This window comes from Delphinus delphis, chromosome 1 (genome assembly GCF_949987515.2).
Source record: "Delphinus delphis chromosome 1, mDelDel1.2, whole genome shotgun sequence".
In the NCBI taxonomy this organism is placed as follows: domain Eukaryota; kingdom Metazoa; phylum Chordata; class Mammalia; order Artiodactyla; family Delphinidae; genus Delphinus; species Delphinus delphis.
In genome coordinates, this window is record NC_082683.1 from 146,884,766 (window position 1) to 146,949,146 (window position 64,381).

The 64,381-nt window shown below is 46.6% G+C and overlaps 3 protein-coding genes across 7 annotated transcripts; 2 read left to right on the forward strand and 1 right to left on the reverse strand.

The window, feature by feature from the left end:
- The first annotated feature begins 6,626 nt into the window (after positions 1 to 6,626).
- Positions 6,627 to 23,309, forward strand: IRF6 (interferon regulatory factor 6). 4 transcript variants are annotated; one of them, XM_059995285.1, is made up of 10 exons: positions 6,627 to 6,894; positions 9,580 to 9,647; positions 10,202 to 10,288; positions 11,322 to 11,498; positions 15,064 to 15,268; positions 16,288 to 16,416; positions 18,840 to 18,998; positions 20,035 to 20,427; positions 21,173 to 21,291; positions 21,947 to 23,309. In XM_059995285.1, the coding sequence occupies exons 3-10, from the start codon at positions 10,238 to 10,240 to the stop codon at positions 22,169 to 22,171; spliced, it is 1,458 nt and encodes a 485-aa protein (XP_059851268.1). In that variant the 5' UTR covers positions 6,627 to 6,894; positions 9,580 to 9,647; positions 10,202 to 10,237; the 3' UTR covers positions 22,172 to 23,309. The 4 variants fall into 4 exon arrangements, with proteins under 4 accessions (XP_059851268.1, XP_059851279.1, XP_059851288.1 ...); XM_059995296.1 differs by lacking the exons at positions 9,580 to 9,647; positions 10,202 to 10,288; XM_059995305.1 differs by lacking the exons at positions 9,580 to 9,647; positions 10,202 to 10,288 and having other exon boundaries at positions 6,627 to 6,808.
- Positions 23,310 to 26,712: 3,403 nt separating this feature from the next.
- C1H1orf74 (chromosome 1 C1orf74 homolog) lies at positions 26,713 to 28,436 on the forward strand. 2 transcript variants are annotated; one of them, XM_059995343.2, is made up of 2 exons: positions 26,713 to 26,848; positions 27,550 to 28,436. In XM_059995343.2, the coding sequence occupies exon 2, from the start codon at positions 27,645 to 27,647 to the stop codon at positions 28,434 to 28,436; it is 792 nt and encodes a 263-aa protein (XP_059851326.1). In that variant the 5' UTR covers positions 26,713 to 26,848; positions 27,550 to 27,644. The 2 variants fall into 2 exon arrangements, with proteins under 2 accessions (XP_059851326.1, XP_059851336.1); XM_059995353.2 differs by having other exon boundaries at positions 26,842 to 26,926.
- A 552-nt stretch (positions 28,437 to 28,988) lies between these two features.
- On the reverse strand, positions 28,989 to 52,378 carry TRAF3IP3 (TRAF3 interacting protein 3). Its single transcript, XM_059995328.1, is given in 16 exon segments — positions 28,989 to 29,120; positions 30,609 to 30,691; positions 30,694 to 30,735; positions 31,829 to 31,888; positions 33,378 to 33,440; positions 33,973 to 34,108; positions 36,088 to 36,225; positions 36,348 to 36,488; positions 38,752 to 38,823; positions 45,446 to 45,541; positions 45,635 to 45,664; positions 45,926 to 45,950; positions 46,230 to 46,293; positions 46,426 to 46,573; positions 48,224 to 48,627; positions 52,183 to 52,378. Coding segments are annotated over 15 exon segments (1,515 nt in total). The 5' UTR covers positions 48,569 to 48,627; positions 52,183 to 52,378; the 3' UTR covers positions 28,989 to 29,048.
- Positions 52,379 to 64,381: the final 12,003 nt, after the last annotated feature.

Consider the following 64,381-nt stretch of genomic DNA (forward strand, 5'->3'; position numbering starts at 1 on the left):
CCATATTCCCTCTGCTATCCCCAGGGTTCCCTCCTTCATTTTCTTAGATCTTTACTTAGATGTCTTCTTCTTGCTGGTTAGTCTATCTAAAATTTTACTTCTCCCTCACCCCCTCCACTTCCTGACCTGTTGCCTTGTTGTTCTTAGAACTTATCACCAACTAACACGCTTTACTTATCGTACATGTTTATCTTGGTTATTGTCTATCTCCCCCACTAGAATATAAGCACTATGAGAGCAGAAGTTTTTATCTGTTTCTCTTGCTCACTGCTGTATCCCCAGCACCTAGAACAGAGCCTGATACATAGTAGACACACAATAAACATTTGTTGGATGAGTGAATCAAGTTTCTTGATTCAATAAACATTGGGAAATCACAGAATGTTTTTGACCAGAACAGTAAACCGATCAGAGCTCACAAAGGGCCTTAGGCTAGATTAAGGTAGGGGATAGGATGGGGCCACAATAGTAGAAGGATACACATGTGAAAGTTTAAACAGAGGGCTTCAGTAGGAATAAAAGAAAACAATAGGAGGCAGTAAGTTTCATGAGGGTAGGGATTTTGTCTGGCATATAAGAGCCGCTGAATAAATATTTACTGAAGGATGAATGAAGGAATGATACTTGTGTCTCATGTGGGATGCACCCAGGGCTCTGGTTTGGGTCTGTCTTAGAAAAGATATAAATCCTTTTTGATCTTGACTCGGATGTGCTTGTGGTCAGGGGTTACACGAGATCAACACTGAGCTCTTATATCTGTATGTACATCTTCCCTTTCTTCCTGGATTGGGCTAACCCTCCATGGCATTTAGTCACCTTGTAGGCCTCAGTTCAACTCAGACAAATTGGGATTCAGACTGTGGTAACTGAGGAGGGGGGTCGAGCTGTAGGTGTCTCGGAGCAGCATCCAGATCGAATGACCTGTTTGAATGCTATACAACCAAAGTTTTAAGTGATGTGGAGAAATTAGTGTGGAAGGCAGCCCATAGTGTGGAAAATCAGCGTGCCAGTCCAGAGCCACTCAAGACAGAGGAAATCCCTGTGGACACCATCTTTACCTTTTCTGCAGAACTATAGGTAATGGAATAGGAGGCTAATCTAGGTTGAGGCTATGTATGTGGATACTGTTAAGAGAAAGTTCCCACAGTGGAGGGGTGGAGGGATGGAGGGTACTTGGTCAAAGAACCTCTCATTCATGCCCTCCCTTGTCTGCCCTTTAGTTAGCTACCTCTCCTCAAAGGAATTATACTAGGCTCTGATATCCACACTTGGACCTTGCCCCTAATACAATCAACAGAAATGAGGTGCTTCACATTCTCCCTGCCCCAAGAATAAATATAAGAGTAACCCATTCCTGAACTCTTCGGGTTTTAATTAAACCAATGCCTGGTACCCAGAACTATGCCGGATCCTTGCCTAAATATGGGAGATGCAGCAGTGGAGAAGACATACATTTGCTGCTTTACTTATTTGTTGCTTTACTTATTTCATTTAATCCTTTTGTCAGTCCTGAGAAATAGGCAGTATCCTCATGCATGAGTTGAGTAAACTGAGGCCCAGCCAGCTCACACAGCTAGGAATTGAAAGAGGGGAAATCTGAGACAACTTTTGACTAATTCCAAAGCACAGGTTGTTTTTCTGAGGACGTCAGTGCTGCCTCTATAATTTACTTGTAGAACTAGGAATTGTTAGAACTGGAAGGTGATTGTGGGATTTGTTCAACTCCTTCAGATAAAGGGGCTCAGGCTCAGACAGCGACGGTGACAAGCTCTGCTTGTCACCAAGTACCAAAGAAAGATCTGACACCCAGGTCTCTCCTGAGTCCCAGGTGCTCTTTCTTCTTTCTTTAAAAAGAAATACTGATGATAATGTTTTTCTTAAATTTTATATATATCTGCTTTAAAAATTAAATAGTCCTGAAACCTTTATAATCAAAATATCAGCCCTCCCCACTCCTTATTTTTGTTAACATAATATTTCATCTCCTAATATTTTCTGTTGAAATCTTTCATCCATCTTATCTCCCCGCCTGTGCTTTTGTCCTCTCTTAACCTTGTGGGTTAAAATCTTTTTTTTTATTCCTTCATTGTCATTTTACTGGAATGGCCTGGGGAGGGAGACAAGATAAAACACATTTGGTCAATCAGTCTTATTGAACAGAAGTCCAGTTTTTCGTCTCACTGACCCCCAATGATCCTGTATCCCCAGGTAACTCATTTTTCTGAAGTCAACACATTCTCCGCTGCTCACGGAGATCACCCTGCCCCTAGCCCTGTGCCAGGAGCTCCTGACTTACAGGAGTTCCTGTCTGGCCTGTGCCTTGCTGCCCTCAAGGACTTGACTGAGGCCTGGAGAGAATGATTTACAGGAGGAAACAAAAAGCAGATAATAGCAGTGAGAAGCCCTCCCATCCACACAGCGCTTGTCCAATTTCAGAGAGCTTTCATATCCACGATCTCATATCATAGCCATAGATAATCACAGGATAGGTAGTTTGGTGCTGACCAAAGTCAAGACACTGCTCTGTCCCAACAGGGAAACATATTTGAAATCAGGACTATGAACCCTCACGTTCATGGTACTTGTAACTTCTTGTTTGGCTCTTTTATCTGCAGGTCCAGTGACAACTTTCTTTGCCAGGGGAGATGGAAGTGGACTGTTAGATTGGTGCTGAAGGGAAGAAGTTTGGAGGGAGGGCCCCAGGTGGGCAACGTACTTCCAAGGGAGTTACTGAGCCTTCTTTTTCCTCCTCCTCCTCTTATACAGATCCAAGTTTGGAATAAAGAAAGCTGCTTCTCTGAGAACACGTACCAGTGCTCAGCTTGGTCCAAGGATAAGAAGAGAGTCAGAAACAAATAATTCCGAACACTTCAGTGGAGAATTCTCCTAAAGTCCCAAGCCAAAGTCTGTTTCATTGTCTGGGTTGGAAAGTGAGATTCATTTATGGATTTCTGCTGCCGCTTCCGTTGCAGAAATCTCAGTGATTCTAGGATTTGGCTTGCATTCTGGGATGCAGTCTATGGAGGGTAAGGGGACAGAGGAAGGGGCAACACCAATGTGCACTACAATTTAGGTTGTTGTTCAGGCAATGCGTTAGGCCCACCTGTGGCCCCAGTACCTTGAAACACTTGATGGAGCCAGAGATAAACCAGGGCACAGAAAGGACTGGGGGTAGACCTGATGGGTTCCAGAATTGCCTTCCAGAGGCTGGCTGGGGTCTGAGTTCCTCTGAGAGAGCACAGAACTGAATTGTTTAGCTTGAAGTCCCTAATACCCCTTCTTCAGCAGCTCCACTGACGTGCAGCCCGGTCTCTGAGATTATTCGTTGTCACTGATTCCAGGAACACTCTCCACTATAGCGAGCCATTGGGAAAGGTTCCAGTTGCCATGCCCTCTACTCTGCCAAGGAGAGGGTGGGATTTGGGTCACATTTGGGCTTTATTGTCATATGTTTGATACTGCAGAGGCTAAAGCCACAGGGTGGTGAAAAAGACCCCTCCTCACCAGGTAAGAGTTGCCTGGGAGCCAGAGAGGGAAATTCCCTGATTCCCTGTAGTTGTGAATCACGGCCTCTGTGCTCAAACGTACATCTCACTGCCTGAAACTCAGGCTCACAAGTGACTCAGTAATGCCTCACCTGAGCAGGGACATAGGGCAAAATGCTGGGAACACTGCAGGCTCAAGCCATACTGGGGATGTCTGAATCCCGTGACAGCTCTTTTGAGAACATAGAAGAACTGATTCCTCTAGAGCCCTTGCAGTGACTCACAAGGTGTTCTTCTTCCTCAGACCAAGCAGATGAGGTATGTCTCAAGCAAAGGAGACTTCAGGGTGGCCTATTGCCAGCTCTCATAATTTGAAGAGCCAGAAATTTCCTCCTGATCTCTACCTTAATTCCTCCGGCTTTATTCCCTTTCATTGATTCTTCAGTAGAGTGATACAGGAGTTGTTCACCATAGTATCGACAGTGTCTAGAAGCATGGGCAACTTTAAAAAAAAAACTTAACGACCAGTGCAGCACAGTCAGAATAGAGTCTGGCTGGGGTGCTGAACAGGGTCCAAGCGGGAAGAGCTCTGGGCTTGGGTTCTAGTCTTGGCTTTGTGGCTAATTTGCTATGTGACCTTAAGCAAATCACTTGACCTCCCTGGGCCTCAGTTTTCTCACCTTTAAAAAAAGGATATTTGGACTAGAGGTTGCAAACTCGTATGCCTACAGAATCGGGAGATTAAAGTAAATGAGTGAATCCAATATGATGGGGTTGTCCTGACTGCTACCTGTAGACTCTCTCTAAATGGGCAGCTGTTGCCTGTTGGAAATGCTGACCTAGGCTGTCCAGAGCATTTGACTCTTCAAGAGATGCTAAGGATCTGGATGTTTATGTGAAATCTCCCAATGTTTAAAAAACTGTGTGGGGGACTTCCCTGGTGGCACAGCGGTTGAGAATCCTCCTGCCAATGCAGGGGACATGGGTTCGAGCCCTGGTCTGGGAAGATCCCACATGCCGCGGAGCAACTAAGCCCGTGAACCACAACAACTGAGCCCGCATGATGCAACTACTGAGCCCGTGTGCTGCAACTACTGAAGCCCATGTGCCTAGAGCCCGTGCTCTGCGACAAGAGAAGCCACCACAATGAGAAGCCTGTACACCGCAATGAAGAGTAGCCCCCGCTTGCCGCAACTAGAGAAAGACCATGTGCAGCAACGAAGACCCAATGTAGGCAAAAAATTAAAAAAATTTAAAAAACCAAAAAACGTGTGGGTCAAACAAATATCTCTAAGCCAGTCTCATCCCGAGACTAGAGGATTTGAAGGGCCCTCCCAGCTCAAATTTTCTGATTCTAAAATATGTGTCTTCCAGGGAATTCCCTGGCAGTCCAGTGGTTAGGACTTGGAGTTTTCACTGATGTGGCCCCGGGGTTCAATCCCTGGTCAGGGAACTAAGATCCTCACAAGCCACACAGAGCAGAAGAAAAAAAAATGTGTCTTCCAGAGAAGGTCGCTAAGAAATCACCTTAGTTATGGTAATTTCAGCTACTGGAAAAGTGAATGTCCGTGTGTGCACTCATACTTGTATGCCATTGGGCTTTTGGCTCCCCTCAAATGACACTCCCCTGGTGGTCTTCCTCCATCACACACACCTGCAGTGGACTGTTTGCTTGGTCTCAGGAGCCCAGCCCTGGGCCAGATGGAAGATTTGGCTTGTCCGGTGAGCTCATCAGCAGTAATAGACTGGCTGTGCTGATGAGATAGCCCTTCCCTTCCCCTAAGTGAAGGGAAGAGTGGCCACAAGCAGTGACTGAGACAGAGGCTGCCTGAGTCAGGATCTGGGCCTTGCTGCCTTCCCAGGCCTTTGCTGGCTATGTCACTAGGCTGAGTTGGGACTAGGAATCAAGTCCACAGTATTGCACAATCACATTCTGAGATACTGCAGGTTATGGGACCTCAATATCTGAATTTGGGGGGGGGACATAATTCAGTCATAACACTACTCCATCATGGTCTCTAACTCATTGCTTTAAACTCCAAAACCTAAGTACCCTGCTTATGCCCCTTCTTACCTGTGACAGCCTAGTGCTTCCACATCTCATGTGCTAGTACACAGCTCACTGTAAGCGTGCACTTTACATGGACTGGAGTTCTCTGCAGCGGGAAAGGTGAGGGAACTTTTATCAAGCACCTGTTAGGGGACATACAGGCCTTGAATTTCACGTAACAGTAGATGTCTGTTTATTCCATGAGGCAATGCCAATATGGTACTTTTTATCCTCACACCAATAAAAATGGTATTTATACTGCACTTGGAAAGTGCCAAATACTGTTCCAAGCACTTTATATGAAGTAATTTTTTGAATGCCCACAACACCCCTTTGAGGTGGGTACTATTATTTACCTCCTTCTACAGATAAGAAACTGAGGCCCAGACAGCTTAAAAAACTTGCCCAAGTCTGTAGTAACTGATGGAGTTGGATTTGAATATCAGTAGTTGGCTCCAGAGGCCATGCTTTTAATCATTACCTGATAGTATTTGGAAAAGGCAGGACTATTATTCTCATTGAATAGATGAGGAAACTGAAACTGAGCAGCTAAGCAACTCACTCAGGGTCATAGGGGTAAAAGGCAGAGTGAAGGCAGAATTCCTGCCCTGTAAGCCACAGGGCTTCCCTCACAAGGGACCAAGTGTCCTGAGTCCCTTCCCAATACCCCACTCCACTTACACAGGCCCACAGGTATTAGGGCCAACCCAGAATCTCTAAATCCTTATTTGTAGTTAACCGTCTCCATACCGCAGGGTGATTATGGGGCATGAAGGAAGGGAGGCACCTTCTCGACTTAGATCTAAGTCTTTTCGACTTATTTTTCCTCCCAGTCGCTTCCAGTTCAGAAGACCACTAGCCCCAAGGGGTCAGGTCTAGACCCCAGTCCCGGAATTTTCTCAGCCCGGATTAGAAGCGGGGGAGGGCGGTGGGGAAGGGGCTGGGGGGGGCTGGGCTGCCCTGGAACACAGAGTATCATATTTCTCGCAACCCGCCAATCCTGAACGCATGGGGGCGTGGCCACACCTGGGAGGCGTGGCCGGACGGCAGATGGGTCCGCGGCGTCCTGAGGCGAGGCGCTGACGTGAGCTTGGCTTACCTGGGCGGGGAAGGTGAGGGCCGGTGTGGGACTGGGAGCGGAGCCTGCAGTCCCTACCTGCGCAGAGCCAGGTGTTGCTTGCCCAACCGGCCGAGGAGAGCAGTGGCGACGGGTGATCCTAACTGGGACTTGGTTCGGAGGGACGTTCGCTTCTGGCAGCCGGATTGAAGAAAGGTGGGGGCGCCAACGTCTGGAGCCTCGCTTGAGGGAGGGAGGACACGCCCGCCGGTGAAGAAGCGTCCCCTCCAGAGTTTGTGGGGGTGAGGAAAGCTTGCTTAAGGACATCTGTTTGTTTGGGGATACCCTCTAGGGCTGGGTGCCCATCGCTCTGCTTCAGGTAGCTTTCGGGCGGTCCTAGCCCGGGGGCGCTGGGCCCTTACCGACCCCCTACTTCTGTCGACTCCCTTTCCCTCCCGCCCAACTGGAGTGTGCGGCTCTCGGGCCCCTACCCACCAACCGTCGGGGAGCGCTAAGGCTCCTCCACCACGCTGGTCCTCCCAGCTCACCGCTCCGCAGGCCCCTGGATCCCGGAGAGGGGATTTCCCAGGCCGGCCGGCCGGCCCTTGATCTTGGTGGGTGTTTTGGGAAATCGCGCGTCGGGGCGGCCAGTAACTTTAGCCAAATCTCTCCTGGGATTTGTTTAGCACAGTCAGGCCCCTGCCCTGGGCCTGAGAGACACCCGTGAATTTCCAAGTAGCTAAGCTACTTGCCGGCGAGGGTGGCGCCGGGCGTGGTTGCTCGCGGGGGTGAGGCCCTCTTCGCCTGAAAGGGCTGGAGGCCTGGTATAGACAAGTGGGGAAAGTCTTCCAGGCCAGACTGGAAAGCAGGCCCAGGGTGCCACTGTTTACAGGGAGCCTGCTGTGTGGGAAAGGGGTCGTCCCTACCCCAGCCCTGCTCTCTTGGTGGATGTCACAAGTGGAAGCCAGGGAAGGGAGAGGAAGAAGGCGTCTGAGTAGGGGTTGGTGAAGGCTGGTGTTGACCCAGGAGAGTGGTTTTCGATGTTTGTATGATGCGTGACAGCAGCGCCTATACCCTGTAGCTCCCTCTCTCCAGCCCCCAACTTCAATCAAGCAGGGAGGCAGGGCGTGGGAATTATGGCTAGAGGTCCAGAATTTACCCCTAAACAGGGCTAAACTAAATGGAGGGAAGACTGGGGAACTTGGAAGATGGCATTTCAGGTCTCTCCAGGAGGAAGGGAAAAAGCAGGACCACGCCTGTGGCCTGTCTGCAAGAAATGAGGGTGTGTGTTTTACTCTGAGCCAAACCATTGACGACTGAATCTTGGCTTTGGGGTGGCCATGTTCCTGGAAACTAGTCTGGGCAGGGACCGCAGAGGTGGCAGTACAGGTGTTTGTAGGGGACCTGTTCCCTGGAATGGGGGTGTGAGAGAGGATGGTTTATGCCTTGGGGAGGTTGATAGTGTCCCTGCTCAGTGCCCAGTATGAGGGGAGTGGATGGGTTAAATCTTTGTTCTTTGGCTAGTTGAATACCTGTTGGAGACACAGGCCTTGAATTTTGCTGTGATGGCAGCTAGAGATACCAGAGCTGAGTTAAACTAGGCTAAGCTTGTTCTGTGGGCATTGGGATTTGGGTGGTGAGAGTGTTCTGAAAGAGAACTCTGGTTTAGGTGTGTTTAAGGGTGGGTGTCATGCAGTCTCCTCCCTAACCACTTCGTTGGCCCTCCATGCTGCTTGGATCTTTGTTGATGTTTTTCATTTACTTTCTTGGTGTATAGAAGAAGGGAGGGACTTAGAAACCTGGGTGCAGTGGCAGGATATGGTACAGCAGACTCTGACTGAGAAGTGTTGGGTCCAGGCCCCAGATAAAACACTTTGCTGTGCCTCAGTTAACCCAGCTGTAAAATGGGGATGATAACAATGGGGATGATAATTTCATTATGAGGATGAAATCAGACACGTTAAATAAAAGCGCATGTAAAAACTGTTAAGCCTATGTAGATAGAGGATTGCTGTTACCGTGGTTTCATTAGTTGAAGGCCATCATCTTTTATATCTCCCAGTGGCCAAGAAATGTCTTAGCTTCCTGTGGTTAAAAAAAAATACTACGTAGTGTTTTGTTTTTAAGTTGTGAATCGAAACACGTCATTGTAGGAAAATGTGAATCGTATATAAAAGTACTTAGGCACGTATAAAATTCACCCACAGTCCTGTCACCAGGTAACCACTAAGAACTTCTTGTTGCATTGATGTATTATTTCTTTCCCTTTTCAACAATTCTCAGTGCTTATGTACACAAGTGCATGTTATGGTACAAGATGGAGACACTACTATACAGTCAATATTGTATGATGCCTTTTCCCCCCTTAAGTACATATTTAAACATTTTCCCAAATCCAGTAAACATTCTTCAGATGCCTCGATGTTAATGGCTACTTGATATTGCAGCCTATGAATGTCTAATTAGATATTTTTCTCTGTGATTTTGGTTGGTTCCAAAGTTTCCCTCTCTGCCTGTTCTTATAGTCTTAGGTGCTGGGTGGCTGGTGGAGGAGATCTCGGTGGACTTTCAGAAGGTGGAGAGGGTTAGCTGTGATGGAGGTGGGGCATAGAGGAGGAGGAAGCTGGGGCAGCGTTGCTCCTGTGTACTGCCATCTTGGGAGAACGCTGAGAACGCAGGGCTCTAGATCTTAGTCATCGACCTCTAAGGGCGGCTGCCTCTCCCTCCCCGTCACTCTGTGCAGTTCCTTGCGTTGGCCTGGTTGCCTTAATTTTTTTTTTGATGTGCTGTGGATCAACTAGGATAAGCCCTTTTCTTCAAAGCCCATGATCTGTCAAGAGGTGGATTTCACGTGTCTGCCGGGCCTCGACACAAGACTGACCAATATTGCAACAGAAATTCTCGAAAGTCCCTCACTAGGTGGACCAGTTTGCTGCCCATTTCCCTGTTCTCTTTGTTCTTCCCTTACCCCATCCCCCTTCCCGCAGGCCAGGACTGAGGAAGAGAAGGCTAGAACTTGCCCTGGGGAGAATATGCATTCCCTCCTCCTTATAAGGTAAATGTTCTCTGTGGTTTGATAGCTTGACTTTGCTGTCCTACAGAGCAATCTACATCAAGGCCAAGAACATGGGGGTGGGGGGCCCTTGAATACCGGGTACTACCTCACCTGCCCACTGTGAGCTGCTCCCAGGGGGGAAGGTTTCAGTTGCAGAATTTGGTAATTGGGTCAGAAGGCTCAGGTGAGAGCAGGTCCTGCCGTGTTCTTAAAGTGCCAGTGACCGAGCTGGGTTTGAGTTTTCCCGTTTGCTGGGAGCCTGGCTGGGGAGAGAAGTGGCCTTAGGACCCACCCCTTAAGCTAAGTTCCTCCGAGGGGGAAGCCTTCGGCTGACTCAGCTGGTTTGGTTTCTGAACCGCGATCCAGGTGGGAATCTTTCTGGGTGGGAAGGTGACTTATTTATCTTCCTTTTCTCAGGTCAGTGGATGTTTGAGCAATTCCAATGTGGATTTCTTCAGGGAGTCTGATGAGGACATTGTGTTTAGTAACTAATGTCGCTCTTGTCACACAGTAGCTGACGGACAAATATTTGTTGAATGAACGTTCTTTTGCAGGCCTGTCTTTCTCACCTGAAGTAAAAACAAAGAGAAATGAGAACGCCAGAAAATCTAAACACAACACCCCAGGCAAACACTTCTCCGGTAACTGCTTTTTCCTTTAGGCACCCAATCTGGGCAGGCCTTTGTTTCCCGCTGTGAGTGCTGGCTGCCACCGAATGTTATCTGCTACGCTATGCCCTTTATGAGAATCAATTGCAGACTTTACCCAGGCTGGCTCCAGCAACCAATCAGTTCAATTCAGCCTCTGTGGGGAGGTAAACAGACCCAGGCGAGGAGGCTGTCCTAGCAGTACAGAGCTTGTCTTATGACTGGTTTTAGTATTCTATAGGGTTAGGAACTGTGGTATTTGATCATTCTAGGGCATCTTAGCTTTACCAGACTCAGATACAGGGCAGGGTTCTTACACTTTGTCTCCAGTGCTCCCAAGCCTTCTCCTAGACACTGGATTGTCATGGGGATAACCAGCTCAGACCCCCCCCCCCACCCCGCATTTGGGTGGCCCAGAGAAAGGAAAACTGACTTGAGGCCCAGCTCTCAGATCCCTGTGGATACACTGCCTGCTCATCTATGTAAGTGAGGACTTTGGAACCAGGGACCATCCCTCGCCTACTTCTCTCTTATCACGATGCTGTCATTTCTTACTAAAATATTCCCATTCACCTTAGTTGTCTAAGAAGAGAGCATGCTTCAAGTTCTTGCCTATATACCTGCTGTTTCCATAACTTTTTTCTTCCTTCTCCCGAGATGAGATTGAAAAGAGCAGTTTCTCTTCTCTTCCCTTGGTACTTGCGGAAGGACTGTTTTCCAGCAGGGATGACATCATCTCTTTATTTTTCTGCCTCAGGATTTAAATAGAAGAAATGTGATCTACTTACGTGATAAGTCTGATTTGGCTAGAGCATGAAAAATAAATGGCTTTGGAATAAGAATCAAAAGAACCTTTTAACCTGTTTTCTTTTCTTCCCCACCTGGCACAGTTTATTCCCATATTTAGTTTCTTTGCTGTAATCTAGTGAAACTGTAGCTCTATCATATGGGAACAGTGGCTGGGAACTTTTCCCAGGGGCTGGCCTAATTCTCCTCTCCCCATTTCTTCCCCCTCCCGCCAACCCAGATCATGGCTCTCCACCCCCGCAGAGTTCGGCTGAAGCCCTGGTTGGTGGCCCAAGTGGATAGTGGCCTGTACCCTGGGCTCATCTGGCTACATAGGGACTCCAAACGCTTCCAGATTCCCTGGAAACATGCCACCCGGCATAGCCCCCAACAGGAGGAGGAAAATACCATTTTCAAGGTAAAGGTATTCTTTTACCATCTGACTTGAAGTGTTTTCCAGTTCTCTCAGACCTTTCTGGTTTTTTGTTCTTCTGTTTTCAATTTTGGCTTGAAGAAGTTACTAGACCCAAAATGCTCATGCAACAAAGAGAATGTTTATGATGTGGGGCGGGGGCAAACTTAGCAGGCATAGTAATTTCTCTTGTTGGGGCATGTCTGTTATGGTTGAGGCCATTTATTCTTTCCCATTGGTCAAAGCTACTCAACTCACATCCCAAGGGATCCCAGGTGTGATTGGCTAAACTCCTGTAAGTGCGTGTATGCTGTGGTTGTTCTAGAGCTCCCAAGGGTCAGCCAGCAATCAACCCTTCATTCGCTCAGGGCTCTTGCCCTGGCCCGGGAATGGCTGTCCAGATCAGGGCACAGCTACTGAGTGTTAGCAGGCTCCTAACAGCCTGTAGCACGGGTGTCGAGGGCCCTTTGCAAGTTTTTCTTTTGATGTTAAAACATTTTGCCCCATCCATAACCTCCACTTAAAAATGAAAGGCGATTTAATTACAGGTTTTTATTCTACAAATATGTTTTCTTAACCGAAGAGTAGCTCTGATGTGAGAGTTATTTTGCTTCACTGAAAATAAGATTGAATCACATGGCATTTCATAAAATGTAAGTGAAACCAAAGTCTAAGACAGAAGTAGGTGGGAAGCTAGTTGTGGGAAGGGGTATTATGTGGTTTGTAACTCCGCAGCCCATGCCTCTGCTCCAGACCAGCTTCTCTGTGCCGGTCAGTCTTCCATCTCATGAGTACCTTTAGTTCCTGCACTCCCAAGACACGGAGAAATGAGTTTCCCCATTTCTTCCCTGACTATAAGCTGGAAGTCAGAAGTGAAATCCAGTCCCTACCCTGAGCCCCTCAAGACTGATGCTCCAGGTTCTTGCTGAGACTGGGCCAGGAAAGGTGGGCTCATACCTCAAAGGAGAGCCAACTTAGAGTTGTTTCCCACCCAACTCAATTATATTGGGTGTAGAGATGAGAGGTAGAGAAAAAATTGGCCTGTGAATACTTAGAAAGTAAATGAATGCTTTTAATGTAAAAATTAAATAATGACATGAAAGTGGTAAGGAAAACATCTGTAAATCAGCACCAATTATTGGAGCTGGCATCAGAGGGGGATGGGCCTGCCCTGGCCCAGCTGGCCTCTCACTGTGGCCTTGGTCTGAAACTGGACTTGCTGTTGAAGTGCCTGGTGGTGGCTGGCCGTTGGGGAGGAGGCTGGTTCCTGAAAGCTCCACTCGTGAGAATGTTCTGTATGCTTAGGGCTTGAGGAAAAATTGGCTGTGGGAAGCTGCTTTGTCTTACTTATATCTGTGTATCTGTTTGCAGAATGCTAAGGGAGGGCCTGGGTGTCAGGAGAAGAGTGAGGGTGCTTTCACAGATCCCAAGCTCTGACAGGCCTTTGGCAGGATATGGGGTGTGGGCAGTTCTGACTAGCATTAAGTGGGTGCCCGCTGCCTACCGTAGGTCCGTTATCTCATTTGCTTCTCGACAACACTGTAAGGGGGGCGGCACCCTCATGTTATAGATGCAGAAGCTGAGTCTCAGAGGGGCTATGTAACTTGCCCAAGTCACACAGCCAATAAGTGGTGGGGTTAGGGTTTGAACCCAGGCCTATCAGCTCCCCCATTATCAGACGGCCCCTCCTGACCAGGAGCTGGAAGACCTGGCTTCAGATCCTACTACCATCACTTGCATGTGTGGTCTTGAACAAGTCACATAATCTCTTGGGGCTTTAGCTTCCCCTTCAGTAAAATGGGGCTAAAACCAGTCTTGCCTGCCTCACAGGATTGTTGTGAGAATTGAGTGAACTCAGTGTATGGGAAGGGACTCATACATTGCCATAAAAATGCAGAGACTTGTGTCCATTTTAGGAAGAGAAATAGGGACCTGCCCAGTGACCAGACTCTCAGAAGCAAGACTCAGAGTGGGTTTGAATAAGGGATGTTTATAAAGCACAGCGATTGCCACGTGGTATGTACCACCCTCTGCTGCCTCAGCCTCAGGTTCTCTGCATCATCTGAGTGGGCCCTGGGGAATGGCTGTGTCGTGAGCAGGATGTTAGTCTGGCTGCTCTCTGTGGAGGGGCAGGGATTCAGGGAGCCACAGAAAGCTTGCAGACCTGGGCCAAAGTCAGCACAGCCCAAGCCAGCTGGATGGGGCCAGAGGGGGAGCGGGCACGGAGGATCCAACAAAGAGAGGGGAAAACGTGAGGAAGCAGCAGCCAGGTACTGCCAGGTGCAACTGGAGATGTGCCTCTCCGACACTAGGGACTGGTGAGGCTGAAATCCCCTACGGGGATTGGATGGAATGGAGCCTGCTGAGTGCCCAAGGGCAGCAGCTTTGTCAGACTGCTTCATTCCATACTGCGCATCAAGTGGAGGAGCCCCCAGGTCTGAGAAGATGATAAGAAGAAATGAGTGAATTGGAGGAGAAGAATTTAGCTCGGCTATTGGGAGAAGCTTCCTCGTGATTGTGAGGCTCTGCAGGGATTGACTGAGGGAGACCAGAGAGCTCAAAGGATGGGGCCAGAAAAATTCCATTTCGGCTTGAGGAAGCGGTCTACGTTCAGGAGCGGAGGCGGGGAGTTGGGACTGGACAAGCGATATGCCCTGTCCACTTGAACAAGCTGCCGTGTACTTCCTGATCTTGAGTCCTCTGCAAAAGACATCCCCCTTTTCTGCACCAGCACATACGTCACAAGCCCTGAAGAAAGTGTAGACATCTGAGATATGTTCACAATGGGGGAGGGCTGATATCCCGTGAACAGACACATAAATGCCTGTTAGACCTGGAAATTGAAAACCAGAGAGGCGGGGCCACACTGGTTTTGGCCCAGGCCACCAGCCACTGGTGTTCCCAGCAAAATGTTCCCAATGTGGGAGTTTGAGGAAGCAGGGAAAGGCAGGTGGTGTGAGTTTATTAGGACTTGACGCCCTCAGCCTCCCACTGAGGCAGGCTGAACCCCCAGAGCGTGCTTCCTGCCCTCCTATGGTCTGCTACTCCTAAAGGTACTTGGTTTCAACAGTTTTTGTGCATCAGATGGAAGACTGAAGGGAGAGGGAACAGCAAGCCTAAATTCTTCATATCATACGGCATCTCCCTTTCTCTTCTTATTATATAAGCAATTCATGTGAAAAATAAGTCAAAACAAAACAAAATTACCTGAAATCTTGCTATCCAAAAGTTACCATTAGTATTTTGGTGTATATTTGTTCCAGATTTCTCTTTATTTTCAACCCTTCATTATGGCCATTGTAGCCTTGACAGATGATGCTGGCACAAGCACTTGAGACGAGGCTCCTCTTTTTAAAATATTGTATTTCCATTTGGCTTAATTTCTCTCAAGCCCTGCCTTGCCTGGTCCCCAGCGTGGTGTTTCCTGCTGCAGTCTCTGTAAATTGGAGTTGGGGTGATGGGGCGGTCAGGCAGGGCTGTGTGTATCTGTGTCTGTATGAGGGAGGGCGGGCACACTTTCCAGTGTTTCTGGGCAACAAGCAGGCACTCACTGCAGTTTCCTATCCCTCAGGCCTGGGCTGTGGAGACAGGGAAGTACCAGGAAGGGGTGGATGACCCCGACCCAGCTAAATGGAAGGCCCAGCTCCGCTGTGCGCTCAACAAGAGCAGGGAATTCAACCTGATGTACGACGGCACCAAGGAGGTGCCCATGAACCCAGTGAAGATATATCAAGTGTGTGACATCCCCCAGCCCCAGGGCTCTATCATTAACCCAGGTGAGACCCCAGCTGCTGGGGAGAAGGTGGACAGTGTGCCGGGTTCCGGGCTGGACCCTTAAAGCGATAGTCGACTTGAAAGTCGCCTCGCTTACAAAGTTGAAGACTGGTAAAGCAAGAAATCCTGTCCCTAGAAAGAACCCAGAGAACAAAAGATATAAACTCAGCAAAGTCTTCCTGCCCACCCAGTGGAACAGTAAAGCATTAGAAAGAAGAGGGGGTATTGAGTTCTGTAAAAAAATAACTTCTCTTGGGACTCAACACTGAGAAGAGAGGCCAGATAGTTTAGAAGAAGGAGGGATTAAAACTTAGAAGGTCTGAGTTATAAACCTCGTTCTTTCCATTTCACTACTTGTGGGACATTGAATCAAGTCATTCAACCTTTTGAGCCTCAGCTTCTTCCACTATAAAATCTGGGTTCTCATCTTTCCTGTGTATTTCAAAGGCTGTTCTAAGAATCAATTGACATGACATTATGAAGGCTATTAAGTTCTCTTTATAAATGATGGGTAAGTGATCATTTAATTTGTATGGTATTTTTCCTAGGAGAATACCACCTGATCCCTATGTTTACTCTATGTTTAGCAAGTTCCGACTAAGAGCCAGATTATTTAGACTTGACCTCCAGTGAATCTAGTGAGGCTCTGCCATGAGGGAAGGGTCTGTCTTCACATTAAGCTTACAAAGGAGAGAAGCTGTGCTCCTTGGGTCCTTAGAAGGGATGCTAATGTGTAGAAAGGGGTTTAGAGTAGGAATTAAAAGATTTCTAGGAGAAGGGAGTAGGGTCTGCAGCTCCTGGATAGGGGAGGGGATGAGAGCTTGCACTGGGGCTCCGTAGGAGGAGCTGGGAGTGGGGTGAACACCCTTGGTTCCCACTCTTTGGCATTGAGGGTGCACACTGAACCCAAGGAGCCTCTGTGCTGGCAGTGCCTAGCTTGAACAGTGGGTCAGCTGCAGGGATGACAGTGCAAGGTGAGCGGCTCACCTGTGACCTTTGTGTGTGTCTGTTTCTCGGGTAGGATCCACTGGATCTGCTCCTTGGGATGAGAAAGATAATGATGTGGATGAAGAAGATGAGGAAGATGAGCTGGACCAGTCACAGCACCACGTTCCCATCCAGGACACCTTCCCCTTCCTGAACATCAATGGTGAGTGGGGTGGGGGGTGGGACAGAGGCATGGAGAAGATGTAAGGGGCTTTGATTTTGCAACCGTTGACACCATATCCACCATTGCACTGGGAGCAGCAACCAGGCCCTGTGGCCAGGCTGCCAGTCTGTTAGCAAGTAGGAGTCATAGGCAAAGGAACTCCGTAGGCATAGTTATCCCAGTGGGGTGGCTTCTAGGCAGAGAGAGCATCTTCTGAATCTTATGTGATAATTCAGAGAAATTAAAAAATTAAATTCATTCTCAATCCCGCATACAAATACACAAGCTGTTATAAATTTTGCTGATTTCCTTCAGGCCAAGTGCAGAGATCATTTTCGTGAATTGTAGGCAAACTCTTCTGCTATTTCCCTCGGTATAAATTTTCTGTCACTGCCTTAACAGCGTCTGCTAAGGCTGTATCATGGGAAACTTGTGGCTCTACAGCTCTTAATACTAGGCTCTGATAAAATTTATCTACTAGAGACTTTTATCTTTTTTTTGAATTGACTTTTTGAATTCAACTTCCCAGGAAAGATGAGTTTAGAGGTTGCAGGGTCACTGTGAGACAGAGCAGGTACTGCATCTCCCATTGCACATTCTGAGGGTGCTCAAACACAAGGTGAATTGCTCTTCCACAGCATCTTCACTTGAACTTTTCACTGACATGCTCCTAGTCATATGACTTGCATTCAGCTGAGTAGCTTTTCACTACTTTTCTAAGTTCCATCTGGCTGCTAGGGTCAAATGAGATACTTTTGCCACCTAGGAACTTTAGTATATCAAGATGATTCCTGTAGGATTTTGGAGTACCCTGCTCTAGGTGATGCCCCTTCTCTTGAGAATCAGGAAATGACTCGTATCTGTCTACTTGCCCTCCTTCACTTACCCTGTCATTTATAACTTTGCAACCAAGTGATGAGTAAAGACAACGATCATAGAGCTCTCTCAGGTTAATACTGCTACAGCTACATTCCCACTTGGTGCAATTTTAAGATTTGGACATTTGGAAATGTGAGATCCTTTCCCAAATCTTTGGCTGACTCATTCTGCTATTCTCACCCCTTAAAAGGATGCAACCCATTTCCAGAATCCTGATTTCCCCTTTTTTTTTTTTTTTTTTTTTTGCGGTACGGGGGCCTCTCACTGTTGTGGCCTCTACCATTGTGGAGCACAGGCTCCGGACGCACAGGCTCAGCGGCCATGGCTCAGGGGCCCAGCCGCTCCGCGGCATGTGGGATCTTCCCGGACCGGGGCACGAACCCGTGTCCCCTGCATCGGCAGGCGGACTCTGAACCACTGTGCCACCAGGGGAGCCCCTCATGTCTTTTTTCGGTACGCGGGCTTCTCACTGCTGTGGCCTCTCCCGCTGAGGAGCACAGCCTCCGGATGCGCAGGCTCAGCGGCCATGGCTCACGGGCCCAGCCGCTCCGCGGCATGTGGACCAGGGCACGAACCCGTGTCCCCCGCATCGGCAGGAGGACTCTCAACCACTGTGCCACCGGGGAAGCCCCCCCTCATGTTTTTTTAAAGCTAATGTTGTGTGGCCTTATGTTATGGGCCACCTTGTATCCTTTATGGAAACATGTGAACATATATTAAAAATAAAAAAGTAAAATACATAGATATAACCAGACTCGTACACAAAGGGTCAAAGAAACCTTAACCTCTGTGATTTCAGAGCTGTTGGGCAGAGGAAGAAGAATTGTTGAAGAATAGATGCTTAAAAGGTGAGGCTAGGAGGAAAAATCTGTAAACTTTGGAGTGAGCCAACTTTGACAATAGCAGGGATATAGGATGTGTTTTTCATTCTCTCTTTTAAAAGCTTTAACTGGATACTTTTGAATAAATAATACTCTTACATGGTTTAAAATTCATAATGGTACAAAAAGGAAATCAGCTGAAAGGTTTTCCTTCTAACTTGTCTGAACAGCTCCTTCCCTGGAGGAGACAGATCTTTCCAGGTTCTTGAGTATCCTTCCAGATGTTTCATGCATGTAAAAACGTATGTGTTTGTTTTTAAAGGAATTTCTATACATTAACACTTATTCGAAGCTAATCAATCAATTTAGTTGAGTTCATTTTATGGAAGACAACCAGTTTCTGTTTAATCGCTGGGTTCAAATTTTGTAACAGGGAGTCTCTCATTCATGCCTGCTCTAATTTAACCCCAGAGAGTACCCACTTGTCTGTTAATCATCAGCAAATGCATGTTTTCAGAATTATGAGTTTATGAGAGAACTAATAAGATTAGGAAGCAGAAGCAGGGGAACCTTATTTCTTTTGGTGTTTGTTGGGGGAATTACTGATGGGCTGCCACACTGAGTCGTGGTCCAGTGTTGGACCTTTTAGATTTGAGAGCTTCGGACCCAGGTGATATGCACGTGTGGTGCTCCTGCCTGCTCACCCACATCCTTCTTTTCTAGGTTCTCCCATAGCACCAGCCAGTGTGGGCAACTGCAGTGTGGGCAACTGCAGCCCCGAAGCAGTGTGGCCCAAAACGGAACCTCTGGAGATGGAAGTACCCCAGGCACCTATACAGCCTTTCTATAGCTCTCCAGAGCTGTGGATCAGCTCTCTCCCAAGTAAGTGAGCCTTGATATTCTAGGTGGATCTTCAGTTCCTATTACAGTCCATTTCCTGCCCCACCTTCTGCCTCCATTTCTTTGCCATGTATAGAATAGTCCCCCAGGCAGCCTCTGTGTCTGGTTCCTGGCTGGCTGATGAGTCACCAGCCCATACCTACTTGCCCATGGGGGTTCTCTGATTGGTGCTGTGCAGCTCTAGGTTACTCACCTATTAGGTGGGTGGAAGGCCTGGGTTTATCAGTTTGCCCAGGGGATTTGAGGACAAGGTCAGTTGTGGGTTGGGGAAGTTAATGACTGGATTTGATCAAGGAGGCTCTTGGGTTTTGAGGGACTTTAGGACCCAGAGAAAATCTCTTTCTGAATGGGGTACAAATTGATCTCAGTGAAGAATCATTGTCATTGCACCTCCCTTTCACACTACATATGGTAGGGGAGGTGCCAGGGGAGTACTAGCATTTTGTCCAAGAGGCTGATAGCTTTGATAAGACCTATAGGGTTCAATGGACACTTGCTGAGTGAAAATTTACTTTGTTGTGCACTGTGTCCTTCTGTGATATATTATTAGAACATATCAACAGTGTGTGCTCATCTGTGTAATTTTCAGAAATATGCCTTGGTATTTCTTATTGTTCCTCTGGTTTCTTTAAACAGTGAGTCAAAAATGATACACAAACCAGATGCTGCCTTAGTTTTCAGCTCCTTCCAATGCCTATTGATGTAAAGACTCAGTCAGTACAAAATGGGGAGACCAGGACCCAGAACTTTGGTTGGAGAAATTCTAGCTGTTAGGGTGTGGTGACTGAACAGTGATAGTATAGATGGAATTTGAGCTATTTGCTTCAAGGCAGCCTCTTGAGTGAATATTCCAGGGATATGTTGATGTCTCCCTTTGTTGCAGGAAGGATAACTATGGCAATGGCCTTCCTGAATGCTGGTTGAAAGGTGGCTTGATCTTGATGGACTTGCATGAGTCCTAGGGATGGATGGGCAGAGCAGCAGAGCAGGACTCTCACTGTCCCCCCTCACCTTGCAGTGACTGACCTGGACATCAAATTTCAGTACCGTGGGAAGGAGTATGCACAGACCATGACGGTGAGCAACCCCCAGGGCTGCAGGCTCTTCTATGGAGACTTGGGTCCCATGCCTGACCAGGAGGAGCTCTTTGGTCCCGTCAGCCTGGAGCAGGTCAAGTTCCCAGGTCCGGAGCACATCACCAATGAGAAGCAGAAGCTGTTCACCAGCAAACTGCTAGACGTCATGGACAGAGGACTGATCCTGGAGGTCAGCGGTCATGCCATCTATGCTATCAGGCTGTGCCAGTGCAAGGTGTACTGGTCTGGGCCATGTGCCCCATCGCTTGTTGCCCCCAACCTGATCGAGAGACAAAAGAAGGTCAAACTGTTTTGTCTGGAAACGTTCCTTAGTGGTGAGTCTTTTTTCAGACCATTGATGGTGGGAACTGCTCCCTGCAAGTATGTCTTCCTCCTTCCTGCCCCCCTTTCCTATCTCTGCAAAGATCTTAACCAAACAGTTTCTTCTGGAGGAAGTCACAGTAGAAGGGGACCTTGATTCTGAAAAAGAAAAGTGACGGGCAACAAAGAAGCGTGTTCCACTCCAAAGCTGTGCATTTGAAGCCAGTTTTAGGTGGTTATGGCTCCTTTATTGGCAGAAGAAGACAGCCTTGTTATTGCTCCCCACATTCTACCAGCTTATCCTTAACTTTGGAAGGTGACCCTGTTCATCATAATCAGCAAAACATATACTCTTCTCATTTGGGACACATTTGCATGGCAAATTTAAGCAGACATATTTAGGGAGAGCACTGAGATGTGAATTTTCCAATGTGATTTGAACCCTAAGTCTGGTTTAAGCGGTGTCCAATAGAACTCTCTGAAATGATGAAAATGTTCTATATTTATGTTGTTCAATATGGTAGCCAATACCCACATGTGGCTATTGAGTATGTAGATGTAACTAATGTGACTAAGGAACTATTTAATTTTTTTTTTTTTTTTTTTTTTTAGGAACTATTTAATTTTAATGAATTTAAATTCAATACCCACATGTTGTGGCCAGTGGCTACTATTCTGGACAGTATAAAAGAAAGTGTTTACTGAGTAGGTGTGGAATGACCCAGTACCCCAAACTCCATGCTCTTCCATGTTCTGCAGATCTCATTGCCCACCAGAAAGGACAGATAGAGAAACAGCCACCATTTGAGATCTACTTATGCTTTGGGGAAGAATGGCCAGATGGGAAACCTCAGGAAAGGAAACTCATCTTGGTTCAGGTGAGGAGATAATAATGTGTCAACAACTCTTTGCCTTTTTATCAATGCTTTAGCCCCTAGGTCTGGGCTTGAGCCCTGAGTGAGGATCCATCAGCCTCTGTGGGTTTTAATCCCATCAGATGTAGCAACTTGAGCTTTGTGCGTTGTACAAAGTAGGACCAGGCTGGAGAATACAGTGTCCTCAAAGCAAGTGACTGATTCAGGGGAGACCTTATTCTCTTACTGACGTTAGAGTCTTGCTGAAACCTAACAGGCTATGACTCTTTCTAGCTCTTTTAGTAAAACCTTTTGAGGTACTTTTAAGAACGTGTTCTCATTCTGGAAAATGGCAGCAAGACCACTTGGGTCTGGCTGTGGATTTGTGCATCAAGACAGGCAGCAGATGAAATTCGGGTAAAAGTCTTGCTAAATAGGCAGTTATTTATTTAGGCATGTGATGTGATGCTACTTCTAGGTTCTTTACCTTCATTTGAACCAAATTCTAAAGTGAACCTGGCAGGATGGTCCAGAGAGATGAAGGCATAGTCTGTATCTAGACATTAAAGTGGTGGGTTCCCCACAGCCTCACTGGTCCTTCCGTCAATCTTGGGCCCCTCCTGCTGTTTAAAAATACCCTTTCCTCAGTGGATAGCTGTGTGCTCTGTGTCCTGAACAGGTCATTCCAGTGGTGGCTCGGATGATCTATGAGATGTTTTCTGGTGATTTCACACGATCCTTTGACAGTGGCAGTGTCCGCCTGCAGATCTCAACTCCAGACATCAAGGATAACATTGTTGCTCAGCTGAAGCAGCTGTACCGCATCCTGCAAACCCAGGAAAGCTGGCAGCCCATGCAGCCCACCCCCAGCATGCAACTGTCCCCTGCCCTGCCAGCCCAGTAATCATGAACGCCATCTTCCTTCTCTTTTTTACAATATTGTACATATGGATATTTTTTATTAGATTTAACCAGCTTTTAAACCTTTCTTCTTTCTAACAATATTAGTACTCTCTGACTCTCCAAATATGCCTAGCTTTTAAAGTTGATTTAATTTATGGAAAAATCACCCTTCATACTTTCCCTTTCTTTTTTAAACCTTCCCATGGTAGTGTAATGTAGTAGAAGGAGATTTGGCCTGGGAGTTTGGACACCAGGGTTCTAGCTGCAGCTTTGCTTCCAGTGGTGTGACCTTGAACCAAGTCATTTAGCCTCTGGGCTTCAGATTCATTACTGTAAAATGAAGGAGTTGGAATGATGCCTGAAATAATGCCAGCTTTAAAACTCTGACTCAGTGACTTCCTTCTACTTGTACAAGGCAAAACTGCCTGGAACAGAACATTTCTGCCTTGTTCTTGCACCACATTTTTTTTTTTTTTTTTGCTTTCATTAAAGTTCCCTCAAGCACTGATTTGTCCAGGATTGATCTCCGTTTGACCTGTTCTGCTAGTATAGTAAGCTGGCTCCCTGATGGGGGAAGAGGGAGGGAGGGGCGCCGGCTGGTTGCTTGGGAACCAAGCTAGATATCTAAATAGAAATAGGTGCCAAAGTCTGAAAGTCACCCAGCCTGTGGAGTAAAAACTCACACACTGAGCTTCTAAGGGGAAGGTGTTGATGTAGAGGCTTAGGGATTCTGTAGAAGAATTGGCTGTCAGGTTTTCAACTTATCACCACTGAAATACGGGCATACCTCGGAGATATTGCAGGGCTAGTCCCAAACCACTGCAATAAAGTGAATATTGCAATAAAGCAAGTCACAAATTTTTTGGTTTCCCAGTGCATATAAAAGTTATGTTTACATTATACTGTAGTCTTTTAAGTGTGCAATAGCATTATGTCTAAAAGTACAAATGTGCATACCTTAATTAAAAATACTTGGGGACTTCCCTGGTGGTGCAGTGGTTAAGAATCTGCCTGCCAATGCAAGGGACATGGGTTCGAGCCCTGGTCTGGGAAGATCCCACATGCCACGGAGCAACTAAGCCTGTGCGCCACAACTACTGAGACTGCGCCCTAGAGCCCGCGAGCCACAACTACTGAAGCCTGCACGCCTAGAGCCCGTGCTCCACAACAAGAGAAGCCACCGCAATGAGAAGCCTGTGCACTGTAATGAAGAGTAGCCCCCGCTCGCTGCAACTAGAGAAAGCCCGCGCACAGCAACAAAGACCAAACGCAGCCAAAAATAAATAAATAAATAAATAATTAAAAATAAATAAAGATACTTGATTGCTAAAAAATGGTAACCATCATCTGAGCCTTCAGCAAGTCATAATCTTTTTGCAATAGTTACATCAAAGATCACTGATCACAGATCACTATAACAAACATAACAATAAAAAAGTTTAAGTATTGTGAGAACTACCAAAACATCACACACAGACATGAAGTGAAAAAATGCTATTGGAAAAATGGCGCCAATAGGCTTGCTTGACGCAGGGTTGCCACAGATCTTCAGTTTGTAAAAAACACAGTATCTGCAAAGTGCCATAAAGCAAAACGATAAAATGAGGTACGTCTGTACCACTGTGTGTGTGTGGTAGACAACAGTATGTAACTCAGTGATAACCTTTGGAGAGGATAGAGCTCTCTTGTTCTTTTTTCCCTTCTTTGAGGAAGACCTGAGAGTGAGCTGGGCATCCAGGACCAGCTCCTGTGACCACAGAGGAGACAGGGACAGTTCCTCCTTGTATGGAGATGTTTACAGTCTTCCTGTCATTTGGAGTTTTTGTGGATGGGAAAAATGGGGTGTTGAATGTGTCAAGGTCAAGGTGAAGAAGGGCTGGGCAGTGCTTTTCTGGAAATGGCTCACCTAGCACAAACCTGCTTGCCTCCCTTCCTGGTGGAGGTAGCTGGGTGTGAACATTTAAGGTGAAGAGTGTAGATTAAGGTGTAGAACATTGCAGCTATGGCTACAATTAAGGTGTAGAACATTGCAGCTGTGGCTGCCACAGACTGGTCTGATCTATTAACTTTTGCTCTGTCCCTGACCCTTTGACTCTGTTTTGTTTTTGTTTTGTGTTTTAGGATGAAATTATACATAATTTAAACTCCAGGACCTAAATGGAAAACAAGATGCTTATCTCTGGTTGCAGGTTCCAACCCTCCTGAATACTGATACCTATGTGTGCCATGCCATATTAAGAAAGTCCATGTCTGGTCTGCTACCCTTAAAGCAGGCCACCTCCTACTTGCTACTGTAGTTGAGCTAGCTGTAAAGTTGGGCTAGCTTTATTTCAAAAACCCCTCAATCACAAGTGGCAATGGACTTATTTATTTTGAAAGCTTAAGCTGTGGTTTTAGGGTCTCTAAGGGACCTAGTAGAATCTGCTGTTACTAAAGCATGACCAAGAGAAATCTGGGTGCTCAGGTGCTCAGCTGTGAGCAGAAGTTGGGCTTCTAGAGACCAGGAAATGTGCAAGGTATAGGAACTTGATATTTTGGGGGCATTCTGTTGAGTGGGTGAAGTGAGGGATTTGGTCTTGATGTCTGGCTCCCTCTGTCTCTTATCTGCAAAGCTCAAAGTTAAAAAGAACCCACAGAAAATACATTGGGAGGGCAACTGCTGGATCTGGGCTGGGCCCTTCCCCTTCTTCTGTGAGATGCTAACAGCCAGGCTGTACACCTGGGTGGGGGCCCAGAAAATGTGAGCTGGCAAAGGGTGTAGAGAACAGTGTTCTTAAGTGCCAAGAAGGATTGAACTTTTAGTATGTGATTGTAATGAAAAGCTGATGAATATGTTAGAGGAATGGATGAGTGGTTTTATGTAGTCTTAACCCAGTAGTGTAGTTTCTTCCTTGTTCTTTATCCTTTTCAGAACACTGGGAGAGTGCATGCAGGGCTCTCCACTGATCTCCCTCAGTGCTCCTTCTGTGGTCCTGATGCCAGGTGTCCTTTCTTGGAGACTCAGCCTGCTATCTTCTTTGGTGGCTACACCACTCATTCCCTTGGTGTTTTCTACTTCCTTGCCTTCACCTTGCTTAAGACTGAGAAGGGAGTTAGGTGGTGTCCCCAGCTTTTCATTTTCTCACTGTCCACCCCGCTAAACTAGATTAGCTGTAGGTGTAAACTGGGAGGGCAAATGTTGGATCTGGACTGGTCCCTTGCTCACATAATTAGGTCCCTGGCTATATGTTCCCATAGCACCCTATAGTTCCTCTTTCAGAGTAATCAATTCCCTTGTAATTACTCAGTTTGTGTCCTGCATGACTACAGACTTGCTGGAGGTAGGGACTGTTTGTCTTGGACTTTGCTGTCAGCCCTTAGCACAATGTCTGGTACATAGTATGTTCTCAAATATTTATTGTTAGAATAAATGCATTAACTCAATACGTCCTTCATTTCAGAAACTGATTGCTAACTACCATGGGAAAATAAAGTAAATATGGGGATGGAAAAAATTCTAAAATTAGTTTCTGCTCTGCTTCTGGCTCCACGTTAGTGTGGGAGCCCCTACAAGCTGGACCTCCTTCCAGGCTGGCCCCACCTTTACTCTACAGTGGTCTCTTCACAGTCTGAAGATGCCACCAAGGTACACCCAGGAGTGAAACTTCCAGTGTAGGTGACTGCAGTTCCCTTAGCCTCTGCCCTGCCCACGTATCAATAAATTTGGGCTACTTCTTCAGATACGAATTTTCTCAAGAAATTCTTTCCCTTCGTGGTATGGGTCATATCACTGGTAGTTAACCTTTCAGTGAAATAACTTTTTCTTCCTAATGACCTGAAAAGCTTCTGCACCTCTGCCTCTCATTTCTCATGTGAAGTCAGCAAACTGAATTCCTCAATTTGAGCTCCAAGAAGGTGGGGTTTTTGTCTGTTTTCTACGCTGTAATACTTCCAGCGCCCAGAAGCATACCTAGCACACATTTGTTCGGAGTGAATACTCATGCACTTCACACCCTGCTTAGAGATGACAAACTTTGGCCAGGACACCTGTCCACCCACTTCTCGGAATTCAGCCTCTCAGGATTTAGGTAGGTCAAAGTAAAAAACAAAAAACTTTCCAGCACCCACAGGTGAGGATATTATGCAAAACACGTCGCTTGTCTTGAGATAAGTTTCGTTTGGAGGGGAAAGTACATTTCTCCAGAGACGAATCAAAGCGTGCTTTTGCGTCGAGTGCCCTGCTTCCGCCTTCCAGGTCAAAGGGGACACCGGACTTAACACAGAAGGAGGGCAAGCGGCGGAGCCGAGGGCGGGCGGCGGCGGGATACTAGCTTCACCCGCCTCTTTCCATTCCTACGCAGACGGGTGGGGCCCACATCTGCGTAAGAATGGGAAGGGGCCGGAAGGGGCCGGGCCGCAGGCGCCCAGACTTCCGGCACTCAGCCGGGCTGCCCTGCGGGTAGTTCTAACGCGAGGCGCGCGAGTGGACTGGGTGACGTCAAGGAGGGCGGGGGACGTGTTGGGCATGCGCAATAGATCGACTTCGCCCACCCTGGCCCCGCCGGCAGTAAAGGACCTGACCACGCGGGTGGGATTTCGAGTTTTGTGGCAGAGGGCGGGCGCCTAGCGGCTTTCTTGGCAGCGGGCAGGAAACTGGCAGGAGTTCCTGAGCCTGAACGTGCCGCGGAAGTAGAAGAACGTATGTATGTGTGAGAGAGACCTCTGCCTCATTTAACAAATTACGATACTATGCTCAGGAAACGGTGTAGGGGTTGAGGTGAGCCCATCGTCCGAGGGTCCGTGGATGTCCACTAGTAGGGGAAGGCGGGACCAGCAGAAGTTAAAGTACAACCCTCTTGCAATTCTACCCGATTTCATTTATTTACTTTTCTGTCTCAGGGTGAGATGGTTGGTAGTCCACATTCTAGTGTATATTAGTTTAATCAGATTGCTATTCTTACAACTATTGGCGGGAAGCGAAGGGGGAGTTGGCAGTGAAGAGAGTGCATTTGGAACCTAGAACTCCATCTCAGAGGGCAGTTTTAGGTGAAATGCTCAGAATTTTGCCAAAAACTCCCCTGCTTCCTTTCTGCCCCAAACTCCTTAACGTTTGAATCAGAGAAAATAAATTACAACAGGTAAAATTCAGCCAGAGAAAATATAAATCTAGGCGTAGGTTAGAAAGACACATGAATTTGGGACTAATGGAGGCCAAGTCAACCAAAAAATCAGATAGCATTGTTGACCCCATCTTGTCTGGGCTGGGTTAGCATTCCAAAGCAGAGGGAGGGGAAAATGGCCTCTGGAAGATGCTGTAAGACTTAAGGGAAAGTTGTTGGCAGGTTTCCTGGTATGTCACTAGCTGGTGTTAATAATCCACTGCTACTGCTTTGATTTTAGGCCCTTCTTCAAGTGTCTGGAGCTCAGAGATGCAGCCCAGGGGAGGGAAATGTGACTAGTTGAGGAGGCCATGCTTACTGTTGCTGCCAGGTCCCATGTCAGCACCAAGTCCTCAGCTGCTGGTGGCAGCTGCTCAGCAGACCCTGGGCATGGGAAAGAGACGAGGCCCACCCCGAGCTGTCTGCCTTCATCTAGCCGGAGAGGTGCTGGCTGTGGCCAGGGGACTGAAGCCAGCTCTGCTCTATGATTGCAACTGTGCAGGGGCAGTGGAGCTCCAGAGCTATCTGGAGGAGCTGCAGGGCCTGGGCTTCCCGGCCCAGGGACTTCACATCCTTGAGATTGGAGAAAACAGCCTGATTGTCCTTCCGGAGCAGGTGTGTCGGCACTTGGAGCAGGTGCTGCTTGGTACCATAGTCTTTGTGGATGTTTCCAGCTCTCAACTTCACCCTTCCATCTGCTCCCTGGACCAGCTTCAGGACTTAAAGGCCCTCGTGGCTGAGATCATCACACATTTGCAGGGGCCACGGAGGAACCAATCCCTGGCAGTCTCCTGCAGCAGGCTCCGTTCCTCAGACTGGAATCTCTGTACTGTGTTTGGGATCCTCCTGGGCTATCCTGTCCCCTATACTTTTCACATGAACCAGGGAGGTGACAACTGCTTAGCCCAGACTCCACTACGGGTGTTCACCGCCCGGATCTCATGGCTACGTGGTCAACCACCAGTCTTGCTCTATTCCTTTAGTGTCCCAGAGAGCTTGTTCCCATCCTTGAGGAACATTCTAAACACTTGGGAGAAGGACCTTAGAACTCGATGTAGGACTCAGAATGACTTCGCTGACCTCAGCATCTCCTCTGAGATAGTCACACTGCCGGCTGTGGCCCTCTGACTTTAACTCTTTTCCTGTGTAGAAGGAGCTCGGTAAATGATCAGCTCTAGGTCAGAGATGGCACATAGGAATCATCTCAAGTGCCAATTCCAAGCATCTCGGGGACCTAGGGAAGAATGCTGTAATAAATTTGCCGTTTTTATGCTGAACTGGACTAGGGAGAGTAGACCAGGATGCTTCAGGAATAAACAGAGTTCTTTGGAACAGAGGCCATCAGGTGAAGTTTGTTTATTTTTACAGCAGGTTAAAAAAATGAGAGTCAGAAATCTCAGTTGAGTTGGAAAAACCCACACATTAAAGTACCCAGACCTGAGTTTTTTTTTTTTTTTTTTTTTTCGGTGTGCGGGCCTCTCACTGTTGTGGCCTCTCCCGTTGCGGAGCACAGGCTCCGGACGCGCAGGCTCAGCAGCCATGGCTCACGGGCCCAGCCACTCCGCGGCATGTGGGATCTTCCCGGAGCGGGACACGAACCCGTGTCCCCTGCATCAGCAGGCGGACTCTCAACCACTGCGCCACCAGGGAAGCCCCAGACCTGAGTTTTTTACTGAATTTCTTGCTTCTGATTTTCACCCAAGGCAGCTGTCACCAGTTATTCAGAGCTTCAGGCTGTCCTTATTGGCCAGGAACACTGCCACTGCTATAGCAATCAGTGCCATCAGCATCAGAAGCCATCGGCCACATTGCCTTTGTGAGGAGGGAGGGGGAGAGAAGAGAAAGAGGCCATGGGTTGGTCAGAGAAGATGCAGGCAAAAATAATCTTCCTTCTTCCCATTCTAGCCCAGTGGAAAATCTTGGGTTGGTGGAGGAGAAAAAGCTTTTTATATCTCTGTCTCTCTCACTTTGCCACCTCCCTCGGGATAAAACCACTTTCCAGTGGTCACTGGCCCAGCGAACCACAGCCAGCGGGGGCCAGGTACTTCAATACTGATATGAATAATCAAAAGTGGAAAATAACTCAGCGAAATTGTATTCTGTTTATATTCCTTTTCTCGTCACTCTGTCCTTGCCACAATACTCATAATAGACTAAAAGAACACCGTTTCATACTTCAGCTAGTAGTAAGTTTTTCCCTTCAGGCTCAGGCTTTCCATGAAAATTGGGCTTGGAGGCATGAGCCAGTGTTTCTTTACATGGTTGCTATACTCTCAGTACAGTATAAACCAAGCTGAACGGGGCCGGCTGGTCAGATGTTGGCAGGGGCTGAACAATTTTATGGGCAAGATTTGGCTAAAGGAGGAATCGTCCCACGATCACCTAGGGCTGTATGGGAGGATAGACCCTCTTACTCTGGGAGGCAGCTGCTGGCTCTGGTTCAGCTCTTCTTGACAATGCTGCAGCTTACGCAGGCAGGAGAGATACTCATCACTGAGGTTGTCTAATTCTGAATGCAGTTCTTTGCACTGTGTGGGGGCAGGGGGGGGGGGCGTTGCGGGAGAACACCACCAAGGTCATCAAGACAGTTCTGTCAGGGACAGAGCCCAGGTAGGGGAGAGGGCCCTGTGTAAGTTGCCCTGTCATTCATTTGGAATTTTTACCTCCATCCTCCCTTCCCAGCTTTTCTCAGAGCTTTCAGTTTGCCTTCTGACTGTCTCACCTAGTTTGTTTGTAATGTATTTATTTAAATGATTGATTATAATGCATATTATTATATATTACACATGTGTGACAGTTGTATGTGCCAGTGCTTTGTAAATGGAGACACACAAAAATGAAGTTCCTATAGCACACACAACCTGGAAGAGATCTTAGTGCAAGTCTCTTTGCTGGGAACTAGTTGCATGTGAACACTTCAGGAGCTACGTATTTCTGTGAGTATGGAAGATAGGAAGAGATAGGAAGAGTTTTGTTATTTAAAAGACACTGTATAAAGTTTTAAGATGCTCAATGTAGGACAAAGTTTGAGGAGTTAATGTGTTTGTTAAATGTGTTTGAATTTAGGTTGACTTTCTGAAAAGTAACTCTTCAGTAAAACCTTGAATAAGGGTTGGTATAAACAAGAGAAAAGATTGACAAGTTAACCCGAAAGCAAAGATGTTTTATTCAGGCCTAAATGAATACCTGCAGGCACCCAATCACAACTTAAGCTCAGAAATGCCTGTTGTCTGGCTGCCTCCCAGCAGTTTCCCTGTCACTGTAGGATGAGCCCCTTACTATCGGAGGTCACCATCTCACCTCCTTTTCCTTGGCCAGGAGCTGCAAAGTTTTCTTTTGGAGCTGGTCTCTGAAATCCCAGTCCTTCTCCTTCCCTGGACCACTTCGTTATGGGAGGGCTTTGGACTCCACCCAGGCAAAGCCTGATCTAAAAAATCAGCCAGATTCGCAGTGAAAGTGAGGCCCATACCTCTGAGGAATGGTCCCTACACACTGAGAGAAGCCCTAAGCGGGAGGGAATAAGGAAGGGCCTGTCCCTGGCCAGACCGTGTGGATTGCAATTCTCTGATTTTTAAAGAACATCCATTGGGATCCTGCCCAGACTGGACAGAGAGTGGGAATTTGAGCCCCTTGAGGGCAAGGTTGGCATTTTACTTTTGTCTGTATCTCTAGTCCTGTCTAAAGCCAGATACTTTTAGAAAATACTCATTACTTTAGTTTCTTCGGTTGCATGGCACATCTTTTAGACTGGGAGGTTTGCTGGATGCTTCAGTGTAACTCCATTTTCCTTCTGTCCTTGTTTCAAAATGAGGAGATGAGAATGGCAGTCATATAAGTCATCTTCATGTAGTTAAAGATGGTTTTTCAGCCACCTGGCAGTCTGCATCGTGGTGAAGAGAGCCCTGGCCTGGGAGTCAGAAATTCTGGATTGTGGTCATAGCTGTGTCCTTAATTTGTATGACCACAGACCTTCATTTACCTTCATTTTCTTATCCATCCTATGTGGGCATAATAATTCCTTCTTTATATTCTACCCAGTGATTGTGATGACAAAACAGAGGGCCATGTGCAGTGGATAAATGAGGAGCTTTTGCCCCTCCAGATGTATGATGAATTCTTCTCAGGAAGCTAAGGCAGCAGACTTGAGGACTGAGAGTGAGGTGACTGTTCCATGTGACGTGGTTTCTACGTGGGGAGCTGGATGTGGTTTGGAAAGTTAAGGGTAAAAATTAACATAAAATCCTGAGCTCAAAATCAATTTATTGAAATATTCAATGCAGACATATGTTTTCAGAGGGAGTAGGAATCCTTTTCACAGTTTATATACCTCTCAGGATAGGAGGCTAACTAAACTATTCTCAGAGCCAGTGATGAGTCCTTAAAATGGCCCTCTAGCTCCCTGACCTAATAGACTCCCAGAACTGGGTGGGACTCCAAGAGGTCATGTAGTCCATCCCTCTGTCTCTAGGCGGACAGGGAAAGGGCAATATCTTAGAATTTGTGGAAATAAATTTGCTGACCTTTCTTGGTTAAGAGTTTCTCCTGTTCTTGAAGCTGTAAGGATTGATTCTGAAGCAGACCTGTTGGAAAACACAAGGAACTTTTCTGTGCCAGCATATTTACTGCGAAGAGTATCTTTTCAGAACTTTGCTTAGAACCTTAATGATTGTGTTCCCATCTGTGGTTGGTTGAATTGTGTCTCCCCCACCTGCCCCCCACAAATTCATATGTCAAAGCCCTAACCCCCAGTACTTCAGAAATGTGACCCTATTTGGAGATAGGTTCTTTGCAGAGGTAATCAAGTTAAAATAGGACATTAGAATGGGCCCTAACCTAATATGACTGACGTCCTTATAAGAAGGGGAAATTTGGACACAGACGTGGATGGATGGAAGACGTGTGAAGAGATGGACAAGACAGCCATCTCCAAAACAAGGAAAGCGGTCTAGAACAGATCCTTCCCCCAGAGCCCTCAGAAGAACCAACCCTGCCTGACACCTTGATTTTGGACTTCCAGCCTCTAGCACTATGAGAATGTAAATGTCTGTTCTTTAAGTCACCCAGTTTGTGGTGCTGTGTTTTGAACACACCATCCTTATGTCTTTTCCTACTATGTACATTTAAGTCTCTGCTTAAATGTTACCCTAGAAGAAAGACTTCCCCAGATGACCCTGTGTAAAATAGCAACTATTTTCTCTTTAACCTGCTTTATTTTTTTCTCTGTAGCCGTTATTAATACCTGACACATATTTGTTCACAGAAACTCCGTAGTCCACTGTAGTGTTTCCTTAGAATGTAAGCTTTGTTAGGGAAGAAACTGTGCCAGCTCTGTTCATTACTGTACCCCCAGTGAGTATCTAGGGTGTCTGGCACTTGGTAGGGGCTCAATAAATATGTATTGAATAAATAAAGGCATGATTTTGAAGTGACTTGCCCATTCAGCTCCCGCTGTGTAGGAGCCCGGCTTCTGCTGGTGTTCTTTTCCCCTTAGCCCTGTGGCTGCCTTGCTGTTTTCATATTCATTGCTGTTTGCATGAAACTTCTCTGTCAGAGTGTCAGAGGTTAAGGTGTGAGCTATTAATTGAATCAGGTTCTCCAGCTTTTCAGAAATTGCCTGCTTTTCTTCTGAGACGTCCCTTTTCTTCTTTGGCCTCAACATGTAATTTTGAAGTGGACTGAGGCATATGTGGTGTGAGCTTATTTTCTGAACCATTCCTAGTGACAGGTCTATGTGACATATGTACATAATAAATTAGAATATATAAAATAAGAAATACCTTAGAAAACTCAACACGTTTTGAAATCTGCAGTTCTGGGGGAAATGCAGGTGGTTGTCAGAGAACATGGCGGAGAAAAGTAGAAACAAAAAAACCCAGAGGCTAATGTGGAACTTGTGAAGAGCTGTAAATGACCTCACTGCAGAAGAAGAGGGTCTGAAAATGCAGAGGTAGAGGATATGCCAAGGACCAGGCTCCCCATCCCTCCTTTGGGTGCCTATCGTGGGGCAGGAGCCCCAAGAATACCAAAAAGCCACCTGTGCTACTTTCAGAATCTGGAAAAGGGACTTACTCTGCAACTGCTGTACTTTGGTCACCAGGGCAAGTTTCTCCTCCTCTGACCTCTTTAGTTGATCTGAAAATGAAATAATGCAAACCAAAATAGACGAACCTAAGACTTAATGAGCTCACCCCTGAGGCTGGAAATTAGTAACAGATGCTGTCTTGCCCATGGCATCTGACAAGTGTCCAGTGGAAGTTGCTCTTTCTTCTGCTTGTCCCAGTTTGGAAGAGGTGAACCAGAACCCGACTACCTGGGATTTCATCTGCATCAACAGTGGGCTGAATTAAGGGTTATATGTGCACATAATTTGGTCCTCTCTCAGCTGACAGAGGCTGTGACTGGGAAACCTTCACTATGCCTTGTGTTTCAACTGACCTTTCCCTTTAAATTAGGAATGCGCCCTTGACACGTGACTGCTGTGTTCTGGCTTAGAGGAATGGGCTGGATACTTTCAGTCTTGGATGATTAAAACAGCCTTGACTTTTTCTCAAAGTCAAATGAAATCGCCAAGTCAACCAAAAGAACAAGTGAAAGACTGAAGCCTTTCCACCCAGCTTCCTTTCTCTGGGCTCCTTCAGCCAGAGGCCTCCAAGGAGAAGGGTACCTTGTAGGTGCTGGGTATCCGAGCTGCACAGGTCTCTGTCCCGCTGCAGGCGTTCAGTCTTGGTCTGCAGCTCCTGGCGCTCGTTCTCCAGAAGCCTTAGGGCCTGGTTCATCTGTAAGTCTCTACTGTCTGCTCCCTGGAAGGAGGAGGAGGGGTGGACACAAGCAGGTCAGTGCTAGGGTGGAGGTGGGGGGCAGATCCCAAGGAAGAGGAAAACTGTAGAAAACTGTGGAATTTTAGAGCTGGAAGGAGGCTTAGGGAAATGGAAAAATAGGAAAAGTTTTTAAATTCTTTGCTTTGCTCTATTCCTGACGCTTACAGCAAACAGTGCATTAGATTTTTGATGTTCACAAGGGATACATTTGGGTAAATGCCCAAATTAAGGAATACTGAATCATCACTTTTCTAGATGTCTTCACTTTGTCTTTACTTCTCATTCTCACGTCCGGGGTGGCGGGGGGAGGCGGGGTGGGCGGGGAGGAGGCGGGTAGGATCATTTTTCACAACGGATTAAGGTTAAAAAGAAAAGGGCCTTCAGGAGGGTTGCCTTGTAGGTGATTCGAGGAAGAGAACAGTGGGTGAGATGTGGCTGCGGTGCAGCGCCCAGCGAGGTTCCCTCCTGTGATACGACGACTCACTTGCTGTTTCTTATCAAATGGGCTTTTTTTTAAAAAAAAAAAAAAAAAGAATTTTAATGTCCTTTGAGAAATTCTTTGCCTTTTAAAATAAAAAATTAAAGAACAATATAAGAATAATTTGTACATAAGAATATAAAAAGTGAGAAGCAAAAAAAGCGAGAAGCAAATTCTAAGGTTTCTGTTTTTTAGTAGATTTGAAAGGAAATCTATAGATAAATCTTTTTTGCGGTACGCGGGCCTCTCCTGTCGCGGAGCACAGGCTCGGGACGCGCAGGCTCAGCGGCCATGGCTCATGGGCCTAGCCGCTCCGCGGCATGTGGGATCTTCCCAGACCGGGGCACGAACCTGTGTCCCCTGCATCGGCAGGCGGACTCTCAACCACTGCGCCACCAGGGAAGCTCAACCTTAAATGTTTTTAACCTCCATTCCTCTGTCTGATCGGTTCTTCCTTTTTCTACATTTGGAACATTAATTCTTCAAAAACAAATATGATGTCTATGAGTACAAACTGCTCGAGGTAATAAGGGAATTACAAATGTCTTTTTAATGACTTTGAACTAGAGTTGCACTCTTCTTCATTGCTAATAGGATATTGTATATAAAACTCAAACACATTGATATCTGGACCACCATCCCCCCAACAAATTCTTTACAATCACTCAAAATGTTCCCCTTTCTCCCTGCTCACCTTAGAGCCACACATTAAGGTTTAGGTTGTTAAAAAACATAACAAATCAAACAAAAACAACTTTCACACTTAATTGATCTTATTTCTAGAACTGGCACACACTAGGATTCTCAGATCCCAGCTTCAGTAAAAGTATAAAGAGACACTTTTGAGGTGGGTCCTCAACATTCCAAACCAAGTAAGTAAAATCTGCGAAAAACAATAGCTAATATCTATTGAGAGCTTATATGTGTGAGGCATTGTGCTAAGTGCTTTGCATGGATTTCCTCACCTAATCCTCACAACAATCCTATGGTAGAGGTACCATTATTATCCTCATTTTACCGATGTGGAAACTGAGGCTTAGGAGGTTAGCTAACTTCTCCAAGGTAAACACGGATTGGAAATGATGGAACCCTTGAGAATGCCAAGGGTCTACTGTAATGGCTTAAAAACACATTGGCAAGATGTGTTAGTTGATACTCAAACTGTAAGTAAACTGGTGACGTTTATTCTGCCCCAATAGTGGGCATTTCTGAACTGGATGCCCTGCTGGGATGGGGTGCAGAGAGTGGGTTGGGGCATGACAGTAGGCTGATGACTATTCCAGCCCAGCCCTTTGCATTCGGATGATGTCATTTCAATGAACACTTAGGTCATTCGCATGAGCAGTGCAGACATCCTTGCTAAACTCAAAATTAGCTTTGGGTCCCCCTGCCCAGCGGCAGCTTCTCTCATCACTGCTGTCAACACCTCCCTCCCCTAAACCCTGCCTTCCCTCCCCACCTCCCTACTCCCAGGGCCTGGTACCTGCAGTTTGGACTGAAGCACGTGGAGCTGGCTCTCCAGCTCCCTGTGCTGGGTCCCCAGGGTCCTCCAGTCCTCCTTCAGAGCCTCGTACTGGCTCTTCCACTCTTCACACTTCTGCTCGGCCAGAGCCAGGGACCGCTGAGGGAGATCAGAGGAGAGGGTGGTGCCTTGGGGGTTCCAGGAGGTCGTGCAGCTGGCTCCCTTGCCACCCAGACTGCCCCAGGGTTCCCAGCCCCAAGGATTACGGAGCGTCCCCACACCTGTGTGCTCTGCAGCTGCTGTTCTGCACTCATTTTCTCCTCCAGCACTTTCTGCAGTGACTCCTTGGCCTTCTGCTCATAGCTGTTTTTCTGGTCTTCCATCTCTAATAGCACCTTATTCATTCCCCAAGGAGTGTATTTCTGTAAATTTGAGGCAATTCAACAAATACACATTGAGCTGCTGTGTGCTAAAGCCTGAGCAGGGATACAGAAATGAAAAGAAATTGGTCCTTGCCCACAGGGCAGAGATGTCAGTAATCTGGTGGACCTTCTTCCAGGCTGGAGGCAGGCAGGGAGAGTCCCTCAGGTGATGTTGAGAGGTGAGTGGGGATAAAAAACTGCCCTGGGCATGCTGGGCATTCTCCCCTAGGCCTTCCACAGGCACTTGAAATCCAACATTTCCAAAGGGAAATCATCTTTCTAAACCTGCTCCTATCTCAGTGACCAGCATCACCACCCACCAAGTCTCCCAGACCCTAAACCAGGGAATCACCCTTGATTTCTCTCTCACCTTCTTCAAGGAATCAGTTCAACATCAAGCTTTGTCAAGTCAATGTCTTTAACAGCTCGTACCTGTATCCTCTATCCCTACTGCCACCTCCTTAGTTCAGACCCCAGTAATACTATTATATGGATTATATCGAGACTATATATTATCTTCATGCCTTGCCTCCCTTCAAACCCTTTTCAGTCCTGCAGCTAGAGGGTTCTTTCTAAAACTTAAATCTGATCACGTCACAACCTGCTTAAATCTCTCAGTGGTTCTCAGTGTTCTAAGAATCAGGTCCAAACTCCTTGGCATGGTTTCTACTTACAAGCCCGGACTTTCATCTCATGCTGCCTCCACGCAAGCTGAACTGCTTGTAGGTCCCCTAAGCACTGTGCTTTTCAGCCTCTGCCTTTGCCCATAAAGCTTCTTCTACTTAGAGTATCGTGACCCACACTTCTCACCTGGTTAACTTCTACCCATGTTCAAGATTCAGCCCTAGAATCATAAATTCTGATAAACTTGGCCAACCATACCTACCCCCCGACTCTTTATGGATTAGGTAGTTTTACTGGTGTTCACATAGTATCTATATTTCTAATCTATTGACTCATCTGTCTCCTTTAAGGGACTGTAAGCCCCTTTGAGGCAGGGAGCATTTTTAAAAAAATAAAATTATTTTTGTAGGCTTGGGGATCTGAACAATATTCAGTAAAGTCAAGTTTTAAAAATTAATACATTTGTATTTTTAGAATTTCTCCTGGCTTCAAGATCAAAAAGAAAAAGACACGAGCAGCTTTGCAAATTCACTGGGGGTCTTGCCCTTCCAGTGCTTTTCATTTTTATGCCCTGTGATTTTTGGGAAAGCAGGAGTCTTTTACTATCAATTCTGGGTTACCCAACTGGGTAAGAGATAGTCTAGATAATGCAAATTTAGAGTTCAATATCAAATCATTTCCATTTAGCTTTGGAGTCATCTGAAAGTTTGGATTTAAATGTTGAGTGGGTCTTATGTTCTTGGAATTGTCATTAGAAACCAGATACAGGAGTTACTGGTTGAGATCATACATGGTTATGTCCAGGTTATTGGACTTAACCATGCTGGTCACTGACCAGCTTTATCCCCCATTGAAAACGAGTAGACTGGCATTCTGGATTATATGTCAGTCTCTTATGAGCTTGGTTGGCATTACTGAAAAAATAAAAGTTGTGGATCCGCAAACCCATAGACTATATAGACTATGTTCCCCTGCAAAATTCTAACTCCATGGCCACCTTATCTTCCTAACATCAAGTGGGAGCAGTCTGGCCGGTTCATCTCGTTCTCTTGACTTATCTCCCCGCCTGTCAGAAATCTATCACTTCTCGAGTGTGAAAACTGACTTTTTTCTATCTCATATAATCCAAGATCAGGCCAATCAAGAGATTACCGGAGCTGGATAACAATGCCACAGAAAGCCAGGAGTCACAGTCTTTTACTTTCTCCCAGGGATTGCTGCTAGATAAAAGTTGCCCATGGCATGAAAATCATTTTGCGAGACTTCATTGTAATATCCAACTCATCTGTTCAAATATTCGGGCCTGTGAAGTTCTATCCAGGTGAGCTGAATCTTTACCAAGGGCCTCTCCCTACATTTCCAGGTTCAAGGTTCCCCTGGAGCTGGCAAAGTGCTTAGTGCTGGGCTTCCTTTCCTAGGGTACAAAGTGAAGGACACCAGGAGAAAGGGAGAGGGGGATGGAGATAGTGTTTTGGTGAATTGGAGACCAAAGTGAAATGGTAAAGGCCAGAACTGGGTGAGTAGGGATGGGTGCATTAATCTCTAGCAGGTGATGTTTCTAGAGAGTAAGCTTGACGTTCAAGCATTCTCTCCCTTAATTCTAGATTCCTGGGATAGAAGTGTCCTCCGGAATGCTTACCTGGGTACAGGTGTACAGCTGGTTTTCCAAAGATCTCAGTTTGCCCTTCAATTTGTCTTCATTAAGCTGGCCCTGGAGCAAATGGGATGAGTTAGCCAGAACACAGCTTGGGCCAGAATACAGCATGCAAAGAGTTTTGTTCCGCATTTCCAGCCTACTGCCTAGAATAAACAGTGTTTGTGGAATTGAGCTCTTTCAGGAGGTAGAGAGAGGGAGAGATGACAGATGTTTGGAAAGAAAAGGATCTTTTCCTCTTTCTCTGTAATAGGAGAAGGAAGAATCAGACTGGCCCCCAAAGTCTTCTGTGTACCTTGAGGTTTTGTATCAAATGGCTCAGGGTATCGTAGCAGGGGCCCATTTGAAGGAAAGCTTCTAAGCTCTCCTTTTCTTCTTTCATTACCTCTCTCCCCTGTCTGTCCAGGCACTTATATACTCCGCACCTCCTCCCAGTCTAGTACATGGCCCTTTACCTCTAAAGGCCAATAGGACTAAAGGGGTCTCCCCTCCCAGGGGGAACATACATCCCTCCCTTACCCCCTGTTATGGGCTGAATTATGTCCCCCTAACCTCCCCACAACGTTCATACGTTGACCTCCTAATCCCCAGTACCTCAGAAGGTGACCGTATTTGGAGATAAGTTCTTTAAAGAGATAATTGAGGTCCTTAGGGTGGGCCCTAATCCAATATGACTGGTGTGCTCATAAGAAGAGGAGATTTGAACATCAGGATATGCAGAGGGAAGACCATATGAGGACACAGGGAGGAGAAAGCCATCTGCAAGCCAAGGAGAGAGGCCTCAGAAGAAACCAACCGTGTCAACACCTTGTTCTCACACTTCTAGCCTTCAGAACTGTGAGAAAATACATTTCTATTGGTGAAGCCACCCAGTCTGTGGTACTTTGTTATAGCAGCCCTAGCAAACGAATACAGTCCCCTCCCTGCCCTACACACACACACACACACACACACACACACACACACACACACACACACACACACGACTCAAGATGAGAAATTCTTTAAGAAAGCAGGAAAGGGAGGAGGGATATTAGAGCAGGGTGTGTATGCATGCGTGGTAGTGACGGTGGTGGTGAGAGGACCTCCCAGAGAGCCACACGCTATTTATTCACGATCTGGGTCTGTCTAGTGGCATTTTGGACATTCCAAGAGGGACGTAAATCTCAAGGGCGGGGGTGGCGAAAGGCAGGCAGGAAGGCCCGTTATCTGTTTCTCAGTTTTGCAGTATTTCTGCTGAGCAGCCGACAGCTTCCTTGCTGCCTTATTCTTTCCTCCACCTGTAGACATCTTCCTTTTTCCCAGGTAGGGGTTTTGTCCCTCCAGTCCTGAGTCTGATTTAAGGTCGTGTGTGTGAGGGGGTGAGGGTGGGGAGGTACCATGGATGAGAGCCAGTTTCCCAGAGAAAAGGCCATGGGTCTCTTTAGCAGTAACCGGTTCTCATATCCTTTCGCTGGCTTTTCCAACCAGGCCCCGTGGGACGCTTGTGAGGTCTAGAAATTACATTTCTCCTCAGGCCTGAGACGCCACCGTCCCTCTCCGTCGGGAGACGGCTTGGACAAGGCTTAGACGTTTCCAACCCTTACAACGTTTCTGGTCTGTAATGGCCAGAGGGCAGAGGAGCCTCTGTTTTTTTTGTTTTTATTTTTTTCGGTACGCGGGCCTCTCACTGTTGTGGCCTCTCCCGTTGCGGAGCACAGGCTCCGGACGCGCAGGCTCCGGACGCGCAGGCTCCGGACGCGCAGGCTCAGCGGCCATGGCTCACGGGCCCAGCCGCTCCGCGGCACGAACCTGTGTCCCCTGCACCGGCAGGCGGACTCTCGACCACTGCGCCACCAGGGAAGCCCGAGCCTCTGTTCTGAGGTCTGTCCCCCTCACTGAGTTTCAGGGCACCTGGGAGAGGCAGGAAGTGGTATCTCACAGCTCCTGTTTTGATCTTGTTTGGCCGATTCTTCTAACCCTGGGAGCCGGGGTGCACCTCCACCCTTTTTCCTTCCTGTATTCCTCAGCGGGGCCTTGCAAAAGCAAAAGGCTTTGCCAAAAATAATTTTTCAAAGTGCCTCCTGCTATTAACGTTTTTCATAATGTCTGGTGTGAGAGCCGAGAGTCAGGATTTGGCATCTACAATAACCACAGGGCTTTGGGACAGATAGAACAGATGGAAAAGACTTCCACTGTTCTGGGCTCCGGAGTAACTGGGAAAAGTTACTCCCCTGCATGGCCTGTTCATTCTTAATCCACAGGTCCTGAAATCAACTCCCTCCACCTGTATCGCAGCTCTGGGTTCAGAGAGTCTGACTGTGTATTTTCCTTTGCCTAAACTCTTACTTTGCAGGATGCAATGAAACCCACTAAGTTTGACAGTTTATCTTGTGGTAGTTTCAGAAGAAAACAAACAAGCCCAAGGCAATGTTCTTACAGTTCCCTCAGTCTCCTACCCTTTCTGGGTAGCTCCCTTCTCCTTCCTTAGTATGGTTTCTATCCAGTATTTTTGCCTCTTCCAACTGTTTTTGTGTTTTAGCCACTCCCCAGATTACTTTTCCATTCATGTTGTAATAGAAGACAATTCAGTTAGCCCCTTCAGTGGAGACGAAGGGCCACCCAAGTCTGGGGCTTGAAAACATCTCTGATCCACAGCTCCGCCTGCCCAGACTCCCTAAGGCAGGCAGGGAAGTTACGGCCAAGTTGTTGCAAATGGGGCATGTGGTTTCCTGGTCTGAGCCCCAGCTCTCCCCACATGAAGCCCAGTGGTACAGTATGAGGAAAGGAGCACTTTTTACAGGCCAATTGTGGAACTTTTTTGGCAGTAGCATCCCAGGAACCCAGGGTTCAGAGAGCATAGTACCCCCGCTTGTAAAAGGGAGCAAGGTGGAGGCCATACACACCCGGTCTGAGGGCTTCAGCTCCTGCCTCTGCTTGGCTTTCCCCTGCCTCTGATCTGCTCTCCAGAAACACCACCTCCTCACTGCAGAAACACCAGCCCACTTATCTCTCTGCTCTACTAGAGGTTGCTTAGGGCCTGCAGCCAATCCCCCACTGCGCTGTCATCTTAAGATCTCATTTCCACTTTGCAGAACTTAAAACCCACGTGTGCCCTGCTCTGGGTTTGTATTGCCCCATACTGAGGGCTTGCTTTCTCTACTGCCCGAACTGTTTCTGCTCTGAAGCTTGCAGCCAGTCAGGAGTCTCTGCTGTGCCCCAGGGCCTGTCACATCCAAAAGGCCCAAAGTCAGCTTGAAGGTGGAGGCGACAGAGGGAGCTGATCTCTGGTGTTCTAATAGAGTTTGTGGTGAGCTTCTCTGCATGTGCAGTTGGAGATTCAAATTATGGAGGCCAAATGGAAAAAAAATAAAGGCCTGAACTTGGCTGAATATCGGAGTCCCTGTTCTGGCCACATTCTTCCACTTACTTTTCCCAAGTACGGCAGTCTGGGACTGTCTTTTCATTGAAGTTGAGCTTTCCAAGGAAGGGGTAGGGGGTTGAATTGTCTTGTTTTGGGGGAAGCAAGAGCTGTTAACTGAAAAAACCTGAGACTATTTTTCTTAAAAACAGGAAGCTGAGGGGTTTGTGGGGAGGAAGAAGACAAAAAGGGTGAATATTAGGGGGTGGGGGGAGAAGGGAGGGAGAAAACCACAGCTGGAGGAACTCCTGCCCCCCGCAGGAGCACGGAGCTAAACCACCCTCAGAGTCTACCTTGGAAATGTCTCTTAATAAATCCTCCCCATTCCCACCACGCTGGCTGTAATTCAAGTTCTGATTGTGTCTTACCTGCAGTATTGCAAGAACTTTCACCACCCCTACACCCACTGGTAGCCAGGGTCCTCATTGTTGTCAGAGAACATTTTATAAGGTTTATAAAACACAGATCTGATCAATCGCTTTCAACTCAGTTCTACAGCTATCTTTTTCATTTCATTTAATTAATTAATTTATTTCTTGGCCATGCCGCACAGCACGAGGGATCTTTCTTCCCCGACTAGGGATCGAACCCGCACCCCCGGCATTGGAAGCGTGGAGTCTTAACCGCTGGACTGCCAAGGAAGTCCCACCACAGCTATCTTAGTACACGTGCTGCCAAGCGAGTGCAACTCCACGGCTACTGGACAAGCTCCTTCTCAGGATGGGCTGGACACTGCTAAGCGTAGGGCTTTAAACCTGAGGAAAATGTGGTCCCACTGCTCCCCTGCTTATTGCCTGCGGCAGTGTTTCTCAAACTGGGGTGGCATGCATTCTCATGAGATATATATATATATATATATATACTTTTCCTTTAAGAGGGAATCTATAACTATTAAGTTTGAGATACCCTATTCAACAGAAAAAGTTTAAGCGCCATAATTCTAGAGACCTATCGGAGGCCCTTTCGGTCTTATCTTTGGAGCTACTCTGACACAGTCCCTTCATTTCCATCACACTCTGCTATACCCTACGCTTTGTTACCCCTAGGCCTGTAATCATTCTGATTCCTTTACCGTAAGCACCCTTTTCCTTTTTCCTTCTTCTTACCCTTCATCATTCCTGCTTCTGTACTGGTAAACTCCTATTCAATCCTTCCAGACCCCGCTAAAGTGGTCCGTTTCCTTTGGAGTCTACCCTATACCACCTCAGGCAGAAGAATTGCTCCCTTCTCTTTTCTCTGTGTCGCTTTGTAGAAAGTGCTGTTACAGCTTTAGCACACTGCAGTAGAGTTATTTATGACCTGTCTGTCTCTTCCTGGCTGCTACTGGAACTCCTAAAGACAAAGGACCCTACCTCTGTCCCTGTAGCACCCAAGCCAGCACATAGTTGGAACTTATCAGATGTCTGTTGAATAAACGAATGAGACAATCTCAGTTTAGTTCAGCACCGGAAACCACCTGGCAGGCACAGCTGTCTGTCTCAGGCTCCTACTCAGCTATGAAAACAACTTCCTTAACCAGCAGGAGCCCTGAACATAAACACCTAAATCCGGATACAGTGACCGACGCGAAGAGGGAGGGCTGAGCCTAGGAGTCTCTTCGACATCACTGCAAACGTCTTAGTTTTGTCCCACGTCCTCCCATCCCATCTCTCTGTCTAAGCACAGCCATCTACGTGGTAAGGTCAGATGTTCACGGAGGCTGGGAGGTTGTGTGTTCTCTCTGTGCACCCGGGGCTTTCTGCTCCAGTCGCATCAAACTGCTTATGCTCTCTGAACATTAAAGTCTAGGGGTTTCGATGTGGGGTCCAAGGACCCCTGGGAATCCAGGATCTGCAAGGTCTTCCCTTTTCCAACTACATATCTGTGTGAGGCTGGATTTTCCTCATATGCTTCAACCAAAACAATGTATTAACAACAGACTGAATGCAGACGCAAATACGAGAATCTAGCTGTCTTCCGTTCAGACGTTAAAAAGATTTGCCAGCTCGGTGCTTTGCGACCACCTAGAGGGGTGGGATAAGGAGGGAGGGAGGAGGACGCAAGAGGGAGGGGATATGGGGATATATATATGCATATAGCTGATTCACTTTGTTATACAGCAGAAAATAACACAACACTGTAATTATACTCCAATAAAGATGTTTAAAAAACCCAAAAAACAAAACCAAACAAAAATCTGAAAAAGCATAGAACAATGCCACTCCTCTCACTATTTTTTTAAAAAAATATATACTTATTTTTCACAAAAATATATAATTTAGGTTCACATGTAATCTATTTACTATTGTTATTTTAAAATTACTACATATTTTAAGATTCCTTTTTTCATTTCAAAGTGGTAAATATAAAAAGTTCTTTGGATTTTAATAATTTTTTTTAAAGAGTATAAAGGGGTCCTGAGATTAAAAAGCTGGAGACCCATTGCATTAGCCTATATCATGCCTCTGGTTCTTTGCCTATGCTGTATCCCCTGCCCAGAATATAGTTCTTGTTTCCACATTTGCCTGGAAAATACTAATATAACTATAAATATTTCCCTGGTTCTCCCCTTCTGTGGAGTCGTTCATTCCTCCTTGTATTCTACTATATCCTCAAAACATTTATTTCTCACATCTCTGCATTGTTTAGGCTTCTGTCTCCCTGACCCGCAGCCTCTCTAAAAGCAGGAATCCTGTCTAATTAATCTCATTTCCACTGCTCAGTGTAGAGAACATGACTTATGAATATTTGTTGAATGAATGGACTAAAATCAGGAGGTCTGAATTTTAGTTCCAATTCTGCCTCTAACTAGAAGTGTGAATGTGGACTAGTCACCTGACCTCTCTGACACTCAGTTTCCTCATTGGCAAAATGAGAAAATTAGCTAATCTCCAAGGTCCCTTCCCGCTTTGACATTCACGTCTGGGCTGACTAGTAGGTGTAGGATGACTTGGAATTAATATTGGTGTGAATCCCATATGAAAATAGTTGCATTTATCACAGTCAGTAATATTAACTGAATTGGGACCGTCCTTTCTTTCTTCCAACAAATTAAAAACTGGAAACTCTTGCCTCTCTTGGTTCTGGGTCTTCCCTGGGGGTGTCCTCAGCTGACCACCCTGGACTGAGCCAAGCTCAATACTGTGACATGTTTGACCTTTAGGTCTTAGCACCATCCCCCACCTTCAACCTCTTCAGTAGCAAAAAAGCCCCTTCTCTTGCTGGGATGGTATGGAAAGAAGAATGAGATAGGCACACATAGAAATCCATGAGCTTTGTTCAAGCAAAGGTTTCCCTTACCTTCCAAGAGCTGTCAGAGGCCCGAATCAGGGCAGACAGTAGGTCTTGGAGAATCACCATTTTCTGTTTTAGAACCAGCTCCCTCTGTAGGGCCTCCTGAGGGGCAAAATGCAAGAGGGTAAGATTAAGTTGGAGGAGAAGGGAGCAGATGGATGGAGGAGCTGCAGGGAGAATTCACATGTTACTTACTTTGAGGTACTCAGAAAGCTGGATGATTTCCTAGAGAGAAAGAAAAAGGTATTTAAGAAGATTGTAGGTTCCCTGAAATCCTAGAACATGGAACCCGAGCCAGGATTGGCTTGTGCTGAGTAAACTTTCTTCCTTGACTCAGGGTCCCTCCAGGCCCCCATGTCTATGCTCATCTAGGAAGAGGGTACCCCCCCATCCCAGCTGAGTTTACCATGGAATTCCAGAATGTCAGAGCTTGGAGGAGATTAGATGCCACCTGATTCAACACCTTCACCATGAGGATTTTCTTACCTTATCTAGAACTGCAACTCCATAACTGGAAGAGAAGAAAAAAACAAAAAAATAAAAAACAAAAATGACAATGGATCAAAGAAATAAGAGTGTCAGGAGGCAGTTGTATTGATTCCTTCTCTGATCTCTTCTGAAGAGCCAATGGGGAAGGGGGGGGAAGGCCTTCCTTTTTCTTAATTAAGGTGGACGTGGAAGTTCCTTGTGCTCCTCTCCACATTCTGGGGGAGGGTTCAGGTAAAAGCTTAGGAGAGAGGAATGGATGGGCTGTGAAGGAGTTGAGGTCAGGAACATGAAAGGTACTCACTTGGTTTGCTGACTGGCATCATGCTTAATTGTTGGCTGTGTTTCTTCTGCCTTTGTCTGAGTGCCTGAGGGATAGGGATAAGGTGATTCAGAACCCATGGGAGAGGCAGTGAGGGAAGTGGGGAGGGATAGGGACTCTCCACTGCCAGCGAGTGGAAATGCCTCGGCCCAGTGAGTGAGGAAGGCCCTGCTCTTACCATGGTGGTGTTTGGGTGGCTTCTTGATGGGAGGGTCCTGTGGTGGAAGGCCCCCAGCCTGGGAGGGGAGGTGGTCAGCCGGATCCCTCCAGGAGCCTGAGGGAGGCTGGTGTTGGGTTGCAAAGACCTCGGAGCTGGTCCCTGACACCTGGAAAGCAAATGCGGGATGCTGAGAGCATCTTAGAACAGGATTCTCCAGCTGACTGCAGAAAGATGAGCCAGTGATCAAGTTTCAGGTCCAGAAAACCAAAGGAACCCATTCAAGCCTTCAAAGCTACAAGGTTATCCCTGCTCCTGCCCTTTCTTGTCCTGGCTGGTGGGATCGGTCCTCCTCAGTTCAGGCAAATGGGGAGCTGGGCTTGTCTCCAATTACTCTCTCTAGAGTCCCTGATCCCGGAAAGAGAACCGGTCTGAGGTGGGAGTGAGGGGATCTGGGATCAGATCCTGCCTTTTCTTGGTCTCAGTCTCCTGGCTGTATAATGAGGAGCTTGGAGTAGATGGTTTCCAAGGTGCCTTCCTATTCTAGAGGTGGTTTCCTTCCTCTTAGTAACAGCTGGACTATTGTTGAGGTTTTGTGTGAAGAGAAGGTAAATTAGGCAGCTGTAGGGAGGAACGTAGCAGCAGTTGTCACAATTTTGCTTGCTATTTTTATATTTTCTTCTTACAAACTAAAAAAATTTATGTTTGTAACATAACACTAAAAGGCTAAGAAATGCATGTGGCAGCTAATCCTGCAGACTAACTCTATCTCAAGAAACCTTAAATAACTGATAGGCTCAGGAAGAGTTCTTTAGGTAACTGTGTTTTCTGTTCTATTTCTCCTTAAAATTATTTTTTCAACCGAAAGCACGTAGAAACCTTCTTGCCTTAGAAAGTACACAGTTGGTTTTATTTTACAGCTGGGCTCGAGGATCATTTTTCTGAACAGCACCTCCTGTTGTGGATAACACATGCACTGGTTAAGAAGGCCCAACAGAGCACCTACTCTGGGGACAGTACAATACCAGTTACTTCCAGGGAATCCGGAGGACCCATCCCTGCTGTCCACATGCTCACAATGTGGATAGGAAGACACAGATGGTTTGCTGGCTGAGCTCATTTCAACGTACCCTGGCTTTTGCCAGCACTGCTCCTTCCCAGGGCGGACTAATGGGCCCTCTAAAAGTTATACAATCTTAGAGGATTTATAACCTCATAAAAACCACAGAGAGCAGAGGTGGCCTGGAGAAGCTAGGGAAGCTAGGGCTTCCTGGGCCAGATGCGGCCTTAGGTGAACGATATTGGAATTGGGATGGCCCAAGAGAAAGAGAGAAGGTGGGTGATGCAGCAGCCTTACAGAAGAATAGAGATGAGAAATGTGTGTGTGTGTGTGTGTGTGTGTGTGTGTGTGTGTGTGTGTGTTTGTGATTTGAGGGAGACATTAAGAAGATTGGTCTGTGTCCCTGGCCTACAGTAAGCATTCATTGAATGTTGAATGACGGATGAATGAATGCTGTAGGAGATATGTCTAGATAGACTGAATTTGAACTAATACTAGGAATTAGCTATGGAATTGTTTTTAAATTATTCTTTTCTCTCCTAAAAGGCAAGTGCAAAGTAAAAAAATAGCTAAACAAAAAACACCCCCAAAACACAACAACAAAGATATCTGTTGAGTAAGTGGCTAAGGGAGACTTTATGATGACTGAGGAAGGACGGACTTCATTTAAATCACTTCTTAGTGACCTTGAGCCCACCCACCTGTCTTGGTGCTGCACCCCATCCCCTCCAGAGCACTGTGTCCCTCAACATGGCCCACCTGCTGTCTGGGGGAAGAAATCCTTTTGGCCCAAGACAAGGGCTCCTTGAGGTCGGTCGCCTGGCCTTGCCTCCTGGAGGGACCTGTCTCCCCGGCCTGCGGGCTCTGTGCCTCGCCTTTCTCTTCCACCTTCAGGTTCCTCCGTCTGAAAAACTGCTGTTGTCGTGCCCTCTGGAGATGTTCCCTCTGCTGGGTCCTCAGCACCTTCCCCACCTGGCGGCAAGTGGTCACATTGGGGCGGCAGCGGCGGCTCTCACGGGTCTCTTGCCAGCGCTCGTACTTGGTCTTGTAGCTCTCAGCCCACCGGGCCAAGCCAGAGGCAGGCCTAGGGTCTGGGCTGATCATGATGGCCTCCCGAGCACCTGTTGTGCTTGGCTTCCAGTTCCTGGAATAGCTGCCCGGATCTGCCAAGTGCCAACAGGGAGGCGAAGAGGAGGGGTCAGGAGATGGGCCGAAAAATGGCCATCTTCCTGGACGAGGGGGCAGAAATAGCACAGCGTCCCATATGCGTGGGTTGACAACTGAAGAGGGGATGATGTCACATGGGAACTCAGGACATCTGGATTCAGCCTCTAGACTAATTTCTGCTCTTCTCTGGCCTGCGTCTCCCCTTCTGCAAAGTGGCGAGATTCCTCTGCTGCCACTTCTTCCTTGACCAAACGTCTCACCCTGCCTCCAAGTTAGGGGAACGTGAGAAATAATTGATAAAAATCACTAAAAGCGTCTAGCCTTCTGGAGGGCAGATGGGGCTGTGTTCCTTTTCCAGGGACTTCTAAAGAACCAGTTAAATTGGCTCCCTGATCCCCAATCTAAAAGGAAAGCCAGAATCTTCACTGCTCTCTTGGCCCAGTTGTTACTCACATAGGTGAGCAACTTTTCTCAAGGCCTGGAGGGATAGCCAAACCCCTCGACGTGCTACCAGTCCTATGACCAGCACTCACTGTCCTCTGTTTAGCCTTTAGCAGCTATCTTGCCAGCCTGGTCCAGGGCATGGTTCGGGAGGGACACCCCACGCTATTGCCTACAGTCATGGAGCCCTGACCTCGGTCCCTTGGCACTCCACTCCTGGCCCAGGACTGGGCTCTGACTCTGAGGTACAGGACAACCCAGATCCGTACTGGCTGATTACTTGCCACTTGCCCATCACGGGCCAAAACTCATTTCATACTGAGCTTTCAGCTCAGTATCTCTTCAAGTGGCAGGTTCCATTTTTTTAGCATCACCTCCCTGTTAGGGCTAAGTATGGTGCCGAGTCTGCTTTCCTCAGCCCAGACACAGATTGCGCCATTGAAACCAGCAACGATGTGGATTATACGTAAATAAGGCTATTGCCAAGAAAAAGGAAACCAAAGCGAACAAACAAAAACAGTAACGAAAAGTCCCCAGGGAACCAGGCTTGGAGTAGAGACCACACTTGCTGCCCCTCTACATGGCCTCACCTGCTACTCACATAACCCCACCCTCACCCCTTCTGCCTTCTCCGTGCCCTTCTCTCTCTTTCCTACTCTCCCTCACCTACCTTCTGCAAATTTGTTCATTCTCCCAGAACCCTCTGGTAGCTTGGCTGAGTTGGGGCTGGACATGGCTAAGCTGGATTCTGAGCACTGGAAATTCTGGTCCCTGGGGTCAGCCCAGAGACTGAAGAAGGGAGGGGGACTTCCCCTTACAGTTGCCGCCTCTCTCTGTCCCACAGCCTCACTACCCACTGCCCTGGGAATCTAGTTCCCGGGGAGGTCAGTGAAGGGATTTCTCAGCTTCACCAACCAGGAGGCATTTGCTGGCACTGGCCCTTCGGGTTTATTTATAGTCAAACAGACTCGACAGGTAGCAGCCTCTCCGCTCTTTCATTGCAGTTCCTTGCTCCTCCTGGATCAGTCTGGAATTCTCTGCAGGATTCTTGCTCTCTCTTTCTCTCTCTGGTCATACGACTCCTTCCGGGGGCTCATGGGTGGGGTCGTATCACACTCTGAGAGGGGATCTTACACAGTCAGACCCTGTTCGCTCTCCAACGCCTGACTCTCCAGGCTTGGAGGGGCATCTCCTGGCCTTGGGCAGTGCTGACCCCAAGCAGAACTGTTAGGTTGTCAATGCTTGTCCGCTCGTCTCATCCCTGGGTGCCTCTCCCCTTTCTTTAGGCTTTTCTCCTCACTCTTACTCTGTAGGGTCCCCTCACTTCTCACCTGCCACTTTCTTTGTTTAAAAACTTAGGAAAGGATCTGAGAGGCCCATTCATATTAAATTATGAAGGACTGGGTATGCAGGTAAACTCCACTTTCAGAATCTATACTTGTGGTGTCCTAAGCCATAGGCCCTAGTGATTCTGCCGTAAATGGGGGAGGCGGGGTGTCCCGACCCTGGACTCAGACTGTGTGGACTCCTGTCCTGGCCCTGTCATCTACTACGCACGTGCTTTTGAACAAGCTATTAACTGTCTCTATGTCTCTGTCTCCTCATTTATAAAGTGGGAACCTACCTCCTAAGGTTATGAGGATTAAAGAGAAAATGCACGTCAAGCATCTGGGACATAGCACACAATAAATGTTAGCTTTTTATAATAATATGATTATTATCACTCCTGTCCTACTGATCTTGGATATTGAAGACTCAGTGCGATAAGACAAACGCCCCGAGCTAACCTAGCACTCCAGGACCAAGAATGCCTCATCCTCCAACTCCCTTGGCCCCTTTCTCTTTGAAGGGGCACTGTCTACCCCACGGAGGCGATGCTGGTCCCTAGTTGAAATCATATTTACTGTTGCTCTGTTCCTCTGACTTCTGGGTGTAGGCTACAGGGAGAAAGGACTACTCTGTGGTCTGGATACAACCGCCATTTCAGTTAGGCCTGGCAGAAAGGCAAAGAAGAGAGGACTGCCTCTTTCCCACCTTTAAAATGTGGGGCGCTAGGTCCCCTCCCTGTTTGGTTCCAGGTAATCCCTCAGGCTTCGTAGACGAGGCAGATCCCTTGATTGTGGAGAATCCTCCTGCCTCCTGCTGTGAAGAAGAGAGGGCTGTCTGGGAGAGATAAGTGTGTGGGCTCTGTCTACACTAGTTCACTGAAACGCATGGCTGCCCTGCTCTGTTTCCGGGGTGGGGGGGCGCAGACGTTAGCCCTTGCTACCCAAGCTGGGAGTTGCAGTGGGAAAGTCTCCTCAGAGATGTGAGCGTTCTCAGGCCCCCAGGCTCTCACACTGGGTAGGATTTGGTGTGGCACACCTGGGTAGAATCATACCCAGCTCTCCGGGAGGTCTTGGCTATTCTGATTTGCTTAAACACAAGAAGTCATGTGGACGGCTGACTGACAGAGATGGGCTGTAGAAGAAAATGGAACGGGGTCCCCGTGTGCTTCAAAGAAAGGTCACTGGGCCACTGCCCAGGCCGCACTTGGTGGCATGACAGGGCCCAGCTGGAGCTCTGGGAAAGGGTGGTATTGGCTGGGGGAGACTGTCCTCACTGCTCCAGGGGGAGATCAGGGCGCTGCCCTCACCTGACAGTGCTTTGTTGCTGCCTTTCCCGGTCTTTGCTCCTAATTCCCTGCTGTGTGTGTGATAAATGGCCTCCCGCATGAATGAACGGTCTGGCCTTCCTAGCCAAGAGCTCTCAGAGTGAGGTAGGAGAGAAGGGCCTGCACGCAAGCTGCTGGGCAGGCAGCTTGGTGCTATGGGGTCCCTGCTGTGAAGGGAGCTGGAAAATGTACCTCCCGTCACTGGGGAGCCTGAACCCTTAGTCATCTGACTCGCTGCTAATCTGACCTTATGGAAGCAGCAGAGAGGGATGGAAGCTGTGCCTCTGGAGACCAACGCGGGACACTTTCCTGTTTACCCAACCCCCAACACTCAAACTACAACATCCACTCCAGTGTCTCCCCCTTCAGACCAGGGAAGCTGGCAGACAGAGCCTCTTTTGCCCCCCCCAGAATCGGAGGTCCCCAACCTGGACACAAAAGCCTCCTCCTAAGTTACCTTGGGTCCCAGGCTCCAACCCAAGCAGCTCAGGAAAGCATCCCAGCTCCTGGGCAGATCTCGGCTCTGGTCTCTGATGGGGCAAGCTCTCGATCCATGGCTCTGGGCCCCCTTAGCATTTCCCTTCTTGGTACTGTCTTTCTTTTTGCACAGCAGCCTTGCTGAAACAGGAAACCACAATACTTGCTCACCCCAGTTCCTCTCTCTTCCTCTCTGGTGCGATCTGAGGGGCGCCTGAACCCTTGAGGCCTTCAGGGCTGGGCTCAGGAGCTCCTCCCACCAGCGGGCATCCCAGCCACCCTTTCTCTTGCTCTTCGATTGGTCTGAGCTCTCGGTCAGTTTCAAGTCAAAATTCCCTTTCTAGCTTAGACAAGGATGGGTCTCTGGGTCAGATTCAAACCTTGCAGTTTCTATGAAGGGGAAGAAAAGGCCTTTTTGACCTAGAAGAGAGGTTCCAATGTAGGTTTTCATGTGTATCAGGTAGTTCCCTGTGTAAGGATTTTCTCTTTTCTTACTTTACTTCTTCCCAATCCTGGTGTTGTAAAGGCTTTCTGCTCTTCTAAAGTACTAGTATTTTTTTTCAGAATTCTGGAATGAGGTCAGCTCTGAACTTCCTCTTTCTGAAGCAATGGGACGGGACACAGGGGGTAGGGGAAGGTGAAAAGATGGTGGTTGGGTGGCTGGGAAATCAGGGATCAACAGCAGGCAGAATCTTATGAAAATATTTCCTAGTCCACTGAACTAGGACATTTGGGGAAAAACTAAAAGGAACTTACCTGTGTGCATTAAAAAGAAACTATTACAAATGCGATAGGAAATTTCCAAGAAGTTCAGTATAAGACGGTGGGGAGGGAACCGGATTGGGACAAGTCGACTGAGTAGCTTTGTAACCTTTGTGCAATTCATCTTGTCTGAATGGCCCATTCAGTGTCTGAATGGAGGATTTATGTGTCTCCCATGAAGTCTAAGACTTCACATGTGAGGCACGTAATGAGACTTTTAAATAGCTGTGATAAGATAACAATTATTAAGAGGTTGGGAGTATGTCACAACCTTCTCGGTTGCCTACTACTGCCTCCATTCTCTGAGGAGAGAGAGAACAGGAGAAGGCAGGGGAAAATGAAGAGGATGAATTCTCAAGCACTGGGACTGAAGGGAAATGACATTCCCTCAGGATGAGAGACAATAGCCCAAGGTCCTGTGCCTGAAGCTTGGCACATGGAGATGGGAATGAGGACAGAGGGGCTGGGGAGCCCAAGATGGCAGAGCAAGAGAATGTTATGGGCATAGAATTATGAGAGGGTTCTGGGAGTTTAGGGCGCTAGAGCATAAGAGAGGACAGGTTACGGTAATAGGAGTTCCTGTGGGCCAGCTATTTGGGTTCCATTGAAAGTCAGAAAGAAATGTGTATGAAGATTGAAATCCCTTTTAGGGCTATGCATTCAATGGGATACCACCTGTACTTTAACTGGGGTTTGGAGAGGTTACAAGTGTGAGTTCAAGGTCACACAGGTTTGCCTGGCATCAGAGCCTGAGCTCTTGACGCTATGTTCTGAGAATAATACAATTAATAAGGTTGTCATACCTATCTAATTATACGGACAGAAAGAAAGATAGACACACACACACACACACAGAACTCTGAAAACAGAGAATGTACCTTATTTTCAAATGCCCATGAAGCATCAAAAAACTCACTGTATTGATCATAAAGCAAACTTCATTTAAAAAAAGCAAACATTAGTGTAATGCATTGAAAATAGACAGGATTTGACTTTTAGTCTGCTGCTGCCGTCAATCCGTTGTGTGAGCTTGGCTTATTATTTTATTTCTATCCCAATTTCTTCATTCATAAATGGGGAGGACCCCTTCTGGAGCTAATATTTTCTGATTCTTTGCTTTCTGTTTAAAAATGTGTTACCTTCAAAAGAATGATGTTGGACCCTTATCACATAAATAAAAATGAACTCAAAACGGATCAAAGACCTAACTGTGACAGCTAAAACTATAAAACTCTTAGAAGAAAACTTAAGGCAAAATCTTCAGGACATTGGATTTGGCAATGATTTCTTGAATGGGACACCAAAAGCACAGTTTGGGATGATGAAAAAGTTCTGGAAATGGATAATGGTGGATGGTTGCATAACAATGTGAATTACGTAAGTAGTTCCACTAAACTGTACAGTTAAAAATGGTTAAAATTCTAAACTTTATGTTGTATATTTCACCACAATAAAAATTATTATATTTCATGCATACAAAAGAATATAGAAAAAAAGACAACGTTAAAACAAGTTTATCTCTTACAGCAGGATTTTCTAACCATAGTACAGTAAAATTAGAAATAAATAGCAAAAGTTGGAAGAAATAAACATTTCAACCTCTTGGAAAAAGAATCCTCCTGGTTTACTCTTGAAATCTAGAGGAGACCAAATCTGTAACTAAGAATGACTTGAAAACAATGCTAATGAGAATATTAAGAACAAAATCTATGAGATGTGGCCAAGGCATAGTCTTAAATATTTTTGTATTCGCAGTCTTAAATATTTTCATTACTTAGATAAGGGGGATTAAAAACAAATTAGCCATTTATTTATTTTCAAATAAATTTCTAAAAAAAGAAAGGAGGTAAGAATAAAAGGGAGATAAAAGGGGAAAGCAATAGAATAAATTGGAATTTAGAGTAGAATTCATTTATTTATTCATAAATAAATTCAGGAACTGGTCCTCGTGTGTGTTTGTGGAGAGAGGTATAAATACCAATAGAAAGAAAAAAGCAATAAAATAAACTACTAGCAAGCCAAATCAATTTAAAAAAGCAAAAGCACATCTGTAAAAATGTATTAACGATACATGGAAAGTAAACATAATTCAATGGAAACTAAAGTAAATTTAGAGTTATTTGTGTAACTATGCTAGTGTTTTGAAAATCTGGATAAGATGGATTTAAGAAACTCTGCTTTACCAAATTAGACTCCAGTAGAGGTAGATGGTCTAATCATCTGCCTGCCTCTGCCTGAGGGTTCCCTTCCTCTAGTGTGGGTTCGTAAAGAGAAGGATTTAGATCAGGCCCCGGTTGAACTGACCACCTGGCATTTACTGGCCAGCATTCTGTGCTTCTCCTCACTATTTCCAGGTCCCTTTGTTGATGGTCATATTCTGAACTTTGGGATATGGTCTCCTTGATAGATGCTGAGCCCTCTATGAGCTCCCATGAACGGGTAAATATAGGATAAGAAACGCTATGCTTTAGAACCCTGTTGCTTTACCCTTCACAACATCACACAAGGAGGTATAGGATTATCAGATTTTATGGTAGGGTTGGGGTAATGACCGGGAATCTCAATCATGAAAGAAAAAATTTTAAACTGTATGCTAATATGACTTTTCCTATACTCCAAGAAATAACACTATGAAGTTAACCCCTAGTTAACCCATGGAGGGCCCCCTATGGGTGCTACTAGTTCTAATCTTGTTCTGCCTTTCCACTCTACTGGATGACTCCTTATTCATTTTTTGGGAAATGGCAACCTTGCTCAAAAGAAGTTGTCCATCCAATATTTTCTCAGCAATGCCTTCCTGAAGTCTAAGTTATCCACTTTAGAATAAGTTCACAGACATTCAACAGAATAGTACCTGGTGGCCTTGGCAACCCACATTCTGCAGAAGGTACCAGGGGTGTGTGGTGAGGGGAGCTTGGAACTCCAAGTCCTGCAGAGCAGCTCAGGGTGGGCATACTTAAGTCTGTTCCCATTCAAGTTTTCCCCAGTGCAGACTTGCGGACTTTCCTCTTTAGTCTTCCAAATGTCTAGCTGGTAACTGTTTAATCAGATGTCCATACAAACATCCCTAGGACAAATATTCATTCTCAGAGGTGATACAGTCTAAACTCATCAGGAGAAGATGAATATCTTCTTAACTTGTCCATTTGCAAGTCTGCTTCTCTAACAGTGGAGTTACAACTTCACATTCATGGCAGGACAGAATTCTCAGTCCTCTTCTCTTTTGTTGCTTTGTGTCATCATTGTTGAAAGAGGACCTTTTACTGTACTAACACCTCCAGGTTACGCTGTGAGAGATGATCAACATTGGAATGAGATTCATCTATTGTATAGATGCTAAGAATCTGAAAGGCTTAACCCCAACGCACAACTAACTGTGGATCCATTCTTGTGGGTCTCAGCACTGAGCAAGGAACAAGTTACTTTTCATTCGAGGCTCCTGAGAAGGACCATCTCACTGGCTTTGACCTGGAAGGGCCCAGACAGGATGCAACTTTAAGCCTGGGGGTGGGGTGGAAGGTGTGTGCGTGTGTGCGTGTGTGTGTGTTAGAATGGACAGATAGAAAAGTGAAGAAGAAGGTAGGCCAGAAAAGGAGGGCCTCCCAGACACCAATCTGTTTGGACTAAAAGGAAAAACTGGGTGTTAGTCTTCAGAGCAACTTAGTTTCTCCCTTTAGACTTTGTTTCGGATTGTGTCCCCTTGGGCCTGTCAGAATACAAAATAAGGCTTATCTCCGAATCAGATATCATCGTGAGTTAACCCCTAGGTATGCCATACCGCTTTCTGAACTTTAAAAACTACTGCTTTTTCAGGTTCAATTGAAGCACTGCCCTCCTCTCCCCAGGGTGAGTTGTCCGATAACAGGACTCTGAGAACTTCTAGTTTATCACTAAAAAGCCACCTTATTTATTAAAAACAATATACTTACACAAATTACTCAGCTACCAAAAGCCATTTAAGAAAAAATTAAAAATATGAAGCTTCTATTCTTTAAAACATGCTTTCACTTACTTTACTTCACTTGCATATTGTTTTTTCAGGATAGCCTGGGTCGTCGGAACCAGTACCTTTGTCTTAAGCCAAGAATTCTAAGAGCCTCAACAATAGTAACTGTGCTCACTAACAATGTAATTCCAGAGACGTTTGCTTTCCGGTAAAATTAGGTTATTTGATAGTGTTATCCTCTTTCTGAAACTGACAATTCTCCTTCCTAGTTTAAATTGCCATTTTTTGGCCACAGCTTCAGTTAAACAATACCAATTATTTCACAGATGGCCTCACATTCCCAAACTGTAATATCCTCCAGAGCCTTTTCAATACATCTTACCTCTACATTTATACCCTTACCTTTCAGATCTGTTTTAGACTCAGCGCGATCTATTATCCATAACAGAGAATATTTGAATTGATGCAGTAAAATGAACCCAGACTGACCTCACCAGAGGGCTGACATGTTAGACGGCTGTCAGCCTGCTCTGCAGAGAGCATTCCAGGGCTCTGAAGACTAATAATGAAAGCAGCTTGGTGGAGAAATGGGTCAGAAAGCCTTCAGATTTTCTTTCATTTTCTTTTTTTCAGTTCTAAAAAGGGGTAATCTGATACCCTTAAAAGAATTTTTAAAATAGAAAAAGAAAGACTTCATCTTACCACCCAAACACAAATTAGTTTCATATTTTTTACATTCCCTTCTAGTTTTTGCCTGTATGCACACATCTTTTTTTTTAACAATATAGATTTTGTGTTGTGAATCTACAATTGTTTTCTTTCCACTTGATACTGTATTATAAATAGTTTTCATGTTTTTACCTTTTTTCATATTTTTACTTTTTAGTGTTGTCACAATCTTTCATAATGTGAGTGTGCCACGATCTGTTTAATAATTTCCTTATTATTGAATGACAGCCATGGCTCCCTAGCATTGCTCAGGATAATGATTAACCACTGGTTAATACCATTTAATAGACATAAAAATAACTATGAGTTATAATATTATAATTTTCTGTGATTGCAATGATAAATTCAGAGCTGGGATAACTTTCAACTTTGGAACAAGATTACTTTATGTATCATATCTGATACGTCCTTTTGCTCACTCTGAAGGGTTTTGCCCTGAGTGGCAGCCCAGGGCAATAGAGCAGCAAGGGTGCTCCGAAGTAGGACTGCCTGTGTTGGAAGCCTGGCTTCACCTTTACTGCCTGTTTCAGTTTAGTAAATTATTTAACCTCTTTATTTCTCAGTTTCTTCCTCTGTAAAATGCCTATAATGATAATCCCCACCCTATGGGATTATTTAAAGATTACATGAGGGCTTCCCTGGTGGTGCGGTGGTTGAGAGTCCGCCTGCCGATGCAGGGGACACGGGTTCGTGCCCCAGTCTGGGAAGATCCCACATGTGGGGGAGCGGCTGGGCTCGTGAGCCATGGCCGCTGAGCCTGCGCGTCCGGAGCCTGTGCTCTGCAACGGGAGAGGCCACAGCAGTGAGAGGCCCGCGTACCACATAATAAATAAATAAATAAATAAAGATTACATGAGCTAACACTTATGTAGTACTCAGTACATGTTAGCTCTCACTATTATTTTAGCCCTGTGACCTATCAGTGGTGGAGGTAATGGATCCTCACTTGGATCTACAGTTGTATGAATATGAAGGAGTGGTTTCAGTGAGTTTTTGTCTGGTATAATTTCACAAGTATATCTATAGGATAAAAATGTTTAAAGTTATCACTTCAAAAGACCAATAAACACGTGGAAACTCTCCATCCATGAGATGATGGCAAAAGTTAAAATATGTAATTTTTTGACAATCTAAATATCTTTATTATTATTCTATTTTTTGTGTTTAATAAAATATGTAACTTTTAAAACTCACTGAACAGACCAGGTTCTTTTAAGAGTACGTGTTACACTACTCTGTGGAAGAAAAATATTTGACGTGCCTCACAGAGCTCCCCCCACATAAGTGTCTGGTAGGTCACTTAACTTCTATTTTTTATTGGACCAAATCAAATGTGTTCTGACATAAATAATGGGAATCAGAATAGCAACTACCTCATTTTGAGCATTCAATGAGTTAATATTCATACAGTAGAATAATGTCTGAACATAGTGAGTATATGGAAATGTTGGCTAATAAATGAAGTTAAACAATCATCCCAGTGTGTCGATACTCTTTAGCTTTTGCATTATGTGACTGATAATTTGATTTATACGGAGGAGGTTAATTTTATTTATATGGAGATTTTGGTCATTTCTAATTTTTAGATTTTACTACGGTGCTGCCAGTGAGCACCTGTGTGCACACAGTTACGCGTCTTCTTCTTTTAAAATATATCCTTGAGGATGAAGATCTCAGCAGTGGGTTTGCTGGAGCGGTTTCAGGAAGACGTGGTTTCCTCCTGATGAGAAAGTTTTGCAGGAAGTGGGCCGGAAGGAGTAGAGCTAAGGTATAGGGCACTGCTGGAGATGGCAAAGTCAGGAGAGCTGCAGAGAGGGGAGGGCTCTCCTACCAGCATGATAGCTCAGTGCTGCTGGGTGTTGGCAAGGAGGCAAAACCAGGGTGGTGTGGTGAAAAGAGTAATGGTCTGGAATCTGGAGAAATGACTTTTACATCCATCTACGCCTCTCTCCTGAAATGCAAAGTTGTTTTGTCCCTGTGGGTCTCAGTTTCCCCTAAAGCCTTTCCCAGTATTAGGGTCTAAGAGTCCTCTATTTCTGATATATTAATTAAATACTTTATACATGCCAAGATCTGTGTTTGGTACTAGGGATGCAACAGTGAGTAAAATACAGCAAGTCCCTGGATGTAGTCATGTAAGACAATTTAAAAGGTAAATTTAGAGTTGGTAAACTCAAGTGATAGGCAAATACAGAAATTTATAGAGGCACGGGAGAGGGGTGGGAGAGCACCCATCCCAGCCTTGAGGGTTGGGCCCTGGCAGAAGGGGGCAAGTTTTCCTAGAGCGGGTAGTGGTTGAGCTGAGTCTTAAAGGATGAGCAGGATTTAAGCAGACTACGGGGAGAGTGAAGAGTGTCTGGGCAGAAGCGGTGGCCTGGGTAGAGGTACAGTGGGAATAGCAGGGCGCCTTCAGAGGGCCAGCGGTTCTGTGTCCTCAGGGAATCCAGAGCACGGCAGGTGACCTGAGGTGTGTCTGGGGAGGTGGCCGGGGTCCTTGCACATCACTGTAAAGAGTTTAGGTTTTCTATGTACCATTTTACCCAAGGATGGCTTTGGGTTTATGCTAGCTTCCACTCGCAGCCAAGACTCTGTCTTGATTTCCCTATACCTTGACATTTCTTTCCCCTGGAGGCTCAGAGCACCTTGCTTTTGAGGTTGACCACTAGCTGTCGCTATTGAACAGATCTGGCTGCCCACAGCTAAAGGCCAATGGTGGTGTCCTAGGCTGCGAGCTCCCGGCGGCCCTACCAGATGCTTGAGTGTGCCCCGCCTCCTCTGGGTCTGTTCATCCGTCTTGAGAGGTGACTCCCCGTAGACACGCAGTGAGGAGGTGGTGGTAGCCCTTGAGCAGAACCTGGGCAAGCTGGGGGAAGGAATTGTGGTGAAGTGCGGTCCACCACACCACCGCAGTCAGCCACTGGGTGGCGCTGCCACCACTGACCGCAGAAAGGGAGGCCTGTGAAAAGGGTAAGTCTCTGGATAGGACTGCTTTGCTGCTTTGAGGTGGGGTAACTTTTGCGTCCACTCTGTTACCTGGAGTTCGGGGGCCACAGGACTGGTCAAGGACAGTGTGAGGGAGGTCTGGAAGCACACCGACCCAACAGTCCCAGGTCAGCCAACACTGCCATTTTTCGGGTCCTTCAGGCCTCACCCCTGGCCGGTGTGTGTTTTTTGACTTGTCCCCAGTTTCCACCCTTTGGTTCCAGGTCATGCAATGAGCCAATACACCCTTCCCTTTGGCTTCTCTTTCCTTATTTTCCTTCCCAGCAACTCCCATCTCCAAAGCCTCCCCATTCAGCGGGTGTTCATCTGGGACTTTTCTTTTTTAGGAATCCATTTCCCCCTCTCCTTTTTCCTGTGGCCTTGCTGTTCGCTGTGTCTGTGTCCTCACCCTGTGTGTTCGGGATCTGTGCAGACTTAATTCTGCTTCTCCTGGCTTTTCTGCCTCTGGGCGTTGTAGTTCTAAATACTATTTTACCTTTTTAAAAATTCTCTCTTTTCTTGTCTGCCTTTCGTTTTCACATTTGCCCTGTCTTCGTCCCTGTCTCCCATTCCCCCACCTTTAAAAACCAGAGAATGTAGACATATTCTAAGTCTAACTAGAAAACTTGTGAGTCTAACAACTAGAGAAGTTAAAGTCTAACAACTAGCGGGGGAGGATGTAGCAAGTAAGGGGTATCCTGACTTTTCTTGGCATCCTTCATGAACTGGCGACCCTCTGGGATGGGCTGGTGATCTAGGGGCGCTGCGAGGCTGACACTGAGGCAGACTTGCTGGAGACATTGTGAGACAGCATGGGTACTTATGTGTTTTTCTTTTCCCTCAATGCTCCAAGTTAGTTTGGTTCTCATACCTCCCTTGAGAAATTAAGGGATGCTTCTGGGACTTCATTAGCATATGTGTCCCCGTGCTCTGGGACGGGCACTAATGAAAAAGAATGTGGGTTCTTGGCAAATTCCCTGGACAGCAGGCAATGCCAGAAGGGGTAAGGGTTCTACCCAACATGTAGCATCCTCAGAGGGGAACAGGAGTACACTCTGAGCCAAGGGAAGGTTAGGCCTGTAACTAAGGTCCCAAAGGACTGGTTAGTAGCATAACATATGCTGAGTGCTTCCTCTCACACAACTTTAGAGGCTTAGTCTCCAAAGGGGATTTGTTGCAGGGACTACTGGGGTGTAGGGAGAAAAATATTAGAATTTCTCTTTATTTTTTTATCTTGTCTTTTTAAGATTTCTATTTTTGCATATGTTTTGTGCTAGTAAATATTACGTGGATATATTATATAAATAGTAGCTATATATCTATCAGAAATACATGTGCCTAATCATTTTTTAATGATGAAGTTTTCGATCCAAAGTTTCAGAGATCCCTGCTCTGGAGAATCTTTGGAGCTTGCCATGAACTCTAGCGGAGGCCTGTGATGCTGGCCCAGAGCAGCACAGCTGAGGAGAAAGGTCCAGCCTGTGTGGACAGACTTGGCGGCGAGGTGGGACTTAGCTGTCCTTGAGAGGGAGCTCTCCAGAAACAGCAGCTGGATGACTGTCCCCCATGCCCACAGCCTCCGAGATCAACCTCAGGGTCCCCTGCTACCTGATATCTTAGGGCCTTTTATTATATTCTTTGCTGAGGAGAGGTTTCATAGTTTCTCAAAGGGAAATTTGAAGAGGTGGGAGGCCTAGGATATTCTGCAGCATGGGGGGAGCTGTGACTGATTAGGACTTTGTAGATGGTCAGGTGGGAGGGGATCCTGTCACCATGGTTAGGAGCCTGGCATCTTAGGGACTGTGTCCTTCTGCTCTGACCGTATCTCAGACTTGTTTCCGAGGTGATTTACATTTGTGACAAATACTTGTGGTTGCCTAACGGAACCCCATTTTTGTTTGGGGTGGAAATGTGCTCAGCTGAAAATTCCATTTCTCAACCTGTCTTGAAGGGAGAGGTGTCCCAAGATGTGACCCTAGCCCAGGGGATGTAAGCTGAAGTCCTCGCTGGGGCTTTCCTGTTGGCGGCTTATTAGGGCTCAGAATCAGCCGGTGCACACATTTGACCCTTCACATTCCTCTTCTTTTTTTGGCATGATGCTGAAGGTGGGGCAGCTGTCTTGTGACCCCACCGTGACAAGGAGGAAGATGGATAATTGGAAATATAGAAGGAGCCTGGCTGCCGGAGGTGCTGGTCTGCTCTTCCCAGACTTTTTGTTATGGAAGGAAAAGAAATCTCTATTTGATTCAGCCATTGCAGGGGTTTTTCTGTTGCTCCCAGGGGAATGCAGTGCTAGCGAACACGAAGGTGGACTCAGGGCTCGCAGACACCTGGGTTAAGGCCATGGCTTCATGCAAGATGCTGACGTCCTTAGAGTTGAAGAGCGTGAGCGTCCCCTGTCTCAGGGAGCCCTTGTTCCCTCTTCTTCTCCAGCAAGGATGGAAACAAGCTGTCCTGTTACTTGCAAGTCCTTGGAAGAGGAGAGAGGCATTGAGCTGGCCCTTTAAGAATAACTAATTCTGTTAAGAATGTGGAAAGTGAAAGTCAGGGCGAGTGCTGGAGCCGGCTGTGCAGGTTTGAGCGAACTGATGGTGCTTAGCTCTGCTAATACAGATTCAGTGGTGGCAGCTGGTGGCTTCAGGTTGGCCATGGTGAGAGTACTTGTATCATGGAAGTAGGCAAATATTACACATCAGGGCTTTTCTCTTTTTTTTCCTTTTCGGGAGAGCCACTTGTTAAGCATTTACCAACACACCCTTGGAAAGACCGCAAGTTTAGTTTACTAACTACCTTAATATCGTTTCATAGCTTCTCTGCTTTCCCCATGCTGTCTAATAAGTTATAAGTGAGCAGAATCAAGAAGCAGCTGATTTCTACTGAACTCAGGCTGGAGTCTTTTATGTATTTATTTTTAAAGATCCTTGAATTTTATTTACTTATTTATTTATTTGGCTGTGTCGGGTCTCAGTTGTGGCATGCAGGGTCTTTTGTTGTGCACGGCTCTAGGCGTGGACTTAGTGGCCCCAAGGCATGTGGGATCTTAGTTCCCCAACGAGGGATCCAACCCACATCCTCTGCATTGGAAAGCCGATTCTGAACCACTGGATCACCAGGGAAGTCCCAGGCTGAAGTCTTATTATGTCTTTGGGCCTAAGGTGAGCCCTAAAAGTTCAGCCTGAAGGCAAAACTAATTTTAATCTGACTTTGGCTGTAAATTTGTCATCCGGTCAAGCCCCTGTCTCGGCATTTGTCTCCTTTCCACGTCATCAGCCTCCTGCCCCCATCCTGTCGACAATCTACAGGGCCTCAGCTCTTGCAAACCCAGCTTCTTGCCCCAGTTGTGCCACCCACAGAAGCCCCCGATTCTGGGTCCGGAACAGCAGTTTCTCACTTGCATCCACACATCTTATGATCTTCCTTAGGAGCACACCACGTGCTCTTTTTACGATGTGACATGACACTCCTCTATCAAGAGGTGGGGTCTGTATGTCCTGTCCTTGAAATGGGGTGGATCTTCATAAAACTGCTTCACTAATAGCATATGGTTGGTCGTAATGGGCAATACAGCTTCTGCCTGGCTCTGTCTCTCAGGACACATGCCTTTGGAGCCCGGAGCCACCATGTAAGAAGTCTGGCAGCCCTGAAGCTGCTGTTCTGAGAGACCACGCGGAGAGGCCACAGAAAGCTAGAGAGGCCCAAGGAACCCTCAGCTGTTCCAGGCTCCAGCTAGCCAAGTCTTTCCAGTTCAGGCACAGGCTGC

Bases quoted from the DNA above. Each gene is read 5' to 3' on its own strand.
- IRF6 (XM_059995285.1), top strand. From the start codon at position 10,238: ATGAGAACGCCAGAAAATCTAAACACAACACCCCAGGCAAACACTTCT. The intron at 15,269-16,287 runs GTGAGACCCCAG...TTTCTCGGGTAG, and splicing joins GGGCTCTATCATTAACCCAG to GATCCACTGGATCTGCTCCT. The intron at 18,999-20,034 runs GTAAGTGAGCCT...CTCACCTTGCAG, and splicing joins GTGGATCAGCTCTCTCCCAA to TGACTGACCTGGACATCAAA.
- C1H1orf74 (XM_059995343.2), top strand. From the start codon at position 27,645: ATGTCAGCACCAAGTCCTCAGCTGCTGGTGGCAGCTGCTCAGCAGACC.